The 51,536-nt window shown below is 40.8% G+C and overlaps 3 protein-coding genes across 15 annotated transcripts in view; 1 reads left to right on the top strand and 2 right to left on the bottom strand.

Moving 5' to 3' along the window:
- The first annotated feature begins 2,227 nt into the window (after window positions 1-2,227).
- On the top strand, window positions 2,228-23,992 carry PHC3 (polyhomeotic homolog 3). Of its 9 annotated transcripts, none has more exons than XM_041405992.1 (14): window positions 2,228-2,400; window positions 3,142-3,300; window positions 4,691-4,768; window positions 6,317-6,442; window positions 6,904-7,002; window positions 8,463-8,697; window positions 10,156-11,030; window positions 12,446-12,596; window positions 12,911-13,164; window positions 13,883-14,039; window positions 15,308-15,422; window positions 16,136-16,286; window positions 16,371-16,602; window positions 20,994-23,992. In XM_041405992.1, exons 1-14 carry the CDS (start codon window positions 2,275-2,277, stop codon window positions 21,146-21,148), a joined length of 2,913 nt encoding a protein of 970 aa, XP_041261926.1. In that variant the 5' UTR covers window positions 2,228-2,274; the 3' UTR covers window positions 21,149-23,992. The 9 variants fall into 9 exon arrangements, with proteins under 9 accessions (XP_041261926.1, XP_041261927.1, XP_041261925.1 ...); XM_041405993.1 differs by having other exon boundaries at window positions 6,284-6,442; window positions 13,022-13,164; XM_041405991.1 differs by having other exon boundaries at window positions 6,284-6,442.
- Window positions 16,699-33,204, bottom strand: GPR160 (G protein-coupled receptor 160). Of its 5 annotated transcripts, none has more exons than XR_005952796.1 (4): window positions 32,788-33,204; window positions 32,572-32,708; window positions 30,103-31,583; window positions 16,699-17,017 (listed from the first exon to the last, which is right to left on the bottom strand). XR_005952796.1 is itself a non-coding variant. In XM_041406004.1 (3 exons), exon 3 carries the CDS (start codon window positions 31,527-31,529, stop codon window positions 30,507-30,509), a length of 1,023 nt encoding a protein of 340 aa, XP_041261938.1. In that variant the 5' UTR covers window positions 31,530-31,583; window positions 32,572-32,708; window positions 32,788-33,204; the 3' UTR covers window positions 25,132-30,506. The 5 variants fall into 5 exon arrangements, 1 of the variants encoding a protein (XP_041261938.1); XR_005952797.1 differs by having other exon boundaries at window positions 30,346-31,583; XR_005952798.1 differs by having other exon boundaries at window positions 16,699-16,999; window positions 30,346-31,583.
- A 6,969-nt stretch (window positions 33,205-40,173) lies between these two features.
- Window positions 40,174-51,536, bottom strand: part of SEC62 (SEC62 homolog, preprotein translocation factor) — a 17,304-nt gene continuing 5,941 nt past the window's right edge. The window contains exons 2-8 of the mRNA XM_041405865.1: window positions 49,811-49,919; window positions 49,324-49,429; window positions 48,100-48,310; window positions 45,139-45,231; window positions 43,090-43,150; window positions 42,673-42,792; window positions 40,174-42,145 (exon numbers count right to left, since the gene is read on the bottom strand). Coding sequence (XP_041261799.1) covers window positions 41,679-42,145; window positions 42,673-42,792; window positions 43,090-43,150; window positions 45,139-45,231; window positions 48,100-48,310; window positions 49,324-49,429; window positions 49,811-49,919 — 1,167 coding nt within the window. The 3' untranslated portion in view covers window positions 40,174-41,678. The remainder of the gene's footprint in view (window positions 42,146-42,672; window positions 42,793-43,089; window positions 43,151-45,138; window positions 45,232-48,099; window positions 48,311-49,323; window positions 49,430-49,810; window positions 49,920-51,536) is intronic.

The following is a 51,536-nucleotide window of genomic DNA, read 5'->3' as shown; positions in this document are numbered from 1 at the left end:
CCATGGCATTTACTGAAACTTTCCAAAACATGAGTAATGACATTCGTGTGTCCATTGTGAGGGTAGTTTGTTATTTGGTATAGAACACCAGGTATTTTTTTTTCCCTTCAGGTGGTTGCTCTGACTAAGAAAAATATAAATAAACAAAACTTTGGAATATCTACCTTATGCACAATGTAACTTGAAGTTCTGTGGTGTCTTGTACTGTCACTGCTTGAATAAATGCATATTTTCAATAGAGTTTTCTGTTGTGCTTTGTATTTTGGGCTCACTTAAATGTGTGCTGGTTGTTTCAAGTCAGTGTGTTTTACTAAAACTTTGCCTTATGGAGATTGTTTTGAGTTAATGTTGCTCAGGGAGCATCATTGCAAGGTCTTCATCATTAAACAGAATTAATTTTCTTAAGTTAGCATCTGATGCCTGCACGAGGTGAGGTGTCAGAGGAAAGAGGGAGATGCTGAGCAAAAATTTAGGAGCTCCTTACTGTACATCTTTTTTTCATTGTACATCCTTTGTGAGAACAACCTGAGCAATGACAATACTATTTTTGAAATAATTTTGAGTGAAAGGATTAACTGTTCTCATGGAGTAAACTTGTGATGGCATGGTTACTAATTGGGATATGTTACACATCTCGCTTATAAGACACCAAAAACGTGGCTGAGAATGAAGGAAATGAAACATCTAATGTTTTAAGCTAATTTAACTGGTTGTATAACTCTGGAAAAACTAGCTAGACAAGTTGTAGGTGTAAGTATTTTGAGGTGCTTTTAATGTCCACTGAAGGATTTTTTCAAGATCCTTTTCATTATGTGAAATTAATGTAAAGCCATTTTAGAAATGATGCTGGGTTTATTGCAGTTGGAGTGGGAACCCAGGTGTGTTAACTTGTGCCCTGATGTAGGTACACAAGTGGCATCAGTAGTGCACAACAGACCTGCATTTTCAGCAACAAATAATATTTTTTTCTTTAGTTCTAATAGCAGGGATCTCTGAGTTCAAAGCATCTTTGATTTCCACAGATTTTTTCTTATGGCAAAGTCCATGCCTTTGTCCAACGCAGGGGTAGTAAGGAGGTTTTTGGGTGACCACGTGGGTGTCACAGTTCAGTTGTTCTGCAGCATCATGGGCAGCCCTGTGCTTGCAGAGCAGTCGTGTTTTGGGAGGTGAGGGTGGCAGCCTGGCAGTGTCCTGTTCTGTTTCCAGCTGTGTCAGTTGAAACTCCTGATTATATTCCATTTGATTCAGTGGCCAATGGGCGGTTTGTTAGAACTTGGCAAAGCTGCTTTTTTTTTTCTAGTACATTGCAGCTTTCTCTGATTGTTTCTCTGAGTCCCTCTATGGTAAGAAGGAAACATCTTCTCAACCCTCCCTTTTTTTGGCATCCTTTGGAAAGCAATAAACAGCTACTATGTGATTTCCTGTTAATTGTAATACAAAGACTGAAAAAGAAACTGCAGTAAACACCCCCATAACATATATTGAGCTTTGTGATTCATTTCAGTTATAAAGATGACATTTTGTGCTCTGCAACAGAGGGAAGCCGCATAAGACTGGGGAGGATCATTTGAGGTGCTTAAATAGGTAGTTTCTTCTGTGCTTCTTGCTATATTGTGTGAGGTATTGCTGTTTAAAGGATTTTTTCCTGTATCCTTGCCCTCTCTCCCCAAACAGAGCGTTTCACTGGTGATTTTTGCCAAGAGCAGGTTTTGCTCAGTGTCTAGGGTCAGCCAGCATATTCATTCCTGGGCTGTGTGGGTGAGGGAAGTGCTACTGGTCCTGTGCAGCTAGCTGGCAGGAAATCTTGGATTTATTCATAAATTGGTTCTTTATTACTACTTTTGATGGATCTTAGAAGATTTTAAGCACATCTCTCAAGAGATTGCATCAAGTAATAGAAAATGCTACAAACTAAGATTAGTTATTAAGAAGGAATTCTTTACTGTAGGGTTGGTGAGGCCCTATGGAGGTTGCCCGTAGATATTGTGGCTGCCCCATCTCTGCAAGTGTTCAAGGCCAGGCTGGATGGGGCTTGAAGCAACCTGGTGTATTGAAAGGTGACCCTGCCGTGGCAGGGGGTGGGACAAGATGGTCTTTAAGGTCCCTCCAACCATGGAATAAAGCATTCCATGATTCTGTGAAACTTACATTTGAAAATAGTCGATTTTTCTGTCTCAGCAAAACATTCTTTTGCGTTAAAATCAGCACGTTGTGGCCTCGCTTGTGAATCACTTCTGTGTCCCTCCTGCCAGGCTGGACAAACGCTGCACAGCTATGGAGAATGAACCCAACACAACGACATGTTCTGCATCCACCACGACCGTCACCACCACCTCCACTTCCCGCACGCCGCTGCCGCAGATCTCCGTCTACAGCGGCTCTGACAGACATGCTGTCCAGGTACTGGGCCCTGGGGGCTTCCTCCCTGTCCTGTACAGAGCTCTGAACACAGGCACTTCGCAGCATTGACTCTTCATTCTTTATTGCTGTTGTCTTTTTCGATAGCTGGCTTGCTGGTGTTCAGGAGATGTTTACTGGAGGGTCTCAGACCACTTAAGGATAGTTCAGGGTAGGCCTGTCTCCCTGAGGGAGGGGGAACAATGATAGAAAGTTCTATGACAGAAAGTTCAGTTTGTTCACCCTTGGCTGAGGGTGCAGATAATTAACATAAACCTTTGTAAAATGAAGCTGTTGTTTGACCGACTTTGACTGGAGCGATCCAAGGTGTTCGTGTAGGTAAGTCCTGCTTGGGATCCAGCCCCCTCTTGCTTTTCTTGAAATTAGGTCTCCGTGAACTCTGTACACTCCATTCTGTTGTGTTTGATAATTGGGTTTCTCACACACTACTCTGATCTCTCAATAAGCAGAACATGTAGGATGTGTTGACAAGCAGCTGAGAGGCTGGGATGATGTGTTGGAGATGATGCTGTATTGTCAGGCTGTCCTTGAGAATGTGAATGTGTTGATGTTGACAATACTCTGTGACTTGGTCAAGAGCAGTGAGGGAGCAAGTTCAGTATGACATAATTGGTGTGAAAAAAATTTATTTGGCTTTATTTCCTTATAAGGGTAAACTTTAATATCATGTCAGCATGGTGAGTGCTTTGTAATTGTAATTAATTACCTACTGATTCATCACAGGTTATTCAGCAGGCCTTGCATCGTCCTCCTAGCTCAGCTGCTCAGTACCTCCAGCAGATGTATGCAGCCCAACAGCAGCATCTAATGCTGCAGACTGCTGCTCTGCAGCAGCAGCACTTAAGCAGTACCCAATTTCAGAGTCTGGCAACTGTTCCACAGGTGAGAGTGAAGATTGCTGAAAAAGAATCGTGAATTGTCTAGAGCAGGGCTGCAGTCATTGTCAAACGTAATAACAGCTTAAGTGCCTGAGCTTAATGCCTCATGATAATTCACTGTTATATTTAATGATGTTGTTATTTTAAATTGTATCATCCTCCAAACTGTTTGGGGGATTTTGCCCAGTGGTATAGATGCTCCAGTAGGCAACCATTCCATGCTTTATTGCATACATTATAATGCATCATGTAAATCATCAAGCAGTAATAAATATTAAAAATAGACTACTTCAGTCTTCATCCCATGATTTTCTCTAAAAGTTGGTGGGGGAAGCAATGAATGGCATTGTATCTTAGTGAAATAAAAAATAATGAACATCTGGCATCTTAGTGTGTTTTGCCTCACATCTGGCTGCATTTTAAGTAATGGCAAAATTAAATTTTAACCCTGAGTGTGAAAATGTAGGAGGTAAATGGCATTTCATATCTGAAACACAGCTTTTAACATCAGTGATCTCTGGAGGAGACCCATTTTGAATTAAAGCAGTAGCAAGATTTCCTTTGACCTCAGTTTGCCTTGGATTGAGAATATGATCTTGCAGAGAGAGGTGGTTATTAATGATTTTACACAGGGAAATGCTAAATGGAGTTATGGACCTCAGGGATATGGCTGTTTGGTGTCAGAACTGGACTGACTCATTTTTGCTCCTGGCTTTTTCTTCTATACCTTTTTCATTAGATTGTAGTAATATGTTGGTTTGTCTTTTTTTTTTTTTTCTTGTTGTGATGGATTTCTATGTGGATATACAGTTACTGGAAACAGAGCGAAGAAAATCAGTTTGGGAAAGGCTGAGGAGTTTTGGTTCTGTTCATACAGAAACCTAAATCACTGTCCCTGCTATTCATCTGAAGGGCTGGAATAGTATCCTGTGATAGACACTTGATGTGCATACATACGTTACCATTCCAGAATATGAGACTGTTCTGTGCAGCATTTATATATTTTTAGAAGATTCTAATCACAATAAAATTATGACATGAGTTCTAGATATTGCATTTTAAGTTCTGAGCACCATAGGTAGTGAGGTGATCACTTAGCTCCATCATTAGCAGTTTGGCAGACTTTACCTCTGATCATTTTTCTTCAAGTCTTGATCTGAAAGAATTATATGTCTGAAATTTGGCAGGACTTCAAGGAACTTAGCACCTTGCAGGTATCATTCCATAGTGCAGAGTGCACTTTGCTGAGCACTATTTCCACTGAGAAGCATCTTACTGTAAACTCAGAGAAAGGTAAAGGTAGAGAGGGCTGTTTCTGATGGTTTATGCAATAAAATGAACATCACTTAAGCACTTTCTGATTTCACTATTTGACACATATTCTTGCTATTTAGGCAAGCCTGTCAGGTGGGAGGCAATGTACTTCCCCCACTGGGAGTGTCACTCAGCAGTCAAGCATGTCGCAGACCTCGGTACGTAACTGCACCAAGCCCTCCCTCCATTCCCAACCCTGCTTGGTTGTTATATGGCTACAGGGAAACCAGAAAATATGAATGGCATTTCAGTTTGTATTGTTAAAATTAATACTGCAGACACAGTGAGCAGTATGATGACTCTGTAGTAAGTGCTGGGTGCTGTGTGTGATTGTTGGTGGCCAGTGTTGGCTTCCCAAGTCCCAGACCCCTCTTGATGCTCTGAGGGGCAGCTGCTCACTCCACAAGCACCAGTGGCTGTTCAAACTCCTGGAGAAATCACTCCCTGAGCTCTCATCTCTTCCATGATTTCTTACTGGATTTTCTACTTCAGTTTCTTTATTCAGGGCACTACTGTAGGTGAAAATCATAATTGTGTATCAGGGATTAAATAGCACTAAATCTAAAGAATCCAAGTAAATGCTCACATATATCTGTGATACTGATTAAATGTTTATAGTATTCATTATTTTATTGATTATCATCTTCTATCATTCATCTTTTTTGCAGTTTCACTTCCCATATTCTAGGCATGTGCTCGGGTTTCAGTTGTGAGCAGCTCTGTGTTCAGTTCATGCTGTATTTCTTTAAGTGCCATTGTCAGACATGCACAGTATCTTCTGTACAGTTTTACATCTGTCTGAAGTAGGATTTGTTAGTCCTACAGACATCCTGCTTATTAATCACACCCTCAAGCTGTTCATGACTCCAGTGTGCATAGCTTCAGTGATTTAACTGTGTATTTTTTTAAGCTCTCATAGCTTGGCTTGGCTTACAGTTGTTAAAAGTAAAACCATTTATTCATTAAATTTTGGAGGGAAATTCTATTAAGATGTCTGATGTTAAACTAACAAAATAATTGGGCTGGGGTTTTCCAAGGAAATCTTTTAAGTAAGTGATGAAAAAGAGCTGGGCACTTAACTCTGTTAGACTGAGAAAAAAAGAAAAAAGCAAAAGCAAACACAGCTTCTTTTTTTTTTAAGAAGATGCTAAAGAGTGGTTCTTGAGCATTTAAAATGAAATTGGAGAAGGTTTTAGTCTTCAGTCATTTTTCAGTATGCATATGTGAAATGAGGATTGCAAGTCCATAAGTGGTGGCACAAAGAAGTGTCCTGATCAGGTTGCATAATGGAAGATACCAGTCCAGGCAGTTAATATAAACATTTGAAGATCTTTAATATTAAAGTTCAGGTGTTTTTCTTAAAATGTTGAAAACCTCATTCTACATATTCAGTAAATGTGTATTTCTATGAGACATATTTTCAGACTTCATATCATTGTTTATACTTGTAAGGACTTATTATTATTTACTGCAAAGTGGTTGCTTGCAGTTTAAGAATAAAAACATACAATCTTACCAGAATCCAATTTTGTGGCGATTGGCTCAATATATTTTTGATATCTTCACAGTTCAGAGATTCCAACTGCCCCTGCCATTTTTGTCAAGGGCTTTCTGGCTTTAGACCCTAGGGTGATGGAATTTCCATGACAGCAGCAATATTTTTGTTTCCTTAGATTAACCTCTCCACCTCTCCTACACCTGCACAGATAATAAGCCGCTCTCAGACCTCCAACACCACCAGCAGCAGCATCACCCAACAGACCATGTTGCTGGGCAGCACCTCTCCCACCCTGAGTGCCAGCCAGGCTCAAATGTATCTACGAGCTCAGATGGTAAGTTTTGATTACAGTCCTTGCAAAGTTTGGTCTGTCCCTATTGGAAGATCTAAGCTCTCTTTCTTAAATATGGTAGATATTGGGCTGCTCTTTTGTCTTTTTTTTTTTTCCCACTAATTTGTAGTATTGAAGGGAAAGTCCTCTCATGTGCTTGTATGAAAGTTCATAGCTATGTTTATCTACCTCAAAGATTTTTCTCAACGTGCAGAACAAATATTATATTTGGTTTACATTATTCTCTTTTATTTTCTTTGTTTCTATTCTCTATTCTTTTCTTTGTTTACTAAAATTACCATGATAAATAGTTCTTTAAATAAATTAATCTAAAAGTAAAAAAGTAAATCTTAGGAGCTGTACATCAGTATGTGGAAGTATGGTATCTCTTTAAGATACTGCATTTCTTTCACAGATTTTTAACATTTCAGTCTGTTACCATGTATTTCTTTCTTGCTTAACAGCTTATTTTTACTCCTGCGACCACTGTGGCTGCTGTCCAGTCTGACATTCCTGTTGTCTCCTCATCCTCCTCATCTTCCTGTCAGTCTGCAGCTACTCAGGTGAGCTTGTCTCAACTTATTAAAGGTCTGCCCCGTCGAGTGGGACAAAACAGAAAAGTAGGGAAATGTTGTGCTTTAGTTTTTCTGGCTTTACTTTCACCCCAGACCAGAGAGCAGGTGAGCTGCTGGGGTGGCTCTGCCAAACTCCAGCTGGGTCACCTTACCTGTGAAGGTGTGCTGAAGGATTTGTCCTCACTGGGACAGGGTGGCAGTAAATGCCTCCTGAATGCCAGTGAGGAAGCAAGCACGGTTGTCTTGGCTTTGAATGTGCCCTGTGGTGACACACAGAGCAGTGAGAAGTGAAATGTAAACTGGCTGTTCATTACACAGGTACTAACTGTTGAGGGCAGAAGGGATTATATGATGTCCTCTTTTTCTTGTAAAAAATGATGTAAATTAGTGCTACAAGGGTAGGCATTACCCTTGAAAATGAAATTTTAGCTCAGCACATAGGATTGGAGATCTGGGATTATTATGTGCAGAATCTGGGTGTGGTAATTGGCTCTGCCAAACTCCAGCTGGGTCACCTTACCTGTGAAGGTGTGCTGAAGGATTTGTCCTCACTGGGACAGGGTGGCAGTAAATGCCTCCTGAATGCCAGTGAGGAAGCAAGCACGGTTGTCTTGGCTTTGAATGTGCCCTGTGGTGACACACAGAGCAGTGAGAAGTGAAATGTAAACTGGCTGTTCATTACACAGGTACTAACTGTTGAGGGCAGAAGGGATTATATGATGTCCTCTTTTTCTTGTAAAAAATGATGTAAATTAGTGCTACAAGGGTAGGCATTACCCTTGAAAATGAAATTTTAGCTCAGCACATAGGATTGGAGATCTGGGATTGTTATGTGCTCAGAATCTGGGTGTGGTAACAGACTTCAGTGAAAATGATCCCTGACTGATGTACATTTCAGAAAGCAAACTTTTTGTTTCATGTTACATTGGAGGGATCATGATGAGAAGGAAGGTTAATATTGGTTAATTTGGAGGTTAATATAGAAACAAAGGTCTCAGTTTTGTTAGCACACAGATGGCAGAGAAGACTCTGGTCCCACTGACCACCCAAGGCTCTGGTTTGTGGTGGTGTCTGGAAGCTCACCACTGCACTTCTGCACTGGCTGTAAAAATAAAATTGCCTTTGCTTAAGATGCCTTATGTCACTTACTTTGAGGGCACAATAAAAGAGAAAAATGAAAGTTTTAATTCAAATTAATTAAGAATTTCCATTTCTTTTAAAAATCCAATAAGGGAAAAAAGACTTCTGTATTTATCACTAAAGAAATAAAGATCCCTATCCTCTAAATTTCATGGCTTTAAAGATACTTTGATATGCAGATTTTTAGCTTCTTGTGATCACATGGGATGAGAAGCATTACAAAATGTAATTTTTTTGCTGTTTTTGCCTGATATTTATCATAGCTATTTATAAAGTTTGTGTCCTTTCACGTTTTGATCATTTCCCAGGTTCAGAACTTGACGTTGCGCAGTCAGAAGCTGGGTGTGCTGTCAAGTTCACAGAATGGCCCACCAAAGAGCAGCAGCCAAACTCAGTCCCTGTGCCCCAGTAAGGCTGCCAGCAGCTCCAAGGGCAGCCAGCCAGATCCCTCAGAAAGCAACAGGAAAGGCGAGAGCCCCGCTCCAGAGTGCCGGAGCACGCCGGCCACACGGACATCCAGCATCCACCACTTGATTACACCAGGTGGGATCAGTGTGCAGCTACAGGAAACTGATCTGTAGATCGTGGTTCTGTCAGACTTCAGTGTTCTCTGACCGTGTTATTGTAGATATTCCACATGAACAGAGTTCATATTTAATTAGTAAGTTCGCTTTTTTGTTGGTATTGCATAGGATTTTGATTAAGCAGAGGCAGGAATGTTCTTAAATCACAATACAAGCATAATGTAGCAACTGCAATACCCTGTTGAGTCACAGCACAAAGATGATTCTCATTCCTGGTCTCTCTCTCCTCTATGTTCGTTGTCAGGACATGCCATCCCATCTCTGGGCAGCAAAATGTGGGCTGAAACCACCTAAAGTCTCTTGCTCCCATCTAAATTCGTTTTATTGGTGGTTTGTTTCTTTTGTCTGTGTTGTCTGTGTCATGAGAATGTTCTTATATCAAGTACTTTTAGAAACCCATAGGTAACAATGCTAAAATGTTAGTATTTTGTATTGAGATAAATCAAAATAACCTGTACTTGGTTAGAGAGGCACACTGCATGCAGCATATTTGCATCTTAGCTTTCTTATTTTGAAAAAGTGATGGTAGTCTAGGCAATTGGTCTGAATTCTGTGGAATGTAGCTTGGCTTAATGACAGCTTTTAGAGAAAGAGTGGGACTTGGAGGCAGACATTCTGGAAGTATTGAACTCTAATGCTCTCAGAACTCACAGTGGTAAGAAAAAAACCCCATGCTTAGTAGCAGAACAAATCAAAAAACCTACATAAATGAGTTGTTTCTCAAGTGGACAAGACAAAGTTGTTTCTCAAGAGGTTTGCATGTGGAGGAAAATGTGTGTGTGCTGTAAGAAATGGCTGGTGAGTCACTGGTTCACTTAAAGGTGATGATTTCTCTGGAAGCTGCACTATTTTTAGGTTTGTGCCTCTCAGTTGCTGTGTTCAAATTCAGGCAAATGCTTTCAATGGTTTATATTATACTAAACTCTTGGACTTTTATTTAGTCTCTTAGCATAGTATTATCTGAGGTTTAACTTAACAGTTATCAGCAAATCCTGTTGTGCTTATCATTTCTCTTCCAGTCTGTTTCAAAGCAAAGGTAAAATCCATTTAAAGTTGTCTGAAATTCTTAAATTTAAGGCTGGATTGGCAACAATCTTAGACCTGGCAGCAAAAAGATAAATTTAGATACTTCTTTGTAGAAAGTATCTTTCTATATGTAAAAAGCATGACCATATCAATTTGTTAATTGCTGCATTTTGCTTTGGAAATTGATATACTCCCCTAATAAATTGTTCTTGTGTTCTGTGTGCTGTCAAAGAAGATATTTTTAAACAAATATTGGAAATGTTACAAATATTGGAAATGTTACAAATATTATGCTGATCTTTAAAGTGAGAAATTTTGAGGTATTTTACAATATTTTCAGATCTTGAAAGAAAGAAATACTAATTGTGACTTTTTTACCCTTCCCTCACAGCTTCATATTCTCCATTGCAACCTCATTCTCTAGTAAAACATCAGCAGATCCCACTTCATTCACCACCTCCAAAGATTTCCCATCATCAGCTGATCCTGCAGCAGCAGCAGCAAGTCCAGCCGATTGCACTTCAGACTCCTCCGGGCCAGGAGCCGCCTCCATCCCAGCACTGCCTGCCCCTCCCCAGCCATGCGCTGCCTCCGGCTCCCAGCAGCGTCCAGGCCCACTGCTCCCCTATCCACATCCATCCTCCGCCTCTCACGCTCTCTCCCACCCCTTCCCAGTCAGCTCAGCAGTCAGTGGTGGTGTCCCCTCCGCCGTCCCACTCCCCGAGTCAGTCACCCACCATAATTATTCACCCTCAAGCCCTCATCCAGTCCCAAGCCAGCTCCCTGGTGCCGGCGGCTCTGCAGCCCGAGCCGGCCGCTCCCCAGGCGGCTGCCGCCAACCCCGTGCGGCCGTCGCAGCCGCTCAGCCTCCCGCAGCACCTGCCGCTGCCGCCCTCGCCCGCCGTGCACATCGGGGCCGTGGAGCCGCCCAGCTTGGTTTCCCCGGGCCAGCAGCTCGTGTCCTCCGCGCCACACCAGCAGTATCCAGCCCTGCAATCCGCTCCCATCCCTCTGGCAGCTCCGCCTCAGCTCTCGGCATCCTCAACCCAGATTCAACCGCTGCCCCTGCAGTCTGTGCAGTCTTTACAAGTGCAGCCTGAAATTCTGTCCCAGGGCCAGGTTTTGGTTCAAAACACTTTGGTTTCTGAGGAGGAACTTCCTGCTGCAGAGGCTTTGGTCCAGCTGCCATTTCAAACTCTTCCACCGCCGCAGACCGTCGCAGTAAATCTGCAGGTGCAGCCGTCAGTTCCGATTGAAACTCCAGTGGTGAGTGATAACATCGCATCCTTTATTCTTTCCCTGGCCTTCTCCAGAGCTGTGAGTCAGGCCCGTTGACTTCAAAGCGACCTAAATCAGGTGCTAGACAGGGGACAAAAAACCTATTGATTACAGAACTGAGTTTTAAGAAGAGAATAGTCGTGTTTCTTCTGTTTCATGTTTTGGTTTGGGTTTTTTTTTTCTGCTTTTTGCAATGGATCATCAGTCAAGAATATCAATCAGGAATAACGAAAGTGTAAATTTAAGATGTAAAATTTTGTTTCTTAATGAAATTACAATGTATTTGAAGTTTAAAGAAGTAAGTAAACATATGACAATGTTTACATAAAGAATTTTGGTAAATATTATGTGAGTACTGTAAACTTTTACTTCAATACAAATAGATTTTGATTAGGAGAACAATCTGTACTAGGTGGAAGGTGCATATCAGGTTATTAAGATGGTAGGTTTCTGGGTTATTTATTTTGTACTAGCATTAATAATATTCTCTTCATAAAAGAATAGGGGAATTTTGATGCTGTTTTGGCAATTCCCATCACCACCATTTAATTTGGTCCATGTTTGTTTCAGATGTCTGCAGTTTGTAATTGAAGGTTTTGCCTTCAATCTCTAGATTAGAATGATGTACAAGAAAATAAAATGTTATGCAAATAAGGCTGACATTTGAGGTGATGTTGCTGGGCTTTAGGGTAAAATGCTAATGAGATTAAGATGAGCAAAGGAATCAGCAGCTGTTGTAGGCTTTTTTGAGCCTATCAACAGGTTAAGGAAGGAGGTGTGCTGTTCATTTTCAATTTATTTTAAGAGGGTAATAATCTCAACTCTGGTATTTCATGGAGAAATTGGACAAAAGAGTAGGAGCCAGGTTTGCTTTTGACAGGGTGGTGTTTTACATTTTAATCTGCTGTCAGGAATTTATGTAAATTTATTTTAATGCTTTTGAGGGAAAGATCTTAAAACCTCTTATAGCCACTAATGCTTGATAGTCTTGGTGTACTCTTTTGAAATACTCAGCTTGATTACACTGCTGTATAAGATAGAACAGACTTGTCATTAAACTTGCATTTTGCAGATGTATTTAAATAACATCAAATCCATGTGTAAATAAAAATAACAGTAAACTATACACATATGATATTGAAACAGTCAAGTTCTCTGCTCTGTTTGATTGGAGAACTGTGCTTCTTTATATATGGCTGTTTGTAACAAAATAATTTTACTGTCATAGATATTGTGATGTCGTCAGAGTTCATTGTTTGGTGTGCATTTTGGGAACTAGTATTTTATTAGAAGATTAACATATTTGACCTAGTAATTTATTTTTAAAATTGTATTTATGCAACTCTTTTAAGGTGTTAAGATAGAATGGAAATCTCTCTAAAGCAATAGTTTGTTGGATGCAGATTTACCAAGTGGAGAATGTGTGTGAAGAGGAGATGCCCGAGGACTCAGATTGTGTCCACATGGCAAGAACACCTACACCACCCACCTTGTCCCCACCTGCCATAACCTTGGGCAATGGAGAGGCTCTTAATTCAGAAGATCCTTTGTCAGGTGAGGACAACTGCCAAACTAAGATAGCTTTTGGTTTTGTGATTTGTGTAAGTAATGGCCAGCTATGTTTGTAGCTAGCAGGTAGTGAGTAAAGGAAGATGTTTGCATGAGGAGGGTGTGTTTGTGGAATAGTCTGTTGAGATAAACAATCTTGTTTTAAAAGTGGAATGTATAAAGCCTAGGGAAGAGCCTGTGTTAGGGGTTGATAGGTGCAGAGAAGGGTCTTGGGGATTTATCACCTCTTGCTGCCTGATTCTGAGCCAGTGGTTGGACATAAGTGATAAAACATAACATATTCTTGTTATTTTTTCCAGAACATGGGGGACTGCCTTCAGTGACATCATCAGTCAGTGCCTCAGTAATTAAATCTCCATCTGATCCTTCCCATGCCTCTATTCCACCACCCCCTCTTTTGCTTCCAGCAGCAACGACAAGGAGCAACAGCACATCCATGCCCAATAGCATTCCCAGCCTAGAAAATAAACCTCCACAGGCTATTGTTAAACCCCAGATCCTGACCCACGTCATCGAAGGCTTTGTGATTCAGGAGGGCTTGGAGCCGTTCCCTGTAAGTCTAAATTTGCTAGGAATTTTTTACTACTAATCTTTGAAATTAACTCTTTGTAAGAATGGTGTTATTTGTGGCTAGTTGATATTTAGATCTTGAATTATGTTTCAGATACTGGTTTTGACCTTTTCTCCATTGATTGGTGACTTGAGTAGTAGGCTATATCTGGAGATAACTACAGAGAGTGGGTTTAGGCTACCATTTGGAATGACTTCTTTACATTTGTCTGCCTCCTAGGTACCTCTATTTAATTGATACCTTAATTTGAACCTCAGAGCTGAATCTGTTAAAATTTTAAAATGCTACAGTTTGTTGTTTCAAGCACTGGCAAGCTCTTAACGGGGCTAGGTGTAGTTAGTGCAGTGTCTGGTAAGAAGTACTTGAAGTAAGTAAGTAAGAAGTTGAAAATTTTAAATCACAAACTGACAATTTAAAGCTTGTCTTTCTAATTTAACGTGTGTCTCGTTTTCCCATTGCTTCATTTCTGTAGATATAATGTGTTTCTTCCTTTGTTAAATATAATTGTTAACTCTGCAGAGCAGGAGTGAGTCTTAATTTGTTTGAGAAATGAACTTTGGCACGATATAATTACACTTCATTGATATGAGATACAAACTGAGCATCTTCTTCTGAGAAGATTGAAAACATACTGTTTTTAATTATTCACTGTTGTGAATAATGTTAATTACGCTCTGTTGCTTTGCTTTTATTGCACTAGGTCAGTCGTTCATCTTTACTGGTGGAACAGCCTGCAGAGAAGAGATTGCTGGTGGAGGGTCAGATCATGAGTGTGGTGTGTGTTGAATCAGACTTGCAGAACACAAAACATGCAGACAACTCATCAGACACAGAGATGGAGGATATGATTGCAGAAGGTTTGTAGTTTTTGTTTAAATGCCCATTTCCCCCCTCCAGTTCTGTGTGCTGGAATCAAACTGTGGCCTGGCCCAGAAAAACCAAGTTATTCTGTGAACATATTTTTGTATAAATTCATCTAAGATTTGAAAGTTCAGAATTTTGTAGCCACTCCTGGGTTTTCTTTCCCACAGCTTGTATCCTTATTGCACCAGAGTTGTTTTTGGTGATCTGCTTAAATTTAGTCTTAATGCAAGTCTTTCTTTCATTCTCTTAAAATAGTTCTGTTCCTTTTTCCATATCAGAACTCTTTGCAGCAGTTTTTTTGTCCATAATTTGTTTCATTAGATGTTAATTCAATTTTCTTTTCAGTGTGAACACTATGCTGTGTCTCAGATGTCAGACAGCTTGTCTATTTTGTGGAATTATACAAACACTCATAGCTTTGGGTTTAGTTTTGGTTTATCTCCTGACAGCTGGTGTTAGGTTTATGTAGAGAATTTGTAACTACTCATTAGAGCTGGTAGGTAACATCCAACATCGAGACACATCCATGTACATATCATGTGAGTAGAGGAGATTTGCTGATAGTAAATCAGGGTATGATTGTGTGTGTGGCAGAAATGCCCTTCTCAGTATTTCCAGCTCTTTGGTAGTGCTTTTTGTAGAGCAGGAAAAGGGCCATCTCACCTCCTCAATAAGAGAAAAATACTCTGTAACAATAAGCTGTAAATTAGCAGATGACATAATCCTTTTCTTTGTTGCATGCAGCTTATCTTTTTCATAGACTGAATGTTACATATATACAAGATTCAGTGTTTTCTTTGCTTTCACAAGTCCCTTTGGTTGTAGCAGCTGCTTCTTCAAAGAAAGTACTTTAAAAGGTTAGTTCATTATGTCATTATAGAGGGTTTGCATTTATACTGTGGAAGGCCTGATTCTCTTAATGAACTCTTTATGAAGCAATTCATGAGGAATGTAACCCTTCTTTTTTAATTGCTTGCTATGTTTGAGGGCAGACCTGCTCATGGGTGGCTTGAAATTCAACAAAAAACTGATTAAGTTCATTGAATAACTTAATTGAAGGTTCATTAAGATTCAGTTTGCTCCAGATCTTTTCTAGACAGAATGAAATCTATGACTAGCTTAGCTTTGCATAATTGTCTGTTAATCAAAGTATTTAATTGAATGTGTTAAATATTTGATGATCTTTTGCCTGATTGAGGTGAGAGATGTGAACAAAATTTTATGTCATTGAAAGTGACTTTATTCCTCATTCCTTCTTTAGAGGGACTGGATGAAATTGAAAATGATCTTCTGAAGTGTGAATTTTGTGGGAAAATGGGATATCCCAATAAGTTTCTGCGGTCAAAAAGATTCTGCTCCACATCCTGTGCCAAAAGGTAACTCTATATAGTTATTGTTTATCATTATCTGCTAATGGATTAATCTCTCCTGGTTAACAAAGCAAGAATTCACAGTCAACATCTGAATGAAAAATCTTCCACTATAACAACTGGAAAGTTGATGTTTAATACCATAAGTTTTAGAAATGGGGAATGGTTTCCCATTTGTAGTCGCAACTCAGCTCTTTTTTGGCATCAGTGTGTCTGCACATGACCTTTCTCATATGTCTGCTACATTCCCATTTAGGTAGTGGGAATATATATTTTTGATTTGGTACCTTTTGGGACACCACCAGCAAAATAATCATAAAGAGATTTAGTCCTTTAATCTTAACATGGGATTTTTGCCTCTGTCCTCCTTTGACTGGGTGTCAGCTAGGTAGAGAAAATGGAACCAGAAAATACAATGTGATTTTAGGTTTTTAGTGGGCATTTCAGAGCAGAGCTGTACTATGCAATAAAATGCAAAGGTATTTCTAAGAATGGGAAGGACAGACATCTTCCAGGGGTAATCTGGATGTACTTGATCCCACAAAACGAGATGAGGGTTTTGATGAAGTGGCCTTTGAGATACCTTTCTCTTGTATTTCTGTGGCAGCTGTTGTTGTAATTAAGCAGCATTCCTACAACACTGTGATGTTATGGTTACTTGATTGAATTCAGTCCAAAAAAACTACTAGTGCATTATTGAATATATCTTACTTCTTCAGGCACAGCCTTAGTTGCACTAAGAAATTTGGGCTGTTTCCATCAGACAAGACCAGTCGTTGGAATCGGAAGTCAGATAGCCAAAGTCTTGGGCGACGCGGGCGTCGGCCGAGCGGCCCTGAGGGGGCGTCACGAGATCATTTTCTTAGACAGGTCTGTGGAATATTTGCTTAAAACTATGGCACCGCTTTGGGAATTGCAAATAAAGCCTAATACTGTAGTTGCTACATTTTCCAGCTTCCAATTACTTATCCATCTGCAGAAGAAGATCTGGCTCCTCATGAAGACGCTGTTCCGACGGCCATGACCACGCGCCTGCGGAGGCAGAGTGAGAGGGAGAGGGAGCGGGAGCTTCGGGAGCTGAGGATGAGGAAAATGCCAGAGAGCATCGACCTCTTACCAGTGGTGCAAACTGACCCCTCAGTATGGACTGTCGATGAAGTTTGGGCCTTTATACATTCTCTGCCTGGTATGGAAGGGGCAATAGCTTGTTCTGGTGGTTTTAACAGTGAAGTTCCTTGCTTTATAGCGGCACTGTGATGAGGAGGTGCTGTGGTAACAGCAGCAGTGTTAGCTGGTGATAGAGACTGGAATGTGATTTGTCTCCTCTTGCTTGTTCCTTCAGCACAAATCCCATGTTGATAGAACTAGTCCCACTTCTGCTGTTGCATCCCAGCTGATGGAGATTAGAGCTGTTCCTTCCTTCAGTCTGACTTCTCTCAAGAGGTCAGTAGAGAGATCAGACGCACTTCCTCCCTGTTACACTGCTTTCTTCTCTTCCTTTCTCACTTCCTTCTTCTCTTTCTTCCTCCCTTGCTGCTTATTCAGTAGAAAAAGCAAGAGCAGTGTTGCTTCCCTTGATACAACTGAAAAGTTTGAAAGACCTGTCATGATACAAATCATTAAAAAAGAATAAGCAAGTTTCTGCTATAAAGTAAAAATTTGTTTTGCATAGGTTTGCTCAGAGATCTTCTGCCTAGAAACTCTGCATACTGCTAGTCTCAGTTTGTTCTCAGAAAAAAAATAAGTTTTTTTCCTTGTTTACAAACCTTTCCTTTAGATCGATACTCACTGTTACCTTTGTGTTATCTTCAGGTTATTTGGCATTTATAATTTCCTAACTATCAAACCTTTAAAGCTTCACTCCCCACCTTTTCTCAAGGATGCCATTTTATCTAATCAGACACTGCAACCCCTACAGATAAAAGATAAGGCAGATCTCCACAGTAGCAGTCATACCAGAATTTTTTTTGTTTACCCATTAAACCCCAGGCTATGTTTATTCCTAATTTTCTACTTTTTCTGGAATGCTGTACCATTTTCTTGTGAATCTCATTAGGCTATTAATCTGTAAGGAATATATCTTCTCTGCTAAGTCATACACATGCATTGTGACAGACAGTCTTTTGCTGTCATGATACAAATCATTAAAAAAGAATAAGCAAGTTTCTGCTATAAAGTAAAAATTTGTTTTGCATAGGTTTGCTCAGAGATCTTCTGCCTAGAAACTCTGCATACTGCTAGTCTCAGTTTGTTCTCAGAAAAAATAAGTTTTTTTCCTTGTTCACAAACCTTTCCTTTAGATCGATACTCACTGTTACCTTTGTGTTATCTTCAGGTTATTTGGCATTTATAATTTCCTAACTATCAAACCTTTAAAGCTTCACTCCCCACCTTTTCTCAAGGATGCCATTTTATCTAATCAGACACTGCAACCCCTACAGATAACAGATAAGGCAGATCTCCACAGTAGCAGTCATACCAGAATTTTTTTTGTTTACCCATTAAACCCCAGGCTATGTTTATTCCTAATTTTCTACTTTTTCTGGAATGCTGTACCATTTTCTTGTGAATCTCATTAGGCTATTAATCTGTAAGGAATATATCTTCTCTGCTAAGTCATATACGTGCATTATGACAGTCTTTTTTAGTAGGTCAGGCAAAGAATTGCATAAGAGATGTCTAAAATTGGCAAAAGTCATCCATGAAGCACCTTTCTTCTGATAGTTGGTTGCAATTCAGTAACACTGCTTCTGGGAAGCTGCAGTGATGGATGTAGAAACAAGCAAAGCTCCTTAGGTTTGGGACGTGGTTGTTTCTGTACTGGAGCTGTGTTACGGACTGTAGCTCTGTCACTGCTGTTTTCAGTTACTGTTTTTATGGATTCAAGACTCTAGGTAGCTCAATAACTAATCCTAGGCTCTCAATAAATGGTAGTTCCTGTGCTAGAATAACTGAAGTGCCACATAAACACAATTCACTTGCAAGTATGAAACTTTAAAATGTATTCTTAAAATGTGGTTTCTGTTTTGAAACCATTACTTTTACAATATTTCACCAGCTGCTGGATCTGGTTTAGTTTTTTGTATTCTATAAACAAGGTGATCTTTGATTTTAAACAAACTTATATTTATTTGTATGTAATGAAAGTTTATTATAATTACTCATTCATCTCCATATGAAGGCCTAGTTTCTCAAATACTTTTTTTTAAAAAAAGAAGTTCAATAGATATTTAAAGTTATATTCACGACCTGCCAGAATTTTTGTTGCTACGTTGCTGCATTTGGGTTTTTGGGTAATTTTGGGGTTTATTCTTTTCAGTATATTCTCAAGTCACTCTCTTGAAAAAATATTTTATCATATACTTCCAAGATTGATTCATGGAAATAATATAGATTATTTTCTTTATGGCATTTTATATTATATATCTACTTGGTGCAGTCTGTGCAGACCATCTGCCATGCTGTAGAAGATGGTGATTTGTCACTTTTCCATTAACATTAGGAACATCTGTTTTCATTTACAGCTTTCTGCACAGTCTGTAGCTGAAATTGACTTGTGTCCTTGTCAGGCTTTTCCCGAGTTCCTCTGGAGCCTTTTGGAGAAGTCAGTGTCCAGGACACTTGCACTGTTAGCTGCTTCTTGTGGGGGAAGAGACAGAACAGCTTAAGCTGAGCAGAATTGTTCTCCTTTCTGTCTTCAGTTGCAAGATAAATGACCTTTCATCCACTCTCCACCCTTTTCTTTTGGCCAAGTTATTGCACAACAAGCAATTGCAAAAGTGCTTAAGAATATACCCAGATGTGCTTGGATGTGGGAACTGCAGTACCTTCAACTTCCATGCTCTGCTTTTCCAAAAATGACTTTGATAAAAAGTATTTAAGATGTTGGACAGAAATTGCTTAAAAGAAAAAAGCTGGCAACAACAAACATCCAGTTTTCTATTTCAATAGGACCAGTTTTGTTCCTAAATGTAAGAACTTCTCATGATCTCTCAGACTCTTTGTAAATGGTGTGGTCTGACAATCACAATGTTCAGGTCTCAAATCAGACATGCCATGATGCCTTTCCCAGAAATACTCAATACTTGACTTATAAATGTTTTATCTGTTGTCAGCACTTCAATAAGAAAACCTTTATGATGGTGTCAGAGATGATTGTTACATGAGGTCTGTTTGGCAAATAATTAAGAAAATTTGTGCTCTATGCTTTGTGAAAAGCTAACTTTTTCAACCTTGAATGTTACAACCTTCACACAGTGATAATCCAAATGAATTCAGGTTTGGATGTTGATACTTCCTTCCATGTTTCCTTTCCATTTGCCTTGTACACATTTGTAAATCCATCAGGAAATTAGGCTATCTATTCTTTATGGAATTTAAATCTGAACACACAAGAAAGTATGAAATTAGTTGCTGTCATCTAGGTAGAAAAGTTCTTCACAGTAATTTCATATCTCTATAATAGTGTACTTTTAAAAAGGGAAAATGTAAAAATGCCAAAAAATAAACTTCCTTGAGAAATAATTGACATGAATGGAAGATGGAGCACAGATTCAAGTGTGTCTGAAAGGCTCTGACACAGATGGAGAGACTGCTGGTTTGAGAACACAAATGTGTTAAAAAACCCCGTAAAAACATGGTTTGGGGAAAGAAGCTTCAAATAAACAACTGACAATGAGTGCTCTCATGGATGTTGTTGTTAGACATTTATCCATCTAACAGAGCTGCCACAGAGTCAGGCAGCAGACTGATCCTGCTCAGCACATGTCCAAAACATCTTTGGAGGAACCTTTATTTCCACAGTGTTCTTCAGTGGAAAGGGGCCCTCAGTTACTTGGGACAGTCCAACCCATGTACAGTCTTTTTTTTAATGTTGTGATCTTCAGTAACCTGAGACTGGTATTTCATGTTGAGAAAAGGAGTTTAACTTGGGGAAAAAAGATCCAACCAGTTTAAAGTTGCACTTGTGAAGTGAGTTACTGCTGTGTGTAGAGTATTCACTCTGATAACTAATGATAAATGTCTTCATGAGATGGTTATGTCAAAGCCCATACATCAAAACTTTGTTTCCTTAGCTCAGTGGTGTAACACACAGATGGAATTAACTCCTTTTGGAAATGGTAGCTGTTTGGATGTTCTCACTGCACAGAGCAGTATAATGTATTTATCATTTATAGAATTAGATAGTCATATCTTTTTATTGCTGGAAAGAACCCACTTGAATTATGTTCCTGATTGGGAAAACGGCACTGAAATAGCAATCTCTTCTAATGATGAGAGGTTGTTCCTCTTAATGAAATGAAAATTCTGTCTTTGCTGGGACTTGAAATTCCCAATGAGTAGTTCTCCAGTAAATACAGTGTAATTAGAGGCTGTAGTAAAAATTATTTTCGTATTATTTCAGAATTCCCATCATAATACTGAACTCTTGCATGTAATTCAGGTTCAACAAGCTATAGGGATAAGCACTGGAAAATGTGTTGCTGAAAAGATCTGGTGTGGACAAAATCTGGTGTGGACACTGGATGTAAGAATGGGCATTTCTAAACCAGTAATCATATTTTTTATTGCCTTTAGGTTGTCAAGATATTGCAGATGAATTTAGAGCACAAGAAATTGATGGACAAGCTCTCCTTTTGTTGAAGGAGGATCACCTTATGAGTGCAATGAATATTAAGCTTGGACCTGCATTGAAAATCTGTGCACGTATCAATTCCTTGAAAGAATCCTAGGAGGTGAACATGAAGGTTTAAACAACAGTTTCTCAGTGACAGAACCAACAGTAATATGCCAACATCTTCACTGTGGCATGAGTGTTACTGTGATGTTTTGTTAAGTAGGTGGGGCTCTCCCCACATAAAGACTTTAAAATGTTCCTTTGATTATACCAGGAGTCCTCTGTAGTTTTCAATAACTAATAAGTTTATAGTAAAGCCTGAGTAATGCTTTGAGTTGAACTTTTTCATGGAAAAACATGAAGTGAAATATGCTGTGATAGGTTAGATCTTCCCCAACATGTACACCATCTTATGAGTTATGATTAACACCCCAATCCCCACCCCAGTCTAGACACCATTTGAATTGTGTTGCTGTATTCTGAAAGACTTCTCCCACATACAGCAGTGTTTGGACTGAACTAACAGAAGTGTCCACAGGCCCTGTGGAAGCACTAGTACCAGTAAAATGCTATGCATTTAGTTGTGCTCTCTGAGTTTGTTTTAGTCTTGAGCAAATTGTTTGTAAGGGGTAGGTTGGCAGCTGGTTTTCCTCATGTAGGCTTACCCTCATCTCTGCCACTATAGTATTTTCTTGAAGTCTGTAAAATACTATAAACCATGTAGATGTCTCATCAAAATCCTCATGATCAGGCTACTGACACTCCTGCCAGAGGTAACTGAAGCACATGTTACTTTACTCTTCGAATGCTGCTATGCACTAAGGGGGCATTAAGTGTTAGGTTTGTAGTTTCATATGCTGCTAGTTAAGCTAGACCAGCAGTTCTCAAATGGGGGTTCAGAGTGGACCCTGAGGAAGAGTGTGAGCATTTGGGGTTCAGGTTCCCAAATGCCTGGGTGTGAGGGGCTGAAAACTGCAGCCAGGACCAGCTCATGTTGAGACAAATTGCTTTAGAGACTGGGGGTAGAGAAGGGACATCATAACTGAGATGTTCTTGGTACCTCTTCTAACATGTCTTTCCCTGTAGTGCATTCCCATTGCCTCACTGGAAGCTTCCAAGCACCTTTTCCTTGTCCTGTGGCCAGTGTGAGCTGTGCTTGCAGTACTCTGAGGAAGGAGCAGTGAGGCCCCTTCAGAGCTTGTGCAGGAGCAGCTGCTGCTGCCATGAGGGAGCCTGGAGCTGCAGGTGGGCAGGAGGAATGCCAGCGTTGGCAACTCTGGGAGAATGTCCTGGTTTAGGGCAACCTTGGGAGGACCAGGACAGAGAAATATCCAGGGGCCCTGCTTTGTCCCTGTGGCAGGATGTTTTGTCTTGGATGCTGCAGACCCAGGAGGTGGGATTTTAGTGTCCCCCTCCATCTTCCCTCTCTCACACTCTGTGGAACAAATACATTTCCCCAGTTACTGATGCTCTTGGAAGCTGCCTGGGCTCTGAGGCAGCAGCACCTTCTTGGCCTTTGCTTCCCCACCACCTATGCACAGATGCTCTTGGATGCATTTTGTCCTTCTGTTCCCTCCCTTTTGCAGCTCCACTCCCCTTATGTACAGACCTGGTTCCTTAAGCTCTTGTTTAGGGAAAGAAGGGTATGTGTGCTGATAGTCATTGTGTATATTTGAATTAAATATGTGTATGTGTCTGCAAATAATGTATTTTTTTTATTTTATGCAAATTAATGCATAATATATGATCCTGTAGGGAGGTATTCAGGGGGCTTTACAGTATTCCTGAAGAGAAGAGGAACTGACCTAAAGTTTGAGAACTGCTGCCCTAGATCAAAAGGAGTCAATGCACATACACTGGCTAAAAGGCAGGTTTGTGACAGACAGATTAATATGTATATTATTTAACTGATGACCTTAAAGAGTAAATTTGAATTACAGAAAAATCTGTGCTTCATTTTCCTTTAATTAGACTATTGCTTTGTTTCCACTGACAGATTTTCTACCTTTACCTTCTGGAGAATAACATTAGAATCATTGTTCTTAATTACAACTGTTTGAGCTTGCTAATAGCAGATGTTATTAATGTTTTTGTTAACCACTGAAGCTGCAAGTTAGGACAACACATTGCAGTTGCACGCTGGTATGTGGTGAGAACCCTTACCCAAACAGCACCAAAGCTTTAGAGGATGAATTGATGCCTGGGTTTATTTTGGAGGGAAGTTGCTAAGCACTTTCTAGTTTGGTTTTTTTTTTTTCTATTTTCATTTACTGTTGTAAAATAAACTTCTTAGTTGAAGTTCCAATGTTTGCTAATGTTCATTTGAAAGACATTCAAATGATGGAGACAGTGGGTTCCCATTTGTAGCATTTCTGTAAGATACACAGTGTAGCATATCTGTAACATATGTTCTAAAGGATATGTTCTGTTTTGATGAGCTAACTGAAGACTAAAGATATCTTAGATATTTATCCTTTGGCTTTTGTCTTAAAGTTTTATTATTTTTATACAGAAATCTCACTGGCTAATTTTTAATCTGTCTTCTGATTGTACTGTTCTTAGGCAATGTAAAAAGTAGAGATACATAAATGTGGTTTGATAATGGTTTAAGGTGTACTAGAAAATGTGGATTTAGGGGTCTTATTTAGACCTGTAGTTAATCAGTGTTACATGCATGAGAATTTCATGGCTGCTTTAATTTTGCTTTATTAGACAGTTTTCAGGAGAGCTTCTCCAGCTAGTGTTTGTGTCCAGCTCAGTCAGAATCCCTGCCAGGTGCCAGGAGCTCAGAGCAGACCCCAGTAAGGCACATCTGGTCCTGTTCATCTGGTATGTAACATTCCCTGTGGATTTGGGAGAGCCACAGATAATGAGTTATGCTTTAAATATTCATAAATGCAACAGCTTAGAATGTGGGCCTTATGCATATTGAAAGTTTTTTTTCTTCTTCAGTGGTTTTGGCAATTAACTGGAACTTAAAAGTTTCTAGTTTGGTACCAACCTGTACTGATAGAAGTGCACTTGTACAGGAGTGTTTGCTAGTGTAGCTGTGTCAATAAAATGAATTTTTTAAAAAGTCACACTTGTAGCCTACTTGTGAAAGTAGGCTGTAAAATTTCCAAGTGCAACTGAAGTCTGCTTAGGAAGCTTATGAATTTTTTAAAAAGTCACACTTGTATGTGAAAGTAGGTTGGAAAATTTCCAAGTGCAACTGAAGTCTGCTTGGGAAGCTTATGAATTTGCTCCAAAAAGCAATATAATACAGTATTATATTGAGTAATACTCAATAGAGTAACAGTCCTCCAGAACCATTTTATGTACTGGCCACTTGCTGTTCAGAGAGGTGAGGTTTTCCCAGGCTTATACCATTTCCCATGTTAGGCTGTACCCTCTTCCAAAAGAAGAAGTGTTAAAGATTTTAATTGTATTTTAACACTTGTTCCCACAGGATGTGTCTACAAGAAATCTTTTTTATTCTCTTTATGTCCTGGGATTTTGCTTTCTGTATTCAGATTTCTGGTGTGCAGGCTACCCCTCACAGTAATGTTTGCAGTATTTCAGCTTCTGTAGGAAGAGGTCAGAAGGGAGATACATTCCATGGCATTTTCCCTCCCTTTTTCTCCACCACTCTCCATCCTACCCTACTCCTTAAAGGAAACTGCAGCATTAGCTCAGGGCAAGGCCCTTTTGCAGAGCACTGGTCTGAAGGTGTCTGTCAAGATTTCATCCAACAGAACAGAACTGGGACACGTGTCTCAGCTTCAGGGTTTGTTTGGGGTTCTAAAGAATTGCACATGAAAGATCAAAAGGGGTGTGCAGCCTCCCCTGATCCATCTGGCTTGTATCAGCATCCCTGCTTTGCAGCAGGAGCAGGGCACTCCCCTGAGGAAGCTTGTCTGCCTCCACTGACTTGAAGGGCCAGTTGTTTTGGCTCAGCAGAGAGTGTCTGAAGGGGTTTTAAACAGGCTGCATTGTAAATCCATTCTTTACCCATTAACCCATCATTTTTTTTCCCAGAAATGAAGTTCTTGATGGAGGGTAAAGCCTTTGCTAGATTTTTGTCAATGAGACATTTCAAATAGATAACCCATCATTTTTTTTCCAGAAATGAAGTTCTTGATGGAGGGTAAAGCCTTTGCTAGATTTTTGTCAGTGAGACATTTCAAACAGATTTGTGTCCTGCAGGCATCCATTTCCTCATTTTTTTCCTGTGAAAGCAGGTATTTACCCCCTGACTTCCACCTGTGCTTTGTCCTTAAAGGAATCCAGCCTTTTGGATAGAACAGATTGAATTCCTTTGTAACTGCAGATGTGGCAGGAAGAGGAAAGGATTAAAGGGTAAAACCAACTGTTTGGGCAGATCTGTGATAGCTTTTGCATCATTTCTGCACCTTGAAGTGGAAGGAAATTTTTAGGTACAAAACCACTGAAGTGTAATTTGAATGGAAGTTCAGTGTGAGACTGGGCTGGGTGTCAGTGCCTGGCATGGCAGCTACAACTAATGCCAGTTTCAGGTGAATGTTCTCATTCCAGTATCACAATATCCATGCAGAAACTTCCACCTCAAGAGCTCAACAGATTTCTTACACAGTGACAAATTACAGCTCTGAGTGATCAAAGAATTCAGTGACAGCTGTGTTGAGTCCTGGTTTTGCAAATAATTAGACATCCCCATAATTTATAACATGAGTAGTTCTGATTGTACTGAGACTGCTCATATTAAAACTCAGCATGTATAAAAGCTTGCAGTGTTATTTTCTCATCAGTATTTTATAGAGATGTCCTGTTAACCTATATTAGAAATATATTTGTCATCCTTACCCAGGTATTTCCTCATTGATTGTTTTAGGTTGCAGATAATGACTGTACAAAACAATCAGTCTAGGGTAGTTTTTTAATATGCACCTGAGTTAGTTTATTAGAGATGGAGAGAAGCTAATATTTTAGAGTATTTTGTTTTAAATACCCTGTTCCTGTTAAATGCTGAGTGGAACAGGTATGAGCAGAGCTATCAATGAATAATTTCAGTGTAAAGTGTTAATTACTCATAGTGAATTAATTTTCAAGTCACTCTTGCATAGTCACCTGTAGTTTCAGACAGGAAATACTGTGAGGAGAAAGAAATTTTTAATTCATTTAACGCTTGGTTCATTTAAGATGAGCCTAAAGTAAATTAATTTTAAAATAATTTGCCTTTAGTCATGAGAGTTTATTTAGACCTGAAAGGTTCTCTGTAGTTACATACCTGGATGGCTTTGCAAATGGTGACATTGGGAAAGAGACAGTAGTAGTGCTCCAGTGCCAGCTGTGTGGGTTTTTCAGGAAGCTTTTTCAGGAAGCTGTCCCTGGTCTGAGCTGATGGAGTCAGGGCCTGGGACACACACTGAGCACCAAGGCAGTGAGCACACAGTACCCTAATCCATGAGAATCAGCCTGGTTTGTTTTTACCATCTCATCTCTTTGGAAATCTCACATTTCCTTCCACATTCAGTTTCTGAGAGTGGCATTTTGCTCTCTTGGGTGTCAGCTCTGAGTTCTGGGGAGTTTTGTGTCCTGCCTCATCCCCTGGCTCTCAAGGTCAGCACTTCCACATGTGCTCAAGGCCCCATCCTAAGCTGCTGTGTAGGTTTGTGTAACCTCTGCATTAAAACACACACCTGCTCATTCACTTGAAGGTTGCATAGTGTTTTCTGATCTCTTACAGCAAAGTGGAATTGAAAAAGCAAAGTTCAGAGCTTTGAATATGCTGGTAATTGCAGGAATGGAGTAAGTTCATAGTCCAGCTTTTGTAGCCATGGGTTTAACTTTTCTGAAGCACAGTTCTGGGAGCCAGTGTAATGAACTTTCAAGTTAAAATTTTTTACATTTCCAGCAAGTATTCCTGTTGAATTATCCAAATGACTCTGTAGAGTAAGGAGCTAGAAAAACAAGATTTTAAAATATATTTTTTCCATCTAGAAGTAATTGTAACATGAGCACAATTGTGCATTTGTAGAATTGTGATCATAAACACTGTTTAAGTGCAATAGATAACACTGAGGGAGCATTCTAATGGTGTTTATGGAGCACTGCTTGGGTGCATAGGGTTGTTGACAGGCTCGGGGTGTTGTTGCTAGGTAATAATCAGGGTATCTATGCTGATTATGGGATTAGGCTTGAAGCACAAATGTCTTTGATTCATGAGGTAGATCTGCTTTGTGAGTGAAGCCTGGGCAGCCTGTGGAAGGCTTGTGGTGTCCTCCACTACCCAGCCAGGATGCTTCCATCCTCTGGCAGCTTTTTGCAAATTCAGTTTTGGAAAGAGCAATGAGGGATTCTACACACCCAACTTCCTTTCCAAGCAGTCTTTGTGTTATAGGATGAACAAGCCAGTACTGACCAGGAAAGATGTGTGTAAAGATGAAGGGTTTTATCATTGAGTGCCAAATACTCTGTTCAGAGTTGAAAACACATAGAATATCTCATTAAAATCAGTGTTGATAAGTAGGAGATTCTTTAAATGAGAAAAGTACAGAAGTCTCCCATAAAGGTTTAACACTTTAGCTGCTGTTAGCATTAATATCAATACTGTAAGGTATTTGAATGGTGTAAGGCCATTAGTTGCTGGCACAGCACAAGAAGTGATGTACCGAGCAGTGGTTATCTGTAGTTCTTTTATTTCAGATATTTCCACCTTCCTGGCACAGCTCCTGTCCTCTCTGGCAGTGAAACTGTCACTAGAGAGGGATGGTTCAGGCACCAGTGTTGGGACTGCCCAGAAGCACCAGGTTAATAAAAAAAAAATACAGAGGAAAAGACAATTGTTAGGAAGGCAGTAGGATGGAGATCACTGCACAGCTGGTGTCTCCCTCCATGAAAGTAAGGATAAAAGTGGGCTTGCAAAGAGGGTTGCCATTAATATGTTTTAAAACAGTTCCTTGGCAGGCTCAGGCACCACAGCTGGATGTTGGTGGAGACCTGCAGTGCCACTGTTGCCTCCTCAGTGGAGCTGGCAGCCTAAAAGCTGATGCTCTTTAGCACTTTTCCACAAAAAGTAAGAAAGAATAAATTTGACAAGTAATACAGAGATGTAACATCAATCCATTAATATTTGTTTTGGCTGCAAGTTGTGTGTTCCCTGTAAAAAATGTTAAAAACTTCAAGTGGCTTTAGGAGCACTGCAGCAGCTACAGGAATTCTGGCACGTTAGGGCAGATGGGGTTGGGTAAACTTTAATTAGGGCTTGAGAAGCTGAACAACACTGATAAATAAAACATGTCAGCAGCCTCACCCAACTGGTTGCAGTTCCAGTTCTGTGCATGTTAGTGATTCAGAAGGGTGAGACTTACCATGCAAAACACACCTGAAATGAACTTGAAAATAGCTTTTCCTTCATCTGGTGTTGAATGAACTTTAAAGGAGGAATTTCCCCCTGCCTGCCGAGTCTGTAGGAATTAGTTATTTCATGATTCTGAAATGCCTGGTGCATTCCTATATTTGATGTATTTGCTGATTTTTAAATGGAATTAGGTTTTGTAAATATTTTGTCAGCCCCATTTCAGTGGGTGTCCAATTTCTATAAAACCTAAAGAAATGCTGTGCCCAACGCCTGTGTCTAGCCATGGTTTATCCTATAGCATCTCCAGCACTAACTAACAGCAATTGCAGTTTGAGGGAGCAGGGAGCAATTCCTTAGGGTTGTTTTTGCAGTTAACATAGCATGTGTTTTCCTGCTTTTAACATGGAAATAGAATTTCCTCCAAGTACATTTTCCAGCATAAAAAATGAAATAATTTTTGGTGCCAAACACTTCAAACTATATTGCTAAGCATTGCCTCCTCTTATTGCACTAGTTTTTAAATTCAGTTTTCGATCATTTACTGTCCTTTTGATGGCCTTTTAAATAGGTTTTCCCCCCAAACCATTTTCTACTGCTGAAAAATGCTTGTCCCCTTTTGATTACATTATTTCAAAGAAATTTACCACAGACTGGGGGTGAAAAAAGCACTATGTGGGGTGAAGTAATCAAAATAATCGGATTTTGGTATGTTTCAGAAATCAAAGATTAATTTATGATTGAGATGTGATTGTGTATTCTTATGGAGTGAAATACTGGAATATTCTTTTATAAGAAAATTTAACCCATGTAGTTTTAAATTCTGCAATTAAATCTATCTCTATAATTGATATATAATAAAATAAATTATTACCCAAAATTGAAATTTTACAGTTTCACACAAAGAGCACACAATGAGCTATGTAAAAGTGTGATCTTCACTTTGTGAATCACTTTTTAAGAAGCACTTTCCTATTGCCAACTAGCATGTGAATGAATTTTAGATTCTCTCATTTGTTATGATCTGTAAAAGTGACATTTCTTCAATCTGTCTCTTAATGGATAAATCCATCCTACAAATGCTGAAACAAAGCACCTTATACTATGCTGCTTAAACTTGCTTGTAATTGCACCTTTTGTTATCTGCAGAGTTTTCTTAATGAGTATTCTTGTGTGAAATCATTGTTCCCTGTGGGTCTGGGGGACAGTTAACCAACCTACAGCACCATTTACTTAGTTTCTCTTTCAATACAACATTGTATTGTGAGTTTAGTGCTTCAGAAATAAATGCTAATTTCATTTGTCTGCTTTGGTTGTGTATCATTTATTTCTCTTATACAAAATCAAATAAGTCCATTTTAAAACTCTAAGAATTTGAAAACTGACAGTATTTTTGCTAGAAGCCTGACTAATTCTTTCCTTGCTGAAGTTGTCCCACTTCATATTTAACTCTTTTTAAGTAATTTTGGCTTCAAAATAATCTATATTTTAATTTGAACCATTCTTTAACCTTGGGCGTGCATTTATGTATAGCAGCTAACCTTGATGCTTATTGCTTTAATTATTTAATTATTAATATGGTCATGTACTTTAGAGGAACAGCAGCAAAGGAACAATGAAACAGCACCTCTCCCGTGGTTGTGGAAGTTGCACATCTTGCACTGGTTTTGCACTATATAAAATGTCTATTTCTGTAGGAGTCGTAATTTTAACTAAAACAAGTTATTTCTTGTTAAACAGACAGCAACCCTTACCTTCCATCAAGCTGACAAAAATCCACATTTTAGCAACAAGATACACTTCAAAAAGTCATTTGAACGTTAGGTCAGCGTCTGCATGTAACTCCAGCCGTGAAGACTTTATTGCATTTTGTACTGTAAACCTGAGATAATTCCATTTAAAGGAAGAGTAGAATTCTAGTCAGAAAAATGACTGAAAACTTGTCCTATATAAGCAGTGGTTTTTTAAACGTGTAGTTGGAAGATGAATTCCCTGACCTGTCAGTGCTTGCAGTGCAGTGTTCACTGAAGTCTTGCTAGACACTGGACTTGTTTCTATGGAGTGAAGCTCTGGAGATGTTTCCTTGCGTTGTCTGTAAGGACCCGGCCACCCAACATCAGAGTTCTGCTTCTTTGCAGCCCTTTCAGTCGGCAGCTCATTAACAGATGACAATTACTGTGCCTGGCTTATCAGCTGGCTTTGTGCTTTCATTGTTGAACGGCATAAAGCAGAATTTCCAGCTGACAAAGGGGTCTGTGCACCACCCCTCCTCCGTCAGCTCCACATCGTGGCACCGGCACCAGTAGGCTGCTGCCAGGAGAAAGCTGTTGATGAAGCACAGCCAGGGCACGTTCATCTCCACATAGGCTGGGATCTGCACACCCAGGAGCACAACCACCACCTGGAGAGCAACAAACGGTGCCCAAGTGCCAAGGAAACACAGGAGGAGCCTGCTCAGGAGCTGCCACTTAAAGCAGGTGTTGTTATTGTTGTTAGGCACGTAGGGGAACATCAGCACGGGCTGGCTGGAAAAGGAGAGGAGCCTGGCAGACAGCAGCATGGTTGTCACCTCCTTCCAGCCAGCCAGGAGAGCCGTGCCCAGCAGCAGCACCATGGCCCACGACACCGAGGAGCTCTGCCAGCTGCCAGAGAGAGGGCACTGGGAAGGGGAAACGCTCTTCTGCATTTGCAGCTCTTCAGAGACAGCAGGAACTTGGAGAGTGCAAAAAAACCCAGAAATCCATATAACCACCACGGCAAATCCATAAAGTAACTTCCGACCTCTCGTGGGGACCTGGGATGTTCGGGAGACAGTGGTGTAATAATCCAGGGCAGCCAGCAGGTACACCGGGTAGGGCAGGACCCCGTAGGTCAGAGAGGCGATCTGCGTGAGGAGGCAGATGTGGTACTCTGTGAATCGCGCGCCCCAGAGCGCAAAGTCCTCAAAACAGAAAATGAAACACATGCTCAGCAGCAGTGTGAAATCGAGAAGTGCCACTGAAACGCAGAAGTATCCCATGAAACTGACTTTCACAGGCCTTGGCTTAATTTGCAACATGAAGAAATCGAGGAAGGCTTTTCCAAGCATAATCAGGACCAGCATGTAGCTGATTTCAAGACGTTGGCTGGCGTGGGTGCAGTGGTGCTGAGCAGAACCATTTTCACAGGGTCTGGCAGCCATCCTCCAGCAGTGAAAACAGCAAAAATAAATGTCACAGGGCACAGTGCTTCATCTCTGAAAAGAAAAAAAAAAAACATTTGTAGAAATTTATTTCTGTGTAGCTCTACCAATTAGTTCCATCATAGCAACTACCCAGTTTGTCTGATTTTTTCAGGCCCCTTAATGAAGAGTAAAGAGCTTCACTAACTCATCATTAAATTATCAACAACTGCCTAAAGTTTGTTTTCTTTGAATTACATTCTTGAGAGTTAAAAGGTCAACATAATTTATTATTTCTAGCTAATGACCCAAGGAAAGGTGTAGGAAAAAAGGTTGACTATGTTGCTTTCCTTTAGAGGTCTTTCTGTCCAGCTTCTGTCCAGATGACCAGAGGGATGGAGGTTTCAGAGCTCCTGCATATTCTGAAAAAATTACAGGACAGAAATCATACAAGACACTGCAGGAGATGCTGCAGCACAGCCTCACAGTTCATTATGCTCATAGAATCTGTAGGAAAACGAGACTGCAGAAATATCCTGAAAGCAGAAAAAGCATCAAGCATCACCTCCTTTTTTGGTGGAAAAATCCTGGAACTCCAAGGCAATCCAAAGCACAAGGGCTTCATTAGTGAATTGGATTTTTTTTGTTCATCTCTAAGTACTACAATGACAGAGACCTCAGAACAGCTGGTTTTCCCTTTAGACTTCACAAGTTTCTTTATGGTAACTCTTTTCCAAATATTAATTCCTAAGGAAAATGAACATAGGGTGGCTCTGCGTATGTCAGCAAGACAGTGTGGACAGTTTTATCTGATTTCTTCTCTCTTTCCTTAAAGAAGCAGGGTGGTGCCCGTGATCCCAGGGAGAGCAAAGAAGAGGAGCCAAGGCAGCTGTGCTTGAGCTGACTCCTTGGCTCTGTGTTAACAGCGAATTGTTTCGGTTCAAGCAGACACCTCGTGTTAGTGCACGTTTGAGTTCGTGTGTCCTGAGAGCAGAGTCAGACAACTGCAGGTCCTTGGCAGCACAACCTGAGAAGCATCCATGGAGTTTGTTTACAAGCCTACCTGGGCTGGCCGCTTCACTCTTCATCTGCACAAGTGCATCCTCTGAAACCTGATCTGTGTTACAGTACGGCTTAATTCCGGTGTGTTCTGTCTTCATGTCCTGGATGCTGCACTCGGGCACGCAGAGAGGAGAGAGCCTGCACGCAACCAAGGTCCCGTTCAGTAAGAGAATAATTAATACTACTATTAATAGTAATAATAGTAAGGCGGAATCACCTGTCGGGGCCGTGCGGGCACAGCCCCCATCCTGCGCACAGAGATCCCCGCGGCTGCCGGCGCCTCCCGCTCCTCGTCCCGGCTGCTCCCGGCGGGGCTCCGCCGCTGCCCGCGGCCCTCCCTGCTCCGAGGGGTCCTGCTCCGAGCCGGAGCCGGAGGGAGGCGGCCCCGGGGGGCTCCGAGGGGACGCCCGGGCTGTCCCCGCCCGGCCCCGGCACCAACCTGCGGCTCCGCGCTCCCGCCCGCGGGGCCGCCACCTCCGCCCGCCCCAGCGCGGGGACCGGGCGGGACCGGGCGGGCGGGGAGCGGCACTGCGGGCTCGTGTGCAGGGAAACAGGGCATGACACAGGTAACACGTAACGTGTGTAACATATAGCACGCGTAACAGAGCATATATAACATGTGACAGCTGTTAAGAAAACATATAACACACATGGCACATATAACACCTAACGTATAGCACGCATAAACATAGGACATGTAACACACAGAGCACATGTAACAAAACATTTAGCACGCTAAACATAAATAACACATACAACAGCCATAGCACATGTAACACATAGCATTTAGCACATAAATAACACATATAACATGCACAGGACATGTAACACATAACATTTAGCACACATAAATAACACATACAACACACAGAGCACATGTAACACATAGCATTTAGCACACATAAATAACACATATAACACACAGAGCACATGTAACACATAGCATTTAGCACATAAATAACACATATAACATGCACAGGACATGTAACACATAGCATTTAGCACACATAGATAACACATATAACACACAGAGCACATATGACATACAGTACATATAACACAAAATAACTGCCCTGGGGAGCAGGTTCTGTGTGTTGTGTTTGATCCCCTAGCCATGGGAGGTGAAGCAGCCTCGTGGTGCCCCAGTGCTGAGAACAGCACGGTGGGATGCCCAGGTCCTTGTAAAAGCCACAGATAAATATTTTGGGTTCTAAATGTGCAACGTGTGTGGGGAAAAAAGGCGATGGTGGGGCACGAGGGTGCTTCAGGAGGAGCCCCCGGGTCCCCCAGGACTTGGCTGCATGGCAGGGAGCACAGGATGCTCCCTCTGGGAAGCCCTTTGCCCACGGTGGGTATTGTTTGATGTAGCTGTGTGTACAAAGGAATCAAGTGGCTGGCAGGACTTCTGAAAGTAACTAACTCTGGAATTAAATTCAGATGTAAGCTGTGATTTTTTTCACCCCCTATATTTTTTCTTGTCCCTCTCCTCCCCCCTTCCATGGTTCATCTTAAGGATTAAAGAACTTGAGGGGGAAAAAAGTTCTGTGGTTTGTTACGTTTGGGTTTTTTTACAGAAAAACAAGATGATCAGTACTGTCTAAAACCTGATAGCTTAAAATAAACTTCAGCAGTATTTATGCTGACCACAGTTATTTATCCACAGAGTGTTTATTAGGACTGTTGCACAAATTGGAGTATAATAAGAAAATGTTTACATCTGACAGAGGTATTGCAACTTCTGAGCACCCAGTCCACCCACAACTATCTGAATACTGATGCTTTCATAGTTGTTTTCTTCTTAGTTCTAACCCAGGGCAAAGCAATATTTTCCCAGTGGGAGCAAATGAACTGTTTGGATGTCTGGGTTTGTTTCTGTTCATGTCTTTCTTTCCGACTGCAGAAACTGCAGAACGGGCCTGTGTGAGGAGATGCCTGGCTGTTGGGAAGGAAGAACCAGGAGGGGACAGAGACAATTTAGACATTTTTTTCTGCTGATAAAAATTCCGATGAGTGTGCAACCTCCAGACTGTGTCAGCTCTGTGCTCAGTGAGCCTTCTGGGGGAGTTCCTCAGTGGGGCCCACAGCTCTGCCCACATTACATCCCCTTTTCATGTTGTGTCTACTTGTCAGCTTCCCTTTCCCTCCACCACCTTGTGCTTGTTTGAAAGTTTGCTTTAACTCACTGGTTACTTTTGCTTTCTGCTCCTGAGTGCTGTACCTCATCTTCCATCCCAGAGAAATGATGGCACAAGATGGGATATCCTGGAAATCAAATGCAGGGCTTGGTGCCGGCAGTCCTTGCTAAGTCAGGAGCTGCTCACTCCATGTTGGATAAGGGCTGCTTCTTCCTTTACAGGAAAACTTGCAGGTACGTGACCAGCACCATGTGCTAAATAATGTCTTGAGCCCATCCTGCTTGGTTAAAGAGGCTGCATTTATCTCCATGAGCAGCAATGGAAAGCTTTAAAGAATTAGTTTATATTTGCATGGAGGCAGCTGTGTGTGAAAACAAGAGAAGAGACTCCTCCTTGAGGAGAGGGGTACATGAAATAATCCAGAGAATCTCTTCTAAAAGCTGTTTGTGTATTGAAAGCTCATGCAGTGGTTCTGTGCTGTCTGTTTAAGACATTTGCACAGAAGCTTCCTTCCTTCTTAGGGCTGTTTCCTGCTGCTGGTTGCTCATATTTTGGGTTCTGTTGTTCAACTCAATGGAAAGGAACTTTCCTGTTTCCTGCTGGTCTTTTCCTTAGGGGAAAGGAACAAGAAAAAAGATCACCTCTAATTTCAAATCTGACAATAATTTTCTGAAAGAAGCAGTGACTGAACAAACTGTCCTCTCTGAGAAGGTGTTGGGCTCTGCCCTGTCCTCCCTGTGTGCTGGAGCTCAGCACTGCAGCCCCAGGGTCACTGCAGCCTCTGAAGTCCCTGAGGAGGAGCAGTCAGGACCAGCAGAGTCCCTGCTCGTTGCTGCTGCCTGAATCAGGGCAGGAGGTTTCCTTCAGACAGGGGCAGGTGCAAATAATGAATACAACTCCTTTACAAGGAGCTGTGGGGCTGTGCTTCCTGTGCAGTTAGAGCTCAGTCTTTACTTTCCCCCTGCTCTTCCTGTCTGAGATGTGCTTTAGAAGTTCATTGCCACCAGTCCCTTTATTGTGTTGAGCAGAGGAGTAAATTGAAACCACACCTCTGTGCGTTTCAAGCAATTTATGTTGGCATCTTTGACACCTCAAGCCCCGTGGGCAAAGACAGGGAGATAAATGCATCTTTATGCATTTTGGTGTCACGTGTGGGGAAAGCTGCACACTGTGAACTCCTGCAGAGATGCTGATGAACATTCCCACTCCCAGCGAGGGGCTGGGGGTGAGTGACTCTGGAGGAGGATGGCCCCACAGCCAGGGGCCACTGGGATGTCCCTATGGAATGTTCTCTGGAGCACATTTGTCCACGGGGTGAGTGCCAGTCTGCCAGCCTTGCCTGCATCCTCCCCGTTTCCCTGGCTGTGCCTTTAACTGGGTGTAGCCCAGCTGAGCCTGTTTAATGCCCTGGTGGGGTTTGTGCCTTGTCAGCACTGGATTAGCAGCCCGGCTTTTGCAATGGCCAGGGGTTGTGGAGCTGCTGTCCTGAAAGGCTGCGTGGCTCAGACAGACAGAATATTCTTTAATTTTAATAATTAACTAATAGAATATATAACCAGTAAACTGTTTAAGCAACTATATTTTTAACAAACTTTACTTTTAAAGAAAAAAATGCTTGATTGATGTCCCATTTGCAAGATGTTTTATTTTTCAAGAACCTTTTAGAAGAACAGAGTATGTGGTGGATCTTCATTTTGATCAATTGAGGTGCTCATCTTGATAGCAACAGGTTTGTTCTTAGGAAGATCTTGTTGAGGAACAAGAAACACATTTCCATAGTAATTTTAATTTGAAAGCTTTTTAAAAATAGAATTCTAATTCTGCTTATTCGGAGAAAATCCAGAAAATGCCGTACAGAGCTGGTGTCAGCCCTGCTGGATTTTCAGGAGTGGTGTTTCCTTGGTTTGTGTCCCTGCTGTGTGCTGTCACTGCACAAGGTGTCACCTTTCCTGCTGCTCATGATGTCACTTCAGTGTCAGTGGGTCTTTATCTTTGACACAAATATTTTTTCAAGGAACTGGGAAAAAGATGGTAAAAGCAAGGCCCTAAAAATTGCATTACATGAACCAGCAACCCAATTCAAGGTTTACTGGTCACTGTAACTCAAAACTAAAATTAAGACTGAAGCAAACGTGGAGTGCAGGGTGTGATCAGATTCTCTTTTTGTTACTCACAAACACCAAAGCAAAGCTTAAAATCTTTTGTAACCTTTTAGGATGTTAGTACTTCTTGGTAGACTTCAATTTTAAGCAAATTCTGTTGTGGCACTTTCATTTAAAAGGAAGCTAAAAAGGGGGAAGATGTAATTTCAATGTCACCTTCAGTGTGAAGAATTCAAAACTCCATCTTCTGAACCCTTACAAACAGCCTAATTACTGGTTGAACACTCACATGTCAGAAAGAGAAATTAAGAGTTTACTGTGAAGGCCAGTGAGAGTCACCTGGGGCTCTGCTCTGTGTTTTTATTGATTAGCAAAGGTAAACTGTCAGTTTCTCCCTCCTAAGCATCTCCATCCCTCACTAGATCCAGGCTCCAGGGGACTTCCTGGGATCACAAGCTGAGCCTTTTCTGTGTTTGCCTGTTGTACATGATGAGGATTAATGGTTGCTCCCACCTGCAGAAAATCTTTGGTCTTTATCTAAAGCAGGATCAGTGTTTACCCAGGACTGTTCCCTCTTTACTTCAACTTGCACTGAAACTGTTTGCACAGTGCTGTTGCTAACTCTAAAGCAATTCGTCTCTCAGAAGTCTTTTATCACAAAACATTTTTTTTTTCTGTGATTATTATTTTCCCATAAAAAAAAAATAAAATACACATGGCAAAGCAAATGCCTCTGTGTCAGCCAGGCAGTAATGGACTCTTTGTGGGCACTATCAGGAAATGTGCCTTTTGTTTTCCTGCACCTGTTACTGAATTACAAATAAAATAATCCAATGCTTTATTAAATAAAATGAGAAGCCCTAATGAAATTGTACCAGCCATTACCAGGAAGTCTATTGAAAACATTCAGCAGCTGCTTCAGTCTCAGTTCACTTACACTGACAGGATTGTTTCCCCCTTCTCCTTGTGCTCTGAGTGAGAAGGGCACAGTGCCTTGAGCCACCTCACACCACTCTGCTCTCACTCCCTGGGGAGGATTTGGTCAGTCAATAATAAAAGATGCTCAGCAATTAAGTACCTTGGACTTGTAGAAGTTTGTTGGAAACCAAAGTCTCAGGCCTTGCTTCTGAGTGTTTTGCAAACATCAGCTTGTCCTGAAAGTAATAAAACAGCTAAAAATCTCCTCTTTGATTCTGTAGAGAGGGGTTGATCAGAAAGGTTAAGAATCAAATCAGTGAGTCCTTCTCATTAGACAAAATACCTCAGCAGCCTGAGGAACACCCTGAGTGAGCTGGGGGTCAGCCTGGCTGCAGAGTTAAATGTCACCAACTCCTTCACTAAAGGTCTCCAAGAGAATTGATCTGTCTCTGCTGTATCTGAAAGTCAACACATCTATCACAGCAGTGCTGGTGAGTAGGTGGAGACTCTTTTCCAGGGCAGGCTGTAATTCCTAACAGGAGCTAAAAGGTGAGTCCAGCACTATTGTCTGTGCTAAGTCTTGCATGTAAACCACTGAGAAGTTGCATCTCAGCTGCTTTGGATCTTGGGAAATGTTTGATACAGACTTTCTTATACAAAGAGTGTAACAAAGAATGGTGTTCAAAGGTGCATGATTCAAGGTTTGGTTTTAAAAATGTTTCAGAAGTAGCTGGATGAAATGTCAGCCAAGGAGTAAGGGATACAGCCCTCCCTTCCCACAGCAGCTGGGAAAGGGTAGAAGGAGCAGTGGGAGGACATGCAGGTCCTGAGCACTGAGGGTGAGCAGGAAATGATCTCCAGAATCTGTCTCCTGCTCTGGCTTTGTGCTGGCTCAGATTTGTGGCTCTACTCTGAATTTATCCAGTACAGCTCCTGAAGAGTCTAGACTCAAATACAATAAGGCAAACACAAGCTTTCTAGTACTCAAGGAAATAATACAGACAGGACTTTTCTGTTGGAAGCTTTGATCTAAGTCAGGATAAGGCAAATTTTGGGGATGTGAGGGAGGGGAAGGATTGGTCCCTGTTACAAACAGCTGGGCTGTCATCTACAGTCGGGCCCATCAGGACCAAGAGCTCATTTAGGTGTCCCAGAGCCTAAAAGGTGTCTTTGTCCTCACCATGGCCTCTCCAGGGAGGAAAACAGGTGTGCACATACTGACACTTACATTTTCCACTGTTCTATTTTTTCCAGGTGGTTTTTAGGTGTATTTTATTTTGTAAATTGCCTATGTTTGGAGTGGGATGTAGAAATTTTGGCATGCAGACTGCAAGGGGTGGCCAGCACAGCTGCCTGAGGGAGGCACAGGAGAGAAAACGGGGGATTGTTCTGTAAACTGGGCTGGTTGAACTGATTCTGCCAACAGGTCCAGGAGGGATTCTGGCAGGACTTCCAACTGCTGCCAGTCAATCACCTGCAGCTGGAAGAGGATGTTTCTCTGTTGCCCAGGGCTTTTTGTGCCAGCTGTGAGGCTGGAACATTGCTTTGCTGTCCCTGCGACCCCATTAGGAAAGAATTACCTCCTCAGAGGAGCTGCAGAGAGCCCTGGCAAGGCTCTGAGGGCTCAGTGCCACAGTGAGAACTGCTGGGGGTTGCAGGAAGGAACATAAAAGCTACACCTGGCAGGTGTTTTCCATTTCTACAGTTCATGTTTGCATTGTCTGCATTTAGTGTTTACATGGGGCAGATGCTTCTGCCACCCCTCCTGAGTCCTGGGAAAGTGTAACAAGAGCACCTGAGGAACTGAGACATTCTCCAGTTTTCTTTATCTACCATTGTTCCTGCAGTGTGTTGCTCAGAGAGCTTCAGCCAGTGTTATACCAAACAGAAAAAGGCCAAAGTAACTATCATCCATCCATCCATCCATCCATCTATCTATCTATCTATCTATCTATCTATCTATCTATCTATCTATCTATCTATCTCCTATTTTTTATATCAAACACCAGAAAAATCTGCTGTGTGATCCACAGTAGGGGAACATAAATGCTTCCCCTGATGTGCTGCTATGAACAAACTTTACTGTTCTCCCTGGTTAAGGACTCCAAAACCCAGACACCTCTCTCCAAGTGGGCAGTGCTGGCACGTGGCACACACCCCTGAACAGGGAGCAAATAGCAACATTAGAGTTTTTATTTGACTATTTCCACTTGATTTGCTCAGCATGGCCTGGAGATGTTCTTTCACTTGGAGGAGGAAACGTACTTGCAATAGCTGAAAACCACTGCATTAACTTCTTAAAACCCTGTCCAGGGCTTGGCTGCCCTGTGGTGCCCCAGTGCAGGCTCTGCTCTCCCCATCACGTTGTGCACACCCCACTCAGGTACAACAGGACTTCATTAGCCCTCTTAATCAGTGATAACACACAAGTGGCCAGGAGTCAATCTGTTTAGTTAATGGGTCCTTTAATTTTTTTTGCTATATTAATAAAAAAGTAATCCAATTTATCTGTTTCCTTATGGAGTAACTATTCAGGATTTAAGAAGCAAATACACCATATCCATGAATTGTTTATCAATGCAACCATGATGATGTATATATTTGCACAATCTGAAAAATCGGTATCTTCATCCAAAATGCCGACGCTGGAAGGATGGGAAGCAATTTAGGATAGGAAAAAAAATTCTCTTACCCTCATCTTCTCTGAGTGGGCCGGGAAGACAATCAAATCTACAAAGTCCTTGAGAGGAAAGAGGCTGAGTTGTAACTTCTTCCACGCTCAGTCAGAGACCTCCAGTCCATCCTGCAGAGGCAGCGGAAGGGAGAACGGCAGCGGCTCCCCGAGGGATTCACAAACATTGACGGTCACTTCGCAGCAGCCCTGAGCCACCAGCTCTGCGAGCACACCAACACTCTCCTGCCTCTTCAGCTTCAAACTACTCCAGTTCCAGAGTACAGAGAGGTTAACATTAAGGCATCCATACAGCTCTGGTGTTTGCTTTCATTTAATAAAGATCAATTTACTTAAATACATGGAATGTTGGCACAAAACTAAAGCTTCTGTGGAACAGCTACCAATCGTACACAAATACTCCGTGAGGTCCTCTCGACTTGCATTTCTCTGATAGATACACCACAACATGGCTTCAATAATACAAACTGAATGCTGGATCAAATCTCTAAATAATAAGTAGCAGTTAAAGTAAATGGTTTGCTTTATTTGTAAATTATGTACAGAATACATTTCTTTTTAAATTATGACGGAGCAGGAGAAAGAAAACAGCCATCATTTCCAAACCATGCTGCTTCCTTCACCTGCTGGAGATGACATCTCTCTCTGCACTGGATGCACAAAACCAGTTTGGATTTCCTCAGTTGCTGGCACATAGGCTGGAGAAACAGAGAACACTGCAGCCAAATTCAGCACTACCAGCTCCTCTACTGTCAGCAAAATACTTCTGCTAAAACTAGTTTTCTCAGGAAAGTTCTCACAATCTTTTGAAAACAAAATCAAGAAAAATATCAAGAAGGCTGTGGGCTAAGAAGGGCTTTACCTAACTATCAGATGAGGATAACTAGGAATAATCCGAGATTTGGTCATTCAACTTTTACCTGGTTTACAAAAGCAAGTTTGAGAAGCTAAACTAATTGACCAGTTATGCAAGTACCAGAAAATGATGTTTTTCAGTATGTTTGAGGACAATCTGGGCAATCTATCAATCAATAAAAAACCTGTCAAATTGATAAAACTTCTGTAAATGGATATTAATGATTAACATAGTACCGAGTAATCAAGTTAATGGTTAAAAAAAATGAAGGAACTAGATATAAAACTGTTTGGTAACACGAATATTTCAGCAAACAAAGATGCTACTGTATGGTCTATGTTTTGGTGATCAGCCAACAAAGAAAATCCAACCATTTGCACATACTTAGTCCCAAACCACAGTGAGTTATGATTTTCCATGTGAAGGCCCACTTTCAGTATCTTCCTCCTCTTCCTCCTCACAATCCCCTTCATCTGTTTGCTGTTCCAGTTCCTCTTTTGTGATCATTTCAAAGTCGTTTCCATTGCCACTACTGTGCTGGGACCTGTCATCTTCGCGCCTGTCACTGTCAGTGTCTGAATGGCGCTCTCCTCCTGAGCCGTCTGTTCCCGAGTTCCTCGTGCCTTCTGTTTTTCCATCCTCCTCTTCCTTCTTCTCACTGTCTGATTTCTCCTCGCTGTCGTATTTTTGCTGCTTTTTGGATTCTGCTTTTTCCTCTTTCTTTAAGTCTGCTTTTGGTCCTTTGTATTCGTGTGTGTACAGGGGCCTGAAGGAGTCAATGAATCCCACATCTGCTGTAAGGTTTGGCAGGAACCAGAAGTGATGCCTTCCTCCAGTGATGAGCCAGATGATAAGGAAAAGGATGCAGCGAGCTGTGTGAAAACAAGGGAAAGTTTGCATTTTGTTATAGACACACACAGTGTACAACCATGCTGTAAGAGATGTTCACTGCTAACGGCCACCCCCAGCCAGGGACTGGGGATGCTCAGGGGAAGCCCCTCATTCCACAATAGCTCTGTGGAGCAGTTTGTTCTTACCATGTCTCCACCCCACTAACCACGGATCTTATCCCTGATTTAGCTCTTAACCCCTCTGCCACAGAAAGCTTTAAAATCCTGCTGACACCATTCTCGCCTCTTATTATGTTTCTGTGCGCAGTTCTGGGTTTGTTCCGCACTTTTTTGTTTAAACACAGGCAGTAAACGAATCTGCACTACGCAGGAAACACCGACAGGCGACACGAGCCTGAGCTCTCCCCTTCCCGTGGCACAACTGTGACACCCGCTGGCCGCAGGGAAGCGCACGCAGCACCCGCCCGGCTGCGGCACCGCCCAGCCCGAGCGCGGGGAGGAGCAGGGCTACGCCTCGGGCCTCTGGGACCCTGCCCGCCGACACTCACCGACGGCGAGGAGCAGAATACTGGCCACAAAGCAGCCGGCGCCCACGCTGAGGTAATAAACACCGACGCGCATCTCGGCTGGCCAGAGCGGGAACAGGGTCGCGGCTATAACGGCGATCACTGAGCAGGGAGGGCGGGACAGAGGCACGAGAAGCATCATTAGTTTTTCCTGGTACATGTACAGAGGTTCCAGGCTTACTGCTCATTCTAAGCAGTGCCTTAGATTCAGTTAACATCTATACTATTTTAGATTTTAAAAAATAAAATTAGCTTATTTGTCTTATTCTACACAATTACAAGTTCTAGGGTCAGAAATGTATCACTCATATTTTTACATAACCCACATTTGCCCACTGGACAACTCACTGGTTAGCTTAAGGCAACAGAAATAAACAACTTGTGTCTACTCTGACTTACCAAGGACAAGTCCCATGGCAAAAGTTTTAAAGTGAACAGGGTCATAGATCCACACGTAGACCTACAACAGAGATGAGGTGAGTTACACTCAGAACAAGCTCCCTGATAAACATCTCGTGTAGTCCCTCACCCAAACACTCACAGCCAGGCTGCAATGCTTGGTGCTGAGCAAAAGGCCTTCTGGTCAGCACCTGGGCAGGGCAAGGGGTCGTGATTTCTAGGAAGGGTAACTGACAGGTGATGTAATCCTGAGTAAAATCAGCCAGCAGAACTGATGTCTGAAATATCACTGAATCAAGGTTTCATGGTATCTTTCTTTATTCATTAATTTTGTTCAGCATGAAGCAAAAAAAAAAAAGCAAAAAAAAAAAAAAGTTCCCCAAGTCCAGTAAGTGGAAACAGAAAGTCCTGTGAGCTTTGAAAAGAAAACACTGAGACTGCACACCTGGAACAAAGGAGGCAGGCCCCACGCTGGGCTCAGATCAGTGGCCCTGTACCCTCTGTCCCACAGCACTGTTATCTCTACATCTACAGCTGCAACTCTCAGAGCCAAATGTTTGTGTGAGAACTGTGGATCCATTTGAATCTGAGCTCCTCAGCCAGAAATGAAAAACTTCTTGGTAAAGTGCAGGATTTTCTGAACTAGAAAAACTCTGAGGGTTTTTTTCCTTAGCAAACTAAAGAGTTGAATCCGAGCTTCTAACTTTGAAAAGAAGCTGCTGGTTACTAGAAACCATCTACATTGCAGATGTGCCAAAACCAACCACCAGAAGGGCACCTGGGAGGCAGTGGTGATTCTGTGTGATGCAATAAATATTTAACATTCTGCTTCCCACAGGGTGCCACAGTTAGCTGTATTCAGGTGCAGCTGCTGCCAGACAGCTGTTCTGTGAGCCCAAGCAAGCTGAAGATGGTGACTGGGCAGTAAGTGTGTGATATCCAGCGTTTATAAGTGCAAAATAATGAGGGAAAGGGAAAAACCCAGCTCTAATGCAAATACACAGGAATTAGTAAGTAATAGCTACTACTTAAAAAAAAAGCTTTTGTGAATTACAGTTGTTAAAAATGTGAGCTCATTAATAAACAGAGAAGTAACTGATGTTAGGACAAGCAGTAAATACTGTGGTATTGCAGATACTGGGCTGCAGCCTCATTTGGAATGGGCACTTCATGTAGAGACAACGGGGACGATCAGAAGTGGGTGTGATTCCACATGAGATGGGATGAAATGGAGCAAAACAAGTGTAGGAGAACTGAGAAAGGTAAAATCAAGATACAAAGGGGAAGCACATTTTCTGCACAAGTGATTTATTTACAGAATTTGCTGCCATGTATGTTTTATAACCAAAGGAACACAAGAATCCTGGGGCAGATTCCAGTACAGCCACACACAGCATCAACACAGCACAGTAAAACTTACCCCTTATCCCAAACTTGAGAAGCACAAATGTGACTCTGTACACTACAGAGCTGGTAAATAATTAAATTCTTTGTCTTCCAGAACAGCAAAGCACACAGAAGTATTTAAGGCCACAATTTCAGTCAAGTCAGGATGAGCATTCAGGAATGCCAAAGGGATGCCTGCTCAGACCACAAAGCCAGGCAGGTATTTTTTATTTCCCCTCCTGTGACTGAACACGATGTCCTGGAAGGCTGGTTTGGCTTGGAACAATTCTGGCATGGCAGTGGCTGTGGGATGACTTGGAGGGACTTCAGGAGTCTTTGTCCCACCCTCCTGTCCCAGGCAGCGTCAGCTCCAGCAGCCCCTGACTCCACCTTGAGGACAAACATTTCACCTCACTGCCACCAACACCTCAACTACTGGTAAGGAAGTTTTCTTTAGGATTTTTTTAAAGTTGCTATCCTCTATTTACCAGTCTTTAATCTCCTTGAAGTATCTCAAAATCTGATTTCAAGATCAGCCATCACATTGCCATTAATTTTTCTTTCAAGATGTCAAGAAGGGGTTTGTAGAAATCCAGTAAATTACAGAATTGTCTGACAATAGCATGGTGACACCCAAAGCTGAAAAGCACCTATAAATCTTACCTCATTTCCATCCAAGAAAACTTGGTCTTCATGTGGCTCAAGTTTAAATTTCCTCTTGGTTTCCTTTTTCTTGGGTGTTCCTGGGGTGTCATCCTAAGGACAAACATAAACATTTTATTGATATCTAATATATATATAAATTATTATATAGTAAAAACACATATACAAATAATTATATATAAAACCTACAAAAATATAATGTTTTAATTTTTATATTTAACATTGTACATTATTTTTACTATATATTTTTATTTAATTTATAGTACCTGTTAATATATTTAATCTGGTAACTTTTCACAAACTTAAGATCAAGTTCCCACTGCTTTGGGGTTTTTTTTGAAGTAAAGATACTTTATTTCCTCCTGTTTTTATTTATTACCAACTGGGTACCTCAAAAATCAAGGTAAATTTTAAGTAAAGAGAAATCTCATTTTACTACAAAAATATAATGTTTTAATTTTTATATTTAACATTGTACATTATTTTTACTATATATTTTTATTTAATTTATAGTATCTGTTAATATATTTAATCTGGTAACTTTTCACAAACTTAAGATCATGTTCCCACTGCTCTGGGTTTTTTTTTTGAAGATACTTTATTTCCTTCTGTTTTTATTTATTACCAACTGGGTACCTCAAAAATCAAGGTAAATTGTAAGTAAAGAGAAATCTCATTTTAGTGTCTAAGGACTAGACTAAGACTTCAGGATTACACTGTGGCATCAAATGCCCAGCAAAGCTGGGCTGATACCAACAGGAAGTCTGTACAGGGATCAAGAACAGGGAACAGCACTTGACCATCACTGACTTTGTTAGAATTATTTGCTATTTTAGTGCCATTTTTACCAAAGAGACATCCTGGCAGAATCAGTTTCTGCCCATTTATTCTTCGTCCTCCTCAATCTCTTTTAGGATCTTGTGCTTCCTCTTCTCTGTCTCCTGTTTGCTTCTCTTTGCTTACTTCGTTGTGAGAAATTAACTTTGTGGTTTTGGTCCTGTGTTTGATTCAAGTTCCTACCCACTGGTTTACATAATCCACTAAATATCTCTTCAATAAATAATGATTAGTTTAAAAATTAATACACATTTAATAATGTACCTCCCCTGATGACAGTGGAATGGAGGAGTTTGTTACTTTCATAATCAGCATTTTGCAGTACCTCAGGGGCTGGGTAATCTTACACTGGGCTGGGGCTGCAGTGGATTGTCCTGTTCAGAACTCTTTTGTTCACCATTTAGGTTTCTCTCATCCTGAGGACAAACATAAACATTTTATTGATATCTAATATATATATAAATTATTATATAGTAAAAACACATATACAAATAATTATATATAAAAACTACAAAAATATAATGTTTTAATTTTTATATTTAACATTGTACATTATTTTTACTATATATTTTTATTTAATTTATAGTATCTGTTAATATATTTAATCTGGTAACTTTTCACAAACTTAAGATCAAGTTCCCACTGCTTTGGGGTTTTTTTTGAAGTAAAGATACTTTATTTCCTCCTGTTTTTATTTATTACCAACTGGGTACCTCAAAAATCAAGGTAAATTTTAAGTAAAGAGAAATCTCATTTTAGTGTCTAAGGACTAGACTAAGACTTCAGGATTACACTGTGGCATCAAATGCCCAGCAAAGCTGGGCTGATACCAACAGGAAGTCTGTACAGGGATCAAGAACAGGGAACAGCACTTGACCATCACTGACTTTGTTAGAATTATTTGCTATTTTAGTGCCATTTTTATTATTTGCTATTTTAGTGCCAGACATCCTGGCAGGATCAGTTTCTGCCCATTTATTCTTTGTCCTCCTCAATCTCTTTTAGGATCTTGTGCTTCCTCTTCTCTGTCTCCTGTTTGCTTCTCTTTGCTTACTTCGTTGTGAGAAATTAACTTTGTGGTTTTGGTCCTGTGTTTGATTCAAGTTCCTACCCACTGGTTTACATAATCCACTAAATATCTCTTCAATAAATAATGATTAGTTTAAAAATTAATACACATTTAATAATGTACCTCCCCTGATGACAGTGGAATGGAGGAGTTTGTTACTTTCATAATCAGCATTTTGCAGTACCTCAGGGGCTGGGTAATCTTACACTGGGCTGGGGCTGCAGTGGATTGTCCTGTTCAGAACTCTTTTGTTCACCATTTAGGTTTCTCTGGACAGCCAAACCTTTGCAGACAGACTGTAACTCTCACTAGATGTGCCATTATTTCAGTTAGGAATGTCTGAATGGGAATAACTTTGGACCACTATCCTACTAGCTCTCACTGATTCAGAGCACTGAATGTAGAAGCAACACCATATTCACTCATCAAGTTTCTCCTGCAGTTTCCCAACATTTTAGAAATTCTGTTCTGCTAATAATAAATCAGTAATAAAGCCAATCAGGAGTGAAAACAAACCCAAACCACATTAAAACCTGTACAGCAGTAGCAGTTTAAACTTGGAAGCTCAAGTGCAAGGAAGCAGGATGCAGGCAGGCATGGAAGCTGTTCCACAGCCAGTTACAGGCCCCACATACCAAATGTGACATTCCAAACATTCCTGTTACCAAACACTGCAAAACTGTTTGTTTCACTGGTGCAGCTGCACTGGTTTGGATGTTTGGTCACATGCACAAGTGTCATTCTATGGTAACTGATGTACACAGCCCCCTGCCTGCTGCCACTGGGGAGAAACAGGCTTGGATTAACTCAGCCCACATTAAAAGATGACAAGGTACACAAAGGCCAACTGAAGCCTCTTTTTTCATCTAGACCAAAATAAGACCAAAAGGTAACAAAAAAAAAAAAAAAAAGAAGCATATTTTAGAAATGAAAACAGGAAAATAAAGCAAAGCATACTTTAGAATGATTTAGAATAATCAACTTTGAGCCAGTGCAATGTTAAAAATCTGTTGATGTATTTGTTACAGGTTTGTCTCTTCCCTTACAGTACTCACCTTCTTACACTCATCTTTTTCACCATCCTTTTTCTTTTCCTTTTCTTTCTCCTTCTTAGTTTTTTCATCTTTGCCACTTTCCTTCTTGCTCTTTTTCTCCTCTTCTTTCCCACTCTCAGCCTTTCCTTTTTCCTTTTCTTTCTTTGTATCCTTGTCAGGTTTCATTTTCATCACTTTCAACGCTCGATGAAAGAACTGTTTTTTCAGGAGTCTTAAAATGAAGTAAGTTAAAATTATTCATTTAAGTGCAGCTGTGAGAACAACATTTACACTCAATTATGTTATCAGACACCATTCTGGATTATCTCTCTAACATAATCATGACCAGCATGACTGAAAGGCAAGGTCACAATCATCTGCTCTATTTACAGCTACACACACCAGACCTACTTATCCCATGTCTTGCCTGTTGCTTTGCTTTTTTTGGTTCATCTGTTCAAAACTGGGTAAAAACTGTACTTTTCTGTGGCAGCATTTTGCAGATATAAATGAACACACAAGATGTAGGATACAGCAACCCACCAGATCCATTTAATTATCTTTCCCATTAATGCAATTCCTGCAATATTTATTTTCAAGTTCATGTCAATATATTTCATAGCAAAAATAAGGGAGTGGACATACAGCTCATCAAGATCACTGGTAATGATGCACAATGAACAGAACTGCTCTGTTGAAACTGTGGTACCTATGCCAAGTCTTCCCTTCCTGTCAGCTACCAACAGTCCTTATTGCAAGTGCATATATTATCTATTTATGTGTGGAGATATAAAGATATAAATATATGGCAAGCAGGGCAGCAGGATGTAGTGTTTGGTACTCTTAAGGTTGTCACCAACTAGAAACATTCTTGAAAGGAGCACAGCTGAATGAATTCCCAACAGGAAGAGCAGTAGAGAATCCTGCTCCTCAGACAGCAGGGACAGAGATTTAAGAGCTCTGACCCTACTGACTTCAAATATTGGCAAAATTCAGGAAACTCCTTTGGTTCACCTTGCTGCCCCATGCAGTGCAGTGAAAGCCTGAGAGAGTTCTGGGAACAAAAATAATGGAAGTACATCATTTCCACCCTCAAACACAGCAATATAAATCATTACAATCATTATTTTTGCATACATGCTGAAGTTTTAGGATGCACAAAGCCCAAGTTACATTGGTTCCTAAATAACTGTGACAGCTGGACAACCACAGCCATTAATGACACTCAAGTAGCCTGGGTCATACCTGTTGCAGTAATCAACTACAGACTCTCTGGTTGTAAAGAGAGCCTCCTCTCCTTTCTTTGCCTTTGCCCATTTAGAATCCAGGAGGCAATCCACAGCTTTTGAAGCTAGAGAAAAAAAAATTAAAAGCATTCAAATTAACGTTATTTTTAACATTTAGTCTACATTCCTTGAACCACAATGGCCAGTTTGTTCTGGTGATGTTCTACATCCTTTCAATCTTTCAAGTCAGATTAGTCACTACTCTGAAATATATTCCTCTTGACATCACACACCTCTAAACCACAGAGTGAAAAGTTTATTGCATTTACTCCAGGCTAGTGAAATTAATTTTATGGCTTCTTAATACCTAGATAAGTTTTCAAAACCAAACTGTAGGATCAGTACTTATTAGATAAAATACTATTAATAAAAATCAAACAGCCTCTCCCACCCTCCAAGTGCAATGTTGGAAAAAATCTGAATTCTCTGGTTGAAAGCAAGCTTACCAATAAAATAATCAACTCGGTGGCCCATCATGTTGGTGGATTTTGTTGGACAGTTGAAGCGCAAGTATTTAGCAACAGCCTTCTCCTCCTTGAATGGCTCACCAACTTCCTTCAGTGGGAAAAGTCAAAAGTTATTAATACAGTTTTAAACACATGAGAAAATCATCCTTTTGGGCTGAAAAAAATCAGATGTTGCAAAGTCTTCATTATTTCATGGCAATATATACATAACAAATAAAATATAAAGGAAGTGAAAATAGGTAAAGTAATTTTTCCTGAGAACTTTCTGTCTACAGGAAGCAAAAAAGCAGCAAATCTCCAGTTAGATGAACTGAAGGTAAGGAGGACAAACTCCTTTAGCAGATCTGTAGAAAGAGGAAACTAAAGGAAAGCCTAAGTGGAATGCAGCACATGGGAAGCTGCTTAAGGTACACAGCTGGGATGGAAACAGTTGTGAAGCTGGGAACAAAGAAAAAGCAGAGTGAGGAATGAGTGTGTATGAAATGACAGCAATGCAGACACTCAAAACACAGAGCAGCTCAGATTTCCTGTGAGAAGGAGAAAACTAAGTTGAAAAGAAGCTGAAAGATTTGGCTAGAAAATTTATTTGCCCACTGCACAACTACGGAATGAGGCTTTAGAGTACCCTTGAAGAGATTATTCCAATCTGCAGAGTAGAACATCAGGATGAAAGCACAGCAGGATGAAACCTGAACATCAAAACCAATGTTTTATGAGAAGTCTGCACACATTCACAAATTCTGTGCTTTTACCACCTTGCAGAGAGGTAACAGGACTCTGAGATGTAAAAAGCAGAAGGATTGGGCATTTTCAGTTGTGTAAAATTAAGATCTGATACTTGCAAGCAGGGAATGGAAGAACTTTCTAATGTTGCTGCTTCACAAAAATATAGCTGAAAGAAACCATAGGTTGAGATATTAAACTGACTTACACTAACCTCCTCAAAATTATTTTCTGTAAATTCTTTTAATCCATAAGGTTTAATTCTCCAACCCCCCAGCTACTTGTGGATCAGTAACACAGAAACACAGGACAGTTTTCCACACTGCAGTGCCTTTTCTGCACCTGTTCTTGTGTTGCCTGAAGAAATAGATTATATCAACCACAAATCAGATTGGTCATTTACAGGAATAGAAGTTTCAGAGTCTATTTAAAGACCTAAGTTTCCTAAAGTCAATAAACATATACAAGCTCCACTACTGCTTTTAAGATGTATAATCATAATATCACAAGCAGCACGTTAAATGGAAATGCAAGGTGAAATAGATGTGTTTACACCAGAATCAAAGCTTCAGACGGTAAGAGTTGTTAATTTTCAACAGCTAACTTTCAAAACCGACTGGTTAATGAGTATCCTTCCACAGGAGATTGTTGCTTTTCCTGTCTGAGGAGAATTTTGAAGAGAATAATACAGACACGAGGTATCCAAATGATCAAAAGGCTCCATAGTCCTTAGTTCTGAGACTTTTAAAAAAAGTCTAAATCCTCCACATGAAAGCAGAAATATGCTCACTCACCAGGTAGTTTCAAAAACATGCCCAAATTAGGCCAGATAACCCTAACAGTCCTCAAATGGATATTACCTCCTGCTGCATGTTCAACGCTTTTTTTTATTTTTAAATTTTAAAAATCTGTATGGAACATCAGATAAGAAAACTATTCCCTGACAGTGCATGTATGCCCATAACTTATGTTCTGTGGTTTC

The sequence above is a fragment of the Onychostruthus taczanowskii genome, unplaced genomic scaffold (genome assembly GCF_017590055.1).
Source record: "Onychostruthus taczanowskii isolate IOZ18803 unplaced genomic scaffold, ASM1759005v1 scaffold24, whole genome shotgun sequence".
Classification (NCBI taxonomy): Eukaryota; Metazoa; Chordata; class Aves; order Passeriformes; family Passeridae; genus Onychostruthus; species Onychostruthus taczanowskii.
Note: the sequence above shows the minus strand (reverse complement) of the source record. Positions and strands in the feature narration are given on the sequence as shown.

What these genes read in the sequence shown, in the direction of transcription:
- PHC3 (XM_041405991.1), top strand. Translation starts at nt 2,275, where the DNA reads ATGGAGAATGAACCCAACACAACGACATGTTCTGCATCCACCACGACC. An exon ending in CCACCACTTGATTACACCAG is followed by an intron (nt 8,698 to 10,155) that starts GTGGGATCAGTG and finishes CTTCCCTCACAG; the next exon opens with CTTCATATTCTCCATTGCAA. An exon ending in TTCAGAAGATCCTTTGTCAG is followed by an intron (nt 12,597 to 12,910) that starts GTGAGGACAACT and finishes TATTTTTTCCAG; the next exon opens with AACATGGGGGACTGCCTTCA.
- GPR160 (XM_041406004.1), bottom strand. Translation starts at nt 31,529, where the DNA reads ATGGCTGCCAGACCCTGTGAAAATGGTTCTGCTCAGCACCACTGCACC.